The sequence below is a fragment of the Echiichthys vipera genome (genome assembly GCF_963691815.1).
Source record: "Echiichthys vipera genome assembly, chromosome: 7".
Lineage (NCBI taxonomy): Eukaryota > Metazoa > Chordata > Actinopteri > Perciformes > Trachinidae > Echiichthys > Echiichthys vipera.
The window spans coordinates 19,994,683-20,056,985 of NC_139832.1; the positions used below are offsets into that span (position 1 = coordinate 19,994,683).

General features: G+C 39.5%; 5 protein-coding genes across 6 annotated transcripts; all 5 read left to right on the plus strand.

The window, feature by feature from the left end:
* Positions 1-2,088: 2,088 nt before the first annotated feature.
* Positions 2,089-14,043, plus strand: dyrk4 (dual-specificity tyrosine-(Y)-phosphorylation regulated kinase 4). Its single transcript, XM_083917069.1, has 14 exons — positions 2,089-2,234; positions 4,654-4,737; positions 6,421-6,573; positions 6,803-6,953; positions 7,179-7,342; positions 8,163-8,299; positions 9,062-9,202; positions 9,995-10,133; positions 10,363-10,444; positions 10,562-10,734; positions 11,804-11,864; positions 12,031-12,160; positions 12,310-12,446; positions 13,045-14,043. The coding sequence occupies exons 1-14, from the start codon at positions 2,211-2,213 to the stop codon at positions 13,320-13,322; spliced, it is 1,854 nt and encodes a 617-aa protein (XP_083773195.1). The 5' UTR covers positions 2,089-2,210; the 3' UTR covers positions 13,323-14,043.
* Positions 14,044-16,122: 2,079 nt separating this feature from the next.
* ndufa9a (NADH:ubiquinone oxidoreductase subunit A9a) lies at positions 16,123-23,736 on the plus strand. Its single transcript, XM_083916285.1, has 11 exons — positions 16,123-16,205; positions 17,269-17,442; positions 17,815-17,912; positions 18,009-18,100; positions 18,997-19,138; positions 20,768-20,870; positions 21,121-21,191; positions 22,623-22,699; positions 22,845-22,940; positions 23,290-23,356; positions 23,464-23,736. The coding sequence occupies exons 1-11, from the start codon at positions 16,151-16,153 to the stop codon at positions 23,632-23,634; spliced, it is 1,146 nt and encodes a 381-aa protein (XP_083772411.1). The 5' UTR covers positions 16,123-16,150; the 3' UTR covers positions 23,635-23,736.
* An 856-nt stretch (positions 23,737-24,592) lies between these two features.
* On the plus strand, positions 24,593-31,885 carry LOC310949139 (putative polypeptide N-acetylgalactosaminyltransferase 8; the record flags this gene model as incomplete). Its single annotated transcript, XM_083916472.1, has 11 exons — positions 24,593-24,689; positions 26,154-26,403; positions 26,845-27,011; positions 27,680-27,863; positions 28,002-28,199; positions 28,602-28,716; positions 28,839-29,024; positions 30,743-30,880; positions 31,174-31,269; positions 31,361-31,528; positions 31,751-31,885. 11 exons carry the CDS (start codon positions 24,593-24,595, stop codon positions 31,883-31,885), a joined length of 1,734 nt encoding a protein of 577 aa, XP_083772598.1.
* A 1,330-nt stretch (positions 31,886-33,215) lies between these two features.
* On the plus strand, positions 33,216-39,851 carry LOC310949140 (putative polypeptide N-acetylgalactosaminyltransferase 8; the record flags this gene model as incomplete). The annotated part of the gene is made up of 10 exons (XM_083916473.1): positions 33,216-33,577; positions 33,808-33,974; positions 34,887-35,073; positions 37,156-37,353; positions 37,550-37,664; positions 38,493-38,678; positions 38,822-38,959; positions 39,123-39,215; positions 39,322-39,492; positions 39,732-39,851. 10 exons carry the CDS (start codon positions 33,216-33,218, stop codon positions 39,849-39,851), a joined length of 1,737 nt encoding a protein of 578 aa, XP_083772599.1.
* A 7,103-nt stretch (positions 39,852-46,954) lies between these two features.
* On the plus strand, positions 46,955-60,435 carry LOC310949286 (putative polypeptide N-acetylgalactosaminyltransferase 8). 2 transcript variants are annotated; one of them, XM_083916677.1, is made up of 11 exons: positions 46,955-47,371; positions 52,241-52,589; positions 53,361-53,527; positions 54,330-54,516; positions 55,223-55,420; positions 55,609-55,723; positions 58,148-58,333; positions 58,478-58,615; positions 58,779-58,871; positions 58,978-59,148; positions 59,398-60,435. In XM_083916677.1, the coding sequence occupies exons 1-11, from the start codon at positions 47,167-47,169 to the stop codon at positions 59,515-59,517; spliced, it is 1,929 nt and encodes a 642-aa protein (XP_083772803.1). In that variant the 5' UTR covers positions 46,955-47,166; the 3' UTR covers positions 59,518-60,435. The 2 variants fall into 2 exon arrangements, with proteins under 2 accessions (XP_083772803.1, XP_083772804.1); XM_083916678.1 differs by lacking the exon at positions 46,955-47,371 and adding an exon at positions 51,525-51,712.
* Positions 60,436-62,303: the final 1,868 nt, after the last annotated feature.

Sequence of the window (62,303 nt, forward strand, 5' to 3'; positions counted from 1 at the left end):
GTATGGTTAACTTTTTAAATGCAACAACAGATTACGGAATAAGAGAATAGATTAGAACAGGGGAATAAGGAGGGCTAGTGCGGCTTCCTCGATAGCTGCTTATCCTGTCCTGAGGCTGATTACTGAAGTGGCCAACACTGTTGCATAACAGCTGTCATCTAATCATATTTATGTCCTGTACTTGTTCTGTGCTCCTCATGTGATGGAGCAGATGAATTTTCTTTCCTGCAGTGGGGATTAGGCATTGGAAAAAAGTTAATGTAGTGTTCAGTTATTACAAGTTGTAGGATATGTTCTGCTTTCCGGGTTGAGAATATATGGCATCCCTTGGATGAAGTCTTAAGTCTGTATTTATATACCAAATATACCAAAAACTGACCATTCACAGCAGTGCACACATATTCTCTTGAATTCCAAGTGCTGTAATCATGATTAACTAAGCATTACCATGACTTCATTGTGGTGATAAATAACATGGCGGAGTATTAATCTCTTTTTTTTGTGATTCAATCATCTTTGTGACCCTCTGAAATGAAGTCAACCCTTCTGTGCTCTGTAGGCATGAATTTGTCAAATTACAAATTCAAATCAGATCATGAATGGACTGCATTTCAATTATCAATACTAGTTAGGAAAAGATAAGTTACAGTAGTACTTGTACATGAATTAATTAATGTTTTTTTATGCATTAGATCATGCATCAAGTCATGGTAATTCATACCTTTAACATAAAGTGTCACAGAGTTTTCTTTACTTGTCTCTGACAATTTAATATTTCAGAGATGTTTTGGCAGAGATTATACTACTTGCCCACTCTTCCTTGGGTGGATGTTGACTCTATGTTAGCTCTTGTAGTTGTTTTGCCTTTTTGGTCAGGACTTCCGTATCTACTGTATCAAATAGAGATTTTGATCTTATTTCAATAACAGTTTCCTGCAGGTTGAGAATGTAGTATTAGCAATGCCCCAGCCTGTATATTTTGACAAGTGAAGCTGCCATGTCACTGTCTCACACTGAGAACACAGCATGTTGGCAGAAATAAAATAAACAAGGAATTATTCAGTTCCATTATTTTTTAATCACACAATCTTAACAAACGGGTTCTAAAAGCAATCTGTTTTCTTCAATATAACAAATGAAACTATTGAAGATGTCTTTTAAATTGGCCTGCAATGGAAACAAATTAGATTATATCACCATATGAACTGATTTTGTGTTAAGAAAAAGAACATTATTATATCACCAGATTTACTGATTTTGTTTTAAGAAAAAGAACACATTTTAAATACTAAGACTAAGATCCTATAATCCATTATAGCTCCATACAGTAAGCTACTATATAAACTTGAGCTTCTAAACCTGTTAATGTCAAAGAAAATATATTGCTTTTAGACCCCTTTTGATAAGATTTTGAGCTAAATATCCATCAAATCGAATAGTTAGTAAATATACAGTATCTGAATGGAGCCAATAAGGAGTTATATAAGAGGGAGTCCATTCTAGTAACATTAGTTGTTTTTTTGATGGTGACATAATACGTTTTTGTTTTTGTTTAGTTTTACACATGAGAAATTTAAGGAATAGAGTAGATTTCCAGAATGGCAGTGAGACTGATGCATGACACGATTCAGACAGTGCAGAGGCTCTCTGGGGCTCAGTTTTGTGAGAGAGCGAGAGAGAGAGAATGGGCGCAGTCTACATAACGGTTACTGTAAAGTTAATGTAGCCACGACGTGCGTGCGTCGGTGTGAACCCTCTCTGTACAGCGTCGGTGTTGGAGAGCGCATCACTTCACGGCACGGTGTAGGTGGACGACAGCAGAAGGATAAAAAATCCATCCTATATCGGGAAAGCCCCAGCTGTCAGCGCCAGAAACCTGAACAGGTGGCTCCCTCGGTGTCTTAGCAGACACGCGTCAAGGCGCAGAGACCTTCAACAGCTTGTCTAGCTCGCTAATCTCCTCTCTGACGACAGCAAATGTGCGCGTAAAACCGGGAGTACGGCAGCTTTGGGTCAGTGGATCTCATCAGTCATCGGGATTGTACTCATCACTGTTGGTTCAGTCCTCTTCACGAAGTTGTTGAAAGTGCATCTCGGTTTTGAGGCTGGATTGACAAAGTTGGATACAATGACTCTTTCTTGGATTTCATAATCTCTCCTGTGTGTTTGGATTGTCAAGCAGCTGCAAAGGTTCACACTGAGAACACAGCATGTTGCCAGAAATAAATAACAAGGTGAGACGCTATGATTTGTTAGCACGTGATTTGATTTGATTGGTTGGTAAAACACCTATCTTGGTTCATTGTATGACTGCAGTACTCTGGTTTTTAGTTAGTCTGTTTGAAAGCAATGATTGTCAATCAGGATGTCTCTATGGTTTTCTAATAATGGCATTTTCTGCTTATCTTTTCAATTTGAGAGCAAATATTGTCATCACCATACTTTATCTACCATAGAATGATGTTGATGTCATTTTGATGTTTCTCCATTTCTTGTAGTAAATTTAAAGATGTCCTTTATTTTACTTTACATGGATTAAGAATGTGTTTTGCTCAGATAGGTGCATCCCTCCAGGCTAAATCCATTTTTGTGAGAACCCCTCCTCAGGTATCCTTTTAAAATGATAAACTCAAATAAAAGTCTACCATTTACTGTACTCTCCATCGGTAGGTATTCTCACTTTGGAATTAGTCCCATTTTCTCTTCTACAATTTTTCCACACTCAAATGCTTATTTTTGTATTCCGCCCCCTTTCTCCTGACCTGGTGCCAAGTTATGATGAAAAATATGATCCATTTCTATTTCAGTCGTTTCGCCTACTTATTTCAGTATTTGTTGTGCTGACAGATTCTGTAAATCTATATGTGTTGTGGTGTATTTTTCACACCTTACATGGAAACTGTTGTAAATTTAACCCCTTGCCATTTTTGGAAAAATAATTTCAGCCTTTTTTTCTGTTTTAGTGCGGAAAGTAAGAAAAACTGTAATATTTGCACTGGCAAACTACTTGTAACTACCCTAATGACCACCACTCATTTTGATCACATGGATTGATGAGTGATTGTCCTTTGGTCACATTTGATGCCAGCAGGAAAGAGCCTGCATGAATACATTTAAAAAAAAATGACTGTGCATGCCTGACAGCTGATAGTGTGAGTGGGCACAGTGTTACAGCTTGTTGATGTTTACCCTCAGTTACTCCTGGTTTTATTGCTTTGCTGACCCTCTGGCCAACTGACCCCTGAGGACCCAAAGCTGTTCTCACACCCCTGCTGTGATGATCCCATCTCTAGAAAAGAGCCCCAGTCACACTGATACAGTCTGCACTGCTCCTGACTTCTGCTTCCGTGTCTTCACTTTCATTCATCTATTTATGTAACTTTATTTAAACTTGTTGGCACACTCAGAGCAAATGCCACGTTTTATATGTGTTTCATTTGTGCCAAGTGTAAATAGACTGGATTTATTTACAGAGAAACAATGTAGCATATCATGCAATTAAAGTATATTCACTAGTGTGTTTGAAGTATTATGTTTTTTCCTTTCTTGTGCAAACTGGAATTTTAGGTTACAGATATCGACACTGATTCATATTTAACCCCTGCTGTTTTGGATTTTAAAAATGCCATTATTTAATGTTTTAATAACAGAGGTGAAAAATATAGACATCTGTGCACTTGGCACATGTTATTATGTCTCTGGGTGGCAAAGTGCTCATTAGTCAGGCTTACAGTAGTCCTTTACAGGTGATGTTTCAGAAGCCAACTTCCACGATGACCTACATGGCTCCTGCTGTCACTCAAAGTGCTCCTGAGATTTTAGCATCACTAGCCTACATTATTGTATCATACCCTTCTTTGGCTTTATATTGTTTGCATGTCTCTTAGGATTATATCAACTTTATCAGCTGAGGTTGCGTTTGCTTCTCAATCAGAGGTTAAGTATAAGATTATGATTGGGAAGATGTTTCCTATCCAGCACCTGTGGACTAAACCTCACCCAGCCTGGCTCCCTCCCTGACTGCCAGGCTGGCCGACTGAGTTTAGCACGTATCCCCATATGGGGCTAAGCTTTATTTGACCCATATGGTGTCACCCAACACAGCTGCGCGCTGATTAATAAGGCACGTGTAAGCTGGCTTGGTGTCGGAGAGAATCGTGCTGAATCCTTTCAAATGCGTGTGGTACTTCTTTTTTTAGAATATCCGGAACTCTTTTGCTTAATTTCACAGGCACGTGTGCACCTACTGCCAGACACATGGCTATGCATATGTTCACACACCTTCAAAAACCAGCAGGTACACAGAGAACACTGGGTAGTGTGAGGGCCGTTGTTGCTGGGTTTTTCACAGAAGTAATCTATTTTAAGATCATAGTGCATTATTTCTGCTAGTCTTGCTGCAATCTTGCTCAGCTGCCCACAGGCTGTGTGCTTCTGAACGCACTGGAGGATACAGGCAGCATGAACACAAGAAGCAATTGCATTATTACTATTATTCATTATTGCTTATGACTGCTTTAGTACATCTCTTTTGGTGTTGGGTTGCTAAATCTCTCATAAGGTATGATGTCATGCACAAAAATGTACATATGTGACCGCATATGTATCTCAGCTTGTAGCACGTTTTATTAATTGCACTCGTTCCTCCCACAGACATCACGACCTGAGGCCTTCCCTCAACCTCACAGACTCCCAGCAGAAGGCAACCGCCTTGGAACAAACCGACCCTGCTCACAGGTCAGCACTTCCCCTCTGCAAGATGTTGTAGCAGCTGACCCCTTACCCAGAACATGTATCGACAATGGCATCTCTTCCCTTAGCGTTTGAGTTACTTGAGGCGTGCTTGATTATTTTGTCATCAGCTGAAAACATTGCTTAAGAGGTAATATTGCTAATTTTCTTTTTCTTTTGTTTTTTAATACACATGCCGTGAGCTACACCAGAATGCCTTTTCCTCGAAATAAAAGGCTTTGGCATGCATTAAAGAGACTTATCATGTTGTTTTGAATATTGACAGAGCAGCTGCTTAGAAAATAAACGCCTCGCTAAAGCATGTCTGTTGTTATCTTCACAATTGAGGTCATCTATATTGACTTTATTTAAGGAAAAGAACAATGTGGTGTAACGCATCACTGATTTCTTTTGATACAAGTGCAGCTTATTTAAGCTGCATGCCCCCCAGTTATGTACAGGCATGTAACTGTGTTTACTTCCTTTGCCTGTTGTGGCAGGTGCGTGCAACTATATTTAGCCCTATCTCTATGCGTCACAACCAAGTTGGCAGATCCTGCAGCAGCTCTTAACACGTGAGATGAAATATCAGAACTATCTACGTACCGTGTGGGTTGGAATATTTGTTTCTTGGAATGCTGTTAATAATTAATTTGAAATAATTTATGTTGCCAAGGGTTACTTGATATCATATAGGATATAAAGATAGCTTTGTTTTCTTTTCTTTTTTTCACCAGAAATTCGAGTGAACTTGCAGCTCAATGTAATTGCAGAGTGAAAACATTGCTTAAATATGCTCTATAATGCCCCTCTTGACACAGATACATGTCAGTGGGATATCTCATTTTTCACAGAGAACTTGACATAGGACAAAGGTCTAATTTTGCCCATCATTGCCAGGGCTGAACCTTGCAAGGCTGTGACACATGTAATCATGCTCTCGGAGTAAGCATGATGGCAGCCAGTGAAAAGCAGGTTGCTGCTCTTCACCTCCCCCACAGAGCCACCACAGACAGACTCTGTCAGAACCCACCCTCACAGGCTTTGTCCCCATTCCACTCTCAAGCTGATCAGTAATTCCAGCCGCTACCTGCTGGGGGTCCTGGCCAACTGAGCCTCCGCAGACAAAGTGCACGTGAAAAGAAATATACGGAGAACACACCTAAAAACTGACGAACTGCAGCCTTACACAGACACATACCCGTGAAAAAAGGAAAGGGGCTGTACCAAGCTTGTAAGCTATACAGTGTATAGCACACACACACACACACACACACACACACACACACACACACACACACTCTCTCTCTGTAGATACCTTTGTAGTGTGTAGATGTGCTGTTGTTATTCTGTTGCACTGAAACACACAGTGGGTTATTCCCTACAGAAAAAAAGATCTTGAAAGCCGTAAAGCTTCTAGAAGTTGGCCAGTGTCTTTGTTAATTTCCCTGAATGTTCTCTTTTTTCCAACTAGACTGCAGTCTGCTTCATCAAAGTCTTAAGTCTTCACTGCTATTCATGTAGAGTTTGAAAAAGCCTAACTGAATGATTTTTTTGTTCCTCCATCATCTGACCCTATTTTATTTGTGTCCCTGTAAAGTATTTTCATGTTACTGTATCTATTGGTGTTTATAATGTGCACATATTTATTCAGGGCAGTACAATTAAAACAATCCCTCTCATTTACAGAAGTTTGGCCCTGGTGTAGGGACTCTGCCTCAGCTTGAGCCACCGATGGTCCAGGTAGTGGTCAGTAATGCCAAAAACCAACACCAGCAGTCGGACAATATCCTGCCCCAAATTGCCAACAAAGGGGGCCAAAACAACTATCAGACGCACCCGGTGAGACTCTCTTATGCCTGTGATATCCTACACTGGCATGATATTTTTGATGGGGAAAAAAAAGATTTGTTCATCAGTATTTTTCTACCGTAGTTTTTAGAACTTAAAACTGAGAAACAGCTTAGTAGTTTCAGAGACATGCTTCAACTTCTTGAAGGTCACACTGTAGCGTTACTTTGCTCATAAATACAAAGGGACTGTACTTACTCTGTGTGTGTTTATTGTACAGGATGAGAGGCCGAAGCCCACCCAGCAGTTCAGCACGCGGTTTGGCGCAGCAATGGATAAAGTGTCTGTCTCCCGCAGCAGCAAGATTTTCAGCAACAAGCTGGAGAAAGAGAGGGCATATGAGGGACAAAGGTTACCCATGTCCCCCATAGGTATGTAATTCTGGATAATAATACACCAGAATTAAAGGGATGTTATTTCCCATATTTAATCTTTTGGGTGTGTTCCAAATACAGGCATGTGACTAAGTAATAATTTTGATGCGGTAGAAATAGCATGCTAGCATTGAAGTCGACTGTTCACAATCCTCTGCTCTTTGCAGAGGTGTAATCAATATGATCGTGACTCATCCCACCCTCCTCCTCCTCTTGTTGCAGAGGCACTGAAGAACTTCCAGGACCGGCTGACAGAGTTTGAGCAGGAGGAAATCATGGACTACGCAGAGATCTGGTTCCTGGGTCTGGGCTCTCAGAAGATTGAGGGTTCCCAAGGAACACCGCAGAACTCTGGATATGATGATGAGCATGGAAGCTACGTCAGGGTAAGATGGGTGGTCTGTCACATGAACATCAAGTCTTTCTTTTTTTGTTTTGTTATTTTTGTGTGGTTAAGCAGTTACACACAGAGAAAGTCTTACTTGTCCCTTATGCCAAGTGTTTTTTTTATTTTTTTGATGAATGCCAAATAACGGTCCATTTACCTGCTTTGTTGTTGAAACGTAAGGCTGACAAAAACTTATAAAACAAATATCATGGAAAATAAACATTTTTGACTGAAAAAGAATTGCTGTTTTGCAACTCCCAAGACTTAGTTGTTAACATTTCCTAGAGGCACTTGAAGGCACCAAGAAAGAGTTTGCTGAACAGTTGCTAAAGCCAGCTGTGACAAAAAATAAAAGTGACTAAATGTCCCCTATAATTTTGTACTGTATCTAGAGCAAATTTGAAGAAAGTTGGTTTTCCTAAAGTGCTTTCAAGCCGACTAAGCTGAACTGTACATGACCAGATGCCTTCATATGACCTTAATCCAGCAGCCGCAGACATGAACCTGCCAGTCTGTTGCGCTGCTTCATTGTTTAATTCTGTACACAAAAACTAACTGAGGTCATCGAACCCTGCAACAACAGGACGAACTGTCTTGTATAAATCAGGTGACTGACAGGCAGTTATGTGTTAGACGGTGTAATGAATGAGCTGTTTAAGGCTGAGTGACTGACGATTGTTTCGACTCTTGTGTCTCTATTGAGGCTCATTTCACTGTCACAGGCTTGAACTACATTACAGGAAAGCAGAGTTAGTACTGTAGTACACAGCACACAGTCTGCTCAAATAGTCACGGTGCTCTTCCTCTTACTTTTCCAGGTGCTGCATGACCACATTGGCTACAGGTTTGAAGTGCTTGAAGTTATTGGGAAAGGCTCCTTTGGGCAGGTCCTGAAATGTCTGGACCACAAGACCAATGAACTCGTAGCCATTAAGATGATACGCAATAAGAAAAGGTACAAGTGATATATACTTGAATATTTCATTGTGATTCATTTCACTTCATTTTGTCCAAGTCACCTTTGATTGAACCTTTGCTGGAAAAGATCTTGAAATTATTAATCCAGAACATCTTTATAAATTACATCTCGTATTACTCTTGTATTTAAATTCCCCTATTCTTCACAAGATACCAGCAAAGAATAAGTTGTTTGTCACATTCAAAGAGTCCATTTTTGCATTCATTTGAGATCTGATGCCCCATTCGTTTTGAGTTTTTCCAACATGCCTGGGTCGCGATCACTTTACAGTTTAGGCGTCTGCCAAATCGTTGAGATCCTGATTTAGAATGATAGAAGTAGGCACCCTGTGGTGTTATCTTACCTGTCCTTAGGATCGCAGTGGCAGCGTCTGCCCCGAGTCCTGTAGGAGCAATCGGGTTTAATCGCCACTTCAATAATGCAGAAAACAACCACAGGACTATCTCAGGACAACTCTGCACTATGTTAGCCGATCTTATCTCTACCGGAGAGAAGATTGTGTATGGTTGACATAAAAAAATATCCAGGAATCGATGTGCTGGGAGAAACATTTTTATCAGAGAAAATCGTCAGCCAAAATTTTCAGATCCAAAAAAGGGTCCTAGTCTTTATCACCAACACATGCATTTATTTATTGTTCTGGCCCCGTAATACCTCAAAATTTATAAATAAATTATCTTGAAATCACAAGTAATATTTTTTGATGTCAGTTACCTAACACCTCCTGTAAATTTGTAGGTTTCATCACCAAGCTCTGGTTGAGCTGAAGATCCTGGATGTGATAAAGAGGAAGGACAAAGACAATCTCCACAACGTCATCCACATGAAGGAGTACTTTTACTTCCGAAATCACCTCTGCATCTCCTTTGAGCTTCTTGGGTTAGTACTGTCACACGTATTATGCCTTACATTATCATATTATTATTATTATTATTGTTATTATTATTATTATTATTACTGCAGACATTACTGTTAATCAAAGGTATTCAAGTTTAGCCACCTTTCCCCAGGTATAACAGCATGATTAGATCACTGAACTGTCTTATTAAAAGCTCTTCTCACTTGTCTCTATTCATCAATTCTAACACATCATGACCGCAGTCAATCAGGTGTTAAGTGATCACCTGTGCACCTTAAGCCGTCTGTGTTTTAGCGTGTATTGCCACTGATATCTATTTGAAGGGAGATCGTTCCGTGTATCACTCAGGCAGAATGACCTTTAGAGGACGTCTTGGACTGCCACCTTGTCTAACATTACTGTCACCGAATCCTTTAGTTAAGGCCTTCATTGGGGCCCTATCTCTTACCCTTTCTTGCTTCTTGGTGTGAAGGTTCCAGTTACACAGGCTAAAGAAGAGTATGCTTATTAGGGGTAGCAAGAAATAGCAGGGGGACACATGCTGTGCCTCTGTCTCCCTCTGAATGTGAGCACAATCATAGATTATTTAAGTATCTGCCTGACAGTCAGTGGCTGTTTTATTAAGGGTAATGTAAAGTGTAGAGTGACATCACACTTAGCAGCCTTCCTTTCTCAGAGTGATTATTTGTATATCTTTATGTATAGAAAAATTATCTAAAAGTATTGTAAAGGAAAAACAAATTATTTTATTTTTTTAATGTTTTAACAGCATTGTGAACTAAACACACATCCTATTTTGTTTCTTTTGTCAGAGTGAACTTGTACGAGCTCATCAAGAAAAACAACTTCCAGGGCTTCAGCCTCGCTCTCATCCGTCGCTTTACCCATGCTCTTCTCAGGTGCCTGCAGATGCTGCACAGGGAGAAAATAATCCACTGCGACCTTAAACCGGTACTGACCTAATAGTTTATTTTTGTCATATAGAATATACAACAGAATTTAAAATAAAGTCAACAAAACCTGGACCACCACAGTGCATTGAATCACTGTACAGCTGTTGATAATGTTGCAAAAAAAACTGAACGATAATGTGAATTTTGCTCCATCTTGCGGTGCAGCATAGTATTGCAGCAACATCATATAAAAGTGTTTGAATGTTTTTGCTTCTACTTGTGAACAGGAGAACATCCTTCTGTCTCAGAGAGGCCCCGGCAACATCAAGGTGGTTGACTTTGGATCAAGCTGTTATGAACAACAAAGGGGTAAGAGCATTAAACAGGACTGAGAGGATATGTAACAATACTTACTACGTCAGGATATTCAAAGAAATGATCCAAGGAACTTCTATCTTATATCCCTATCCTGTCTTTTCTTTTTAGTATACACGTATATCCAGAGTCGCTTCTACCGCTCTCCAGAGGTCATCCTGGGTCACCCATACAGCATGGCCATTGACATGTGGAGTCTGGGTTGCATCCTTGCTGAACTCTACACAGGCTATCCTCTCTTCCCAGGAGAGAGCGAAGTGGAGCAGATAGCCTGCATAATGGAGGTATGACATGGAAAGAATTGTGTGTCCACATTTATTGAGTTTATTTCATAGACTGAATAAAAAATGGACGTAGCCTCTCCGTCGAGTTCCGTTCTCTCAAATTGATCCAATCGTACTCGCCTCAGGGAGCCACCATCTTGTTGGACTCCTCCTAATTTTCTTTTTACCAAAAAAGGGCATTGATGTGATGTTGGGGGGGAGGGAGATACATCTGTCTGGCTGATGTATACTGGATTAGCCACATTAGCTCCACCACCCGGAAGCTAGGCTAACAGAACACACTGCTAGATAAACAGGAGTGTGAGACAATGTTGAGATTTTTTTTCTAGGGACAGGATTTTTTAGAGGGTAGAGACTGACACGGCGCTCTGTCTCTAGCAGAGATTACACCGGCTGCGCGAGTCGAGTAGAGGCACTCCCATGTCAGTCTAGTGAAAAACACACCGACTCCGGTACTCAAGTGCAGGCAGCCAGCGTTTATGATCTATGATTAATACAGTGTGTTCCTTAACCATCTGTTGGTATAGTTGATCAAAGATCCAACCATCTTGTCACCTATAGTAACACCACCACACGAATGGCCTCGGTCCAGGTCGAGAGGTCGGAGTTAGCATGCTGACCCTGACAACTAGCCTGCGAGGAGAAGTGAGGGCCAGGGGCTAGTTGTCACTCAAGAGGCCTCGCCTAATTATTCAGAAACTTTAACCTCCAATAAAATAAAAACTAGCCTGGCACAAAAAAATTCACCCCCCTCAGTGTTGTCATGGAGATATGACTTAAACATACAGACTAGAATATTTTTTTTCTACCAGGCCTTAAATGGGATTAACTATGCTATGAAAAACAACCTATTTAACATTGGGGTCAATGAAAAACTGCTCTATTGTGCAAACTACTGCTGGTGGACACTCGGAGAACTGCAGTTTTTGGCACTTCCTTATTGGATCAACCAGGAAGTCACTGTGGTGGGGGCTTAGTTTATTTTAAGTCTTACAAATAAAAATGCATAACGAATGCAGTTGAGTTGCTTCAGTGTGTTAATATTGTGTGTTGATATTTTGACTCACAGGTTCTTGGAATGCCTCCAAATGATTTTGTTCAGTCAGCATCGAGGAGGAGGTTGTTCTTTGGTGAGAATTTACCTTCAGTTTGAATTTACCTTCAGTTTTTTAATATCTTATTTGTGTGGGTATTGTTTATGTTGCACAGAAAACAATGTAGACTGTAGACTAAGATACTCTATAGGAAAATGCGCAGAGATGATTTATCAGTACTGTGTTTGATCATTGTGTGCAGACTCAAAAGGAAACCCCAGGAACATCACTAACAGCAAGGGTAAGAAGAGGAGACCCCACTCCAAGGAGCTGTCAGCTGTATTGAAAACGAATGATGCTTTGTTCCTAGACTTTATCAAACGCTGCCTCACGTAAGTCCACTTTAAACATCTGCTTTTCATTTATCTGTAATGGACTGCATGTGCCTTTTTAATTAAGTATGCTTCCGTGGTACTTTATTAAAGATCAATTAACAATCTCCACTTGCAGACTTAAATAATTATTCTGAATGTGATTCCAGTTGGGATCCAACAAAACGAATGACTCCAGATGAGGGGTTACAGCATGACTGGATCCTGGAGGGAAATTTCAACAAAATCCGGCCAAGAACCAGGCCGACAGTGAAGAAGGCCTCAGACAATGCAGCCAACAAGACTGGTAAGAGTACAGTCCATTTCATCATTCATACTTCATACAAGGACTAGACAATATGAAGATATACGTAGTAGTATATCATGAAAACTGTATAAAATGTTTATCACTTTACACCCTGATCCTCCACGTTATGTTCATTTTGCACTAAAGTTCCTAACTAAATGAGAAAATACTGAGAACTTTTCATTCCTATTTGATTCACACAGGAGTAAACATAATAGCCTTTACCATGTGGTTATTTCTCATAGACATTATTTATTTGTTTACCAGAAAACATGCTAAATTAAGTTAGTAATAAATATATACGGTATATTTATCAAGATATGAAATTACCTATATTAGGATAGAAGATTTCGGCCATATCATCCAGCCCTACTAAGACATGATAGATCTCATAGAGCATGTAAAAAATTATACAAACAGCTAAAATAGAGCGAAGACTTGCCTTACATCTATAAAATCTGTAGGGTCCAGGTTGAATGGGTATGTGCTGCTCACACTCAGAAACTATTCACTGAAGCCATAGGAGCAGTCATGACAACAGAGTTGTTTTGTATTCACCTTGGGCTGACATTTAATGTCCTTTGTCTCCATGGTACAGCCGAGAAGGTCAGCTCAGAGAGCAGCATTACTGACAAACTGCAGAGAGACGGTTTAGGAACAGGAACAAAGATGGTCCCTGCCGAGCGTCTGCGGCCCATCGGGGCCTCCGCGGAGGAGGAGGTGTGTGAGAATGAGGGCAAGCTCTCCACGGATACCAAGCAGCAAGAGGCAGGTGGAGAAAGGCCCGTTCACATCATCATCAAGCCTCAAGAGGAAGTGGGCACAGAGAGAATAGATAGCCAGGAGCCGTCTCGGTGTTTGCCCCCTATCATCTAACAGTCAAAGGGAACCGTGCTGCATTCATGACAAGTGGGAACTGTTGATCAGGCTCAGTGTCCCACTCCCCACCTGAAAGTGATTGAGTTGGTGAAGTGGAAGTAAATGAACAGCTGAGAAAAAGTGGCATTTGTTTGGCCCTGTACACATAGAAAATATAAAGGTCTTTTCAAATGTTCTCATTTACTACAAACACAGCCATGTTGCTTCTGTGTCTACATGACGTCATAAAACAACATGTTACAGGTAGTAAACAGATAAGTTCCCACATGACATGAACAAGAATTTGATGTATGGAGGGGGCACACTGATCATCAGAAAAGAGAGACATCTTCTATTTATTTAAGAATACAGTCATAGTTCGTTCTTTTCTTCTGTTGAACTTCTTCTGGAGGACTTAAGGTGCAGTTGCAGGCATTCTGTTTAAATGTATCACAATTGTAACACACAAGAATACACACGTTGAATTAATCAGATACCCATAGTAACATAGAACACATCTTTGCTGAGCATTGAAATCTTTGATAAACAGGTTAGACCATAAACACTTTTACATTTCTCAGTTTCCATGTTAAAAAACAAAGTAGGTGACTTTAAAGGGTGCATGGGTATGACATTGATCAAACCTTTATTTTTGTCTTTTGTTATTCTTTTTTGTCTTTTACACATTTTAGCATTACTTTCATGATGGCAAAATATTTTAAGAAGTGTGCAATGAAGGCTGAGCCAAAAAAGTTGTTTTTTTTAAATCATATAAACAAAGAAATAATTGTTATGTACTTTTTAATTGTAGAATTTAGTTGATGACATATTGGTTATTGATGATTTCATGTATTTATTATGGATTATGTTTGAGCTTATGTTTCATATTGGTTTAACAATTTAATTCAACAATCATAAAATATGTATTTGTAATAGAATGTATTGTATATATTACTGCTGTAATTTCCTATGTATGTGTTATACAGAACAAATGTTAAAAAATATTTCAGATATTTGTTGACGGTTTAGACAAGGTTTTACTTGTGTTGTTACTGTAAAATATTTTGTATGTTTCTGTTATTTGTTACATTTTTTTTTACATTAGAAACCATAAGACAATCCTTGTTATTGATAGTTTGTGCCTTGCAGTATTAGACATCTTGCACTTTACATTGTGTGTGTGTACACCTGGATTAGAACCCCTTGGATTCTTACCTGTCAAACAGACAAGGGTTCAGACAACCCTGCCAGGATCCCAATTTGATAAAATGATGTTTCATCTAATGTTACAGAATACTATGAAACAGTCGTTTAATTATTAACCATCCTTGTACAATTGATTTATGTCTTTAGTCACCAACAGAGATCGAATTCAAATTGAATATAGAGCTGTGCCCTCGCTATCTATTAACTAAGCAACAAGCGATCCCAAGAGGGTGGACTGAGTTGAAATAAGAAAAGTTATGTTTTTGTTATATGCATTTTTATGTCTTTTACTACAAAATAAAATGTTGTTTCAAAGAGCAAATGCTTTCATATTTAATCATTTTCATCCTCATTTTGTGTTTATGTTTCAGTAATTCAACTTGAAATGATACTGAAGCATTGTTGGCACATTGAGTCTGAATGAGACCACTACATAAACTGGGCTAGCCTATAAAGCTGTGTGGTTGTAAGCTGTAGTAATAGTTTCCACAGCCCGCTAAATAAAAACATAAACTGTGAATAAAACAGTCAAATCATTTCATAAACACCATTAGTTTTAACTAATTTTATCCCATTTTCTATTCCCTGTGCAGTTTGCCATCTACAAATGAAAGAAAAGGCGTATTGATATTGTTGTTTTTTAAAAGTTATTATTAAAAGGTATAACAAACATATAGCCTATACCCCTAAAATTGACTTGACCCTGAATCGTATTTAAAGGCTTATTTCGGTGGTGCCTTTGCCGAATAAAACATCCCCATCCTCTTCTCTCTGTACACCGGTCACTGGGCTCTGTTATTCACTCACATGGCTTTTCCTACCATGTCTATTCAGATAACACCCAACTCATTTGGCCCTTTTCAAAGTCTGAAACCCAGGTGGCAGCATGAATCTCTGGCTCTTTATCTAGACTCGTGTCTATGACATGTTGACATACAAACTTTTTGATTCTTTTGTATTTATAAGATCTTTTATGGATGAAAAAATAGATAAGTAAGAGGACAGAAGGGAAGGAGTGGGAGTCACTCACTGTGCAATAACTAAATCCACTGCTTAAGTGCGATAATCTAATCTTACTGCTTATTGCTGCTAATGTCATGTATCCACTGTATAAAACACAATGCCATATACACTCATATTTATTTTATCTTTATTTATCTATATGTATACTCTATACGTTTCTCTACACTTATCTGATTTAATTTTCTTTGTATTTTATTTGTATTCTTATCTATACTTATCTATATATATATATATATATATATATATATATATATATATATATATATATATATATTTATATCTATATGTTTATTTATATAGATATGTTTATTGTTTACTGTTTATTTTTTTATACCTCCTTATTAAGTTTTTTGGAAGCTGCTGGAAATTCATTTTCCTTGCGGGAGTCATCTCAAAGGGATCAATTATTTTTACATACCAAGGAGATACTTTGAGATTTTCATTATAATGACTTACAGGGTGTTTTTCTTTCATCACACTGGCGGAAATGGGCCATATTTTCCATACTTCCACATTTATGAGCTGTATTTTTGTTTCGAGTGTGCGCTCAGTGCGCCACTGTCGTAAAATGACGTGGTCGTGTATTTTGGCCCACACGATATGCCGTAGTTGGAAAGATGGCGGCCCTAGCACTGGTTAGCCGTCCTGCGAGTGTCCTTCCTAAGATATCAAGTAAGTATTGTCAATGCAGTTTGCATTTCATAATTACAGTAACGTCAAAGAGTACATTATCGTGAATTCAGATCTTTACACATATGCCACGCTAACCCAGGCTCACAGTTAGACTACACAGTCGGCTGCAGTGACCTTGCTAACAGGCTCGGCTAGTCACCTGCTAACAAGGACTTTAGCTAACTAATAGCTCACATTTGAAACTTTGAATAATTCTAATATCATCATCTACCTGACAATAAACCCCCCGCCTCGTTATGGATTGGCGTCAATAAGATGCTGAGCCTTATCCAAAGAGCGTTGGCTGTGTCAGTTTCTTGAGGCTATTTTGACGTGACGTCTGGCTTAAGACATGAGCTGTTTTGTTACTCTGGAAATGCAACAACTGCTGTAGGTGTCTCACTGACACATTTGTTTTACAGTAACGATGCTGACCATAATTTGCGTCTTTACAGTGACACTGAACTAGCTTTAGCTCTGCATGTTAAAACGTTGATAATGTGCTATTCATCCACCCGCACATTCTGAGGTTCTGTTAATAATTGTGTTATTCGTAAGGAAGCGTGCAGCGTTTTAGGATCCCTTCTTGCTCATGTGTTGATGATTTCCATCTGGTCAGTGCATGGAATAGTTTCCTGTTTCCTGTGTCCTTTACACTACTTTGTAGTGCGTGTAAGGAGAGAAAGAGAATAAATTACAATGTAAACAAAGCAAGGAATGCAATGAAGCAGTGCCATACAATGTCCGTAGAATTTTAGATTTCCATACAAGTTTATTGCTAATTCAGTAGCAATGTTCAGCCCCACATTGTCAGCATTAATAATCTACAGTTATAGAGAACTCGAGGCTGCAGTTTGCTGTGAAATGTATTATGTTATCTGCCTCTCAGTATTAATGCCACACGATTTAAGCACAACACAAACCTCTATTAAAACAGTACGTTCCACAAAAAATGAATTTATATATATGGTTTTATTGCTTTATTTTAGTTTCAGCAAGGCTTTCCAATCTTACCGCCTGATGTTGATCAAACTGCCTATCTTCCCCCTTCTCTTCTCAACAGGTAGCTGCTCTCCTGCTTTATTGTCAGCTGCCTCTGTCACCACTGTCCAGCAGAGAAAACAGCACCATGCTGTCGTCCCCAAAGGGAAAGGAGGACGTTCCTCCTCCAGTGGTATAGCTGCAACAGTGTTTGGTGCCACAGGTTTTCTGGGCCGATACATAGTCAACAGGCTGGGTGAGTTATGTATAAAATATAGCCTAAATACTAATGTTAAGTTATAAGCACACTAATATTTACTTCATATTCAGTATAGGTGTGTATGTTCTTTGAACTGATGCTTGTAAAAATCATATCCTGTATCCAATACACCACATAAGATCTGATCTCAGCTATGAGTAATTTTGTTTTGAATGTTGTCTGAGACATTATCCCATTAAGGAAGTACTACACTAAAATTATGATCAACTCAATTTCTACATTGGTACTTTGACTTGTATTCGTTAAATGCAGTTTATTAGGGCGCACTTAGTGGTCCTTCTGCAAGTTCATGACACAAAGATGTGACAAAGACGTGATTGTATGTGTTTATTTACTGATCATTTGCAGGTCGTAGTGGCTCGCAGGTTGTAGTCCCACACCGCTGTGATCAGTATGACATCATGTACCTGAAGCCCATGGGTGATCTTGGACAAATCATTTTCATGGTAAGATATACACAGACAAACTTTTGATCTGTAGGTACGTACAAATTTAGAGCCTTACGTTAAATGCACATGTGTTGTCTCTGTCTTGTTTTGCAGGACTGGGATGCCAGGAACAAAGACTCCATCAAACGAGCTTTGGAGCACTCTAATGTTGTCATCAACCTAGTGGGCAGAGAGTGGGAGACAAGGTACACATATAGGCTTGTAAAATGTCCTAAAGCATCTGGGGCCGTACTCTTAAAGATTCCTAGTCATAAGAGTTGCTCCTAGTGACATAATCCTAAGAAAATTCTTAGAATTATGATTATGAATTTCTCCTCAAAGTTGAGACTAAATCCTAGTAAAGATAAACATTATTCATAAAGCATATTAACCCTCAAGAGCGTTTCTAAGGTGAAAACTGTCAGGAGTATGGAAGATGTCTTTTAAGTTGATGAAATGCTACATATTAGATCGTGCAGGAATTATGTTTGTGGTCAATCTCAATAGAGATGCGCTCACATCTCCCAGCTGATGTCACAACGGAATATCACCATTATTGAAAGTGATAACAACACTATGATATTTGGCACCTGAATTTACTTCTACTTTTACTACTGCGCATTGGAACTTTGGCTTTGTGCTGCAGATTTTATTATTTCATTGTGCTTTTATATAGGTTACATATGTGTTATGCATTTATATAGTGGTAGTGATTTATATAGGGTGACAAGTTCAGCCATCCGTGAGGAACTCAGAGTAGAGCCAGTTGAGGTGGTTCGGGTATCTAGTAAGGATGCTCCCTGGGTGCCTCCCTAGGGAGGTGTTCCAGGCACGTCCAGCTGGGAGGAGGCCTCGGGCAAGACCCAGGACCAAGTGGAGAGATTATATCTCCACACTGGCCTGGGCTCGGAATGCCCCAGTTAGAGCTGGTTAATGTGGCCCGGGAAAGGGAAGTTTGGGGTCCCCTGCTAGAGCTGATGCCCCAGCGACCCAACCCCGGATACGCGGTTGAAGATGAGTTGTAGGTAAATGACATTGCTGTATGGGCGTGTGGATTGTAAGTAAGCATTCACATGAAAGTTTTTCTCCTCTTTGTGTACAGCAACTATCGCTTTGAGGATGTCTTCGTGACCATCCCTCAGCAGATTGCCAAGGCAGCCAGAGAAGCTGGCATCAAAAAGTTTGTCCACATGTCCCACCTGAACGCTGACATACGCAGCCAGTCCAAATACCTGAGGAACAAGGTAAAGGGCTGTTTCGGAACATACTGCGCAGTCAAACAGTGTGTACATTAGGGGTGGAACGGTTCACAAAATCCACTGTTCGGTTCATATCACGGTTTTGGGGTCACGTTTTTTTCCTAATAATAAAAGAAAAAAATTAATCAGATATTCTTAATGACATGTCATGCAATCATGCAAAAACTGAAATAATGAGGCAGCTTGTTTAGGGATTACTGTAACAATCTCAAATGAAAGTGAAGTGAGATTTTGAAACAGTAGGAGACACATTGCTACATTTACCCATTTATACTAAGTTGGCAAAAAGGTAAACAATCATTTGCCTTCTAGGTAAGAATATAAACACTTTTACATTATCAAATTGTAGAAGAAATGAAGAAAATAGGTTTTCTTTCACTAAAATACACACAAACAGCAGTCACTGAACTGACTGAAATAGGCTACATCAGGGCTGTTCAATTCATTTGGAATTGGGGCCCCGTGACTAAAATTATCCAAAATAAGGGGCCGGAAAAATATGAGCATCACATTAATGGATATTGTAAAACACTACAGTGACATAGGAGTACATACAGTATATTGTCTTTATTTTATCAATGTAAATATTAGTCATGACCTCAAAGTGCAACAAGCTTATCAAAAAACAATCCTTGTTGAATGAACAAACCTGTGAACCACAGGTTTGCACTTCATTATTGGACTAAAGTAAAGTTTGAGGCTCTTGTCCTTTACTTGAGTATTTTATTTACATGCTACTTTATACTTCTGTTCCACTAAAAAACAGTGGAGACATTCTACTTTTTACTCCACTACATTTATCTGATTACTTCACTAACTAGTTACTTTACCAAGCTGACAAGTACATATGAAACATTAGTTTATTCATCAAAAACTGGACTGACACAAATGAACGTAACATAAATGAGTCGGACCAGTCCCATCCTGGTCAGATGCGTACATGAACTGATGAAGCCTCTTGGATGAAACGTCTTCCTAGACAAATAACCAAGTCCAGTTGCTTTTGACTGAAATTGCTTTGAGGATAACGATGACCTGGACAAATGAGAATATTCACAGGCTTATAAATGCAGAGTAGCATGATTTTTATCAACTTCTCATCTTTACACACAGATATGGCTGCAAAGTAAACACTGGCTTCACAGTGAAAGAAACAAAAACTTCTCTGTCTGTTCTCTGGTGAACTTTTTTCTTTTTTCAGAGTAGAAAGAGACATTGATGTGGTGATTTAACCACAGAAACGAACAAACAGAGCGGAGCTTAGCGAGCTTTTGCCAAGAGGATTCAGAAACCCGCGAAGAAGAGCGTAGCGGAAGCGTGCGTAGCGTTGTGGCCGTGTGCCTACAGGGCGCGCATGGAGCAAGTCTCCCGGCGCGCCGGGATTTGATGCGCTGAGACGCAGCGCTGAGACGGATATGAGAGAGGACAGCGGTCATGAAGGCTTACGCTACGTTGCACCTCATAAACCGAACGGTACACACGTGTACCGAACCGTGACATGCGTACCGAACGGGACAGATTTTTCCGGTAAACCGTTTCCACCCCTAGTATACATGTTTAAGTCATTTCAGGTTAACTCGGTTGATCATTGTGTAAAATGTTCCTTTATCATAGGCTGTAGGAGAGACAGCAGTGAGAGATGAGTTCCCTGACGCAATCATCATGAAGCCCTCTGAGATCTTTGGGAGGGAGGACAGATTCTTCAACTATTATGCAAGTAAGACAGTTGAAAGTGGGCGATGGGAATGTGACACATTTGTGAATGTTGCCATGCTCTTTCAGTGATTTGGTTGTTGTGTATTTAGTTTCGTGAAAATTGCATTGTCTTCTCTTCATCTTCTTCAAGCACAAGTGGAGCTATTGCTAAAAAACAATTTGACCATTTGTTTCACAGTATTGAAAATGTTCCCTTTGATACTAACAGTGAACAGCTAACCAGTGAAAATGTGTCTTTAATCCTTTATCAGACATGCGCTGGTTTGGGAGTGCTATTCCACTCATATCTATGGGGAAGGAGACTGTGAAGCAGCCAGTTTATGTAAGTTTGTTGAATGGAAGCAGCTATTCTTTTGTTTTCCCTTATAATACATTTTAACTTCTAGAATTAATTTCTAAAATTTGGTGTGGGGCTGGTTAATAATAACCAGAACAACAGAAAATGATTATGAGGCAGCTGATTCTGTGTTCGTTTTCTAACTGGAGGATACTTCTGCATTTGACAACAGGAATATGGCAAGCAGTTTTAAAGCACAAAACTGTTTTAATGTTTCTTGGACCTGTACTCCTGTTGCTAATCCTTAGCCTTGTTTTCCCATGTAAGAGTCGTATTCAAATTTTGTGTCATCATCCAAGTTATATTGGTTATAAGCAATGTTAAAGCAAATGTTGTCCAGTCACAATGGCCCTCATGCACAAATAGAAGGAAAAGTCACACTTTTCCCACAGTGTTTTGACGCAAACGGGTCCTAACAAAGCGTCCACGTGTGACGAGTTGGGAGGAGAACAGGTTGTTTCCTCTGGAGTGACAGTGGTGAAAACAGAGGGTTGGGCAGCTATAACTGAGGCAATGAATACTGTGTCCACTGAGCTACGAGTGTGGCTCCTGTAAAAACAAATGGTTAGACATTGAAAATTGATGCAATGTGGGAAAAAAAACAGGAAAAAAAGGAAACCGGTGGAGGACAAGCACTGAGAGACTCGCTGCAATTATTGTAATAATTATAGTTGAATATTTTAATTAATATTATTGATGGGGATGAAAGGACATCAATTTCATAGTTATTTAATACAGGTACTGTACATTAGTATATCGACTGTTAAATCTATTCAAAACGATTTTTTAATGGTAGCGGTTTTAATATACTATCCATTTATTAAAAGTGGTGGAAGGAGTACTCAGTTATACCAGAAGATATATTCTGTTATAATTAAAGTCCTGCATTCCAGATACTTAAAATTATTAGCAGAAGAACTTAAAGACCAAAAAGTAAAAACACTACATCACTTACACCTGTATTGTTTGATTATAATTATTGATGCATTAATGTGTTCATCTATCTATAAAAGAAAGGAACGTCTCTCTGTATGTCAGTGGCTCAAATATCTTTGCAGATCAGGTTCAGAGTGACCTAAGATTTTCCACATGGCTTCCACATGACACAATGGTGTGCGACCTGGATTTAGTTTCGACCAAAAATACAAAAGATATCATTATTAAATCGTAAAGAATTCCAAATTGGCCCACATTTGTCAGAGGCAGTTATACATTTATTCGCAGGGTACAATGTGAAATGTGTGTGTACGCACTGTTTGTGAGTGAGGCCCATTGTACTTTTTAAACAAACTGATTAACTTGGAGTTCCAGTATTTTCTCTTGTCCCATTTTGTCTAAAGGAAACAATACACACTGAATAACTCAGTGAATGTGCTTGTTAAAAGAACCCAACCAACCCTCTCTTTTCTCCCTCAGGTGGTGGATGTGGCCAAGGCCATTATCAATGCTCTCCGAGACCCTGACGCTAATGGAAAGACATATGCATTAGTTGGGTAGGTGGTCAGCACTAGGAGGAATAGAAAACCTTGTGTCAGCATATGTTGGTCTGCGGCTCATGTCGTGTATTGATACAAAGCACAGATTTACAAAAACGAGGGCTCTTGCTTATAAATAGTTGTTGTCCTGTTTTCTCTATAGTCCCAACCGTTACCTTCTTCATGACCTGGTTGGGTACATCTACGCCGTGGCACACAGACCTTTTGTGGCCTACCCACTGCCCCGCCCACTATATCAGTAAGTGTGTTATATATGTTTTCTACATTTTCCAGAGATAAGGAACCTAACTCAAGCATTTGACAATACACAAAGGCATGTTGCAAAATGAAACAAATGATATGGGTAATTGTAGATTGCAGTGTGTATGCCCATGTGTGCTACAGCACTAACACATCATGAGCAGTTTTTAGAGGTGTTTCACACAGAGCTAATACTAACCCATGGCTAGTGTGTCACTACCAACCCACTCTTAAAAATGTTTCACCCCAGGGCCTCTAGTAATCAAAACCACTACAAAGGTCTCTTTGGTGGCGTTTTTTTATACCACTGCAAAATAATGTGAAAGCTTTTGTTTTTTTCTTTGCAGCCTTGCTGCTCGGTTTTTCTCAGTGAGCCCATTTGAACCCTGGACAACCGCAGACAAAGTGGACAGGGTAAGGCAACCAAGATCTTACTTTTAACTTGAAACTTGATGTTTTGAGAATCGTGCAACCAACTGTGGAGCCTCTTCAGCCAAATGTACTACGCTTTTATTTTCCAGTTTCACACAACAGACCTGAAGTACCCAGGACTTCCTGGTCTGGAAGATCTTGGTATCACTCCTTCCTCTGTAGAACAAAAGGCAATTGAGATTCTGCGTCGCCATCGCCGATATCGTTACCTGGAAGCTGACCTGGATGAGACAAAGCCAGCCAAGACTGTCAACTATTAAACTACCAACAACACCAAGGCAGCCAGAGGATGTCAGTACCTCTGATTGTTTGGTCTTTATCTATATTCTGTACATAAATTAATAAAATGGTCCTCTAAGGTTTATTTTGAGTGTTTTTCTTGTTTGCTCTGTCATGTTTCTATGACTATCATTACATTTCACCCGTTCATTTTCACCACATAAAATAAACTTTTACATTTCAAAAACACATGATCCCCGTGAAGGAAAAGATCTATTTTCCATCAAGACAACAGCAAACTTTATTAACAAAAATGTAAATGTCCTGGAGAGGTTAAGTATGGGTTCTGACCTATATACAATTGAGAAATTTAACAGTACATTTTTAAAGAAAGCTACAGTGTAAAAGCAGTCAAGTTGCATAGGTAATAAACAAGTAAAAAGCCATATTGTATACAATAAAATAAAACTGCTAGACTATGACGACAGAAAAGACCACGATACACTGTAGCCTGACCCAGAATCAAGGCTGCCATTGATACCAGAGATAGCCTTATGTTGTAAAACAATAAAACCTGCTCAAATCAGGGTAGACAGAATGTGCTTTGTAAGCCTCAGTAAATATTGTGTACTTGAAAGTGTACTTTGAAACCTTGATTATATCGTTAGCTTGATAGTGTGTCCACCTCCACCCTCAGGTCAGAAAGGTACTGACTATAACTAGCTTTTGTTGTAAAGCAGTGTTGACTGTTCTTATGCCAGCATCCTTTTTTCCTTTGTTGATTATCAAACAACTTTAAACTGAAAGCCATTTAACGTGCATATGGTATGATACGTTAGCTTTGAGATAAGATGTGCCTTATTGTACAACTTAAACTGTAACGTTGCTGGCATAGAGAGAATGGCATTGATTGTGATCCTTCAGTGAGAAACCACAATGAAGACTTTTGTGCGAAAAGCTGGATTAATTGGAGCCCTTTTACTCTTCATATACATCATCATGTACATGATCGTGAGTTGGAGAACAGAAAGCGTCCCAGATCAAGGGGTTGTGAGGAGGAAACTGGACAGGATTGAAAATACTCTAAATAAGTTGGGTGAGTACCAATTCAGAAGCAACCTCATAAACACTTAAAGGTCCAGTGTAAAGTTCTGGCTTTCTTATCGTATTACAGATGATTTGGAATCAAGAAAACCTGTTATATTAAAGATCTGTTATCTGAAGTAATTAAAAAATGGGACATTCAGAACAATAGATTCACATTGATGTTATTTGAGGTATTTGTGATCATTTTTATCAATTCTCAAGTAGACAAAAATGGTTACATTTAGTCTTTGTAAAAAAAAAAATGGTGTCAACCCCAAAATGGCTGAAACTGCTTATGGGACACAATGAGCATGGGAATGGCCTCTTAAATTTCATAAGCAGCTAACCAAAAATACTTATTGCAGACAAAACTTAACACAATGTGCTGTGCCACATCTCAAATTGATCTTCATGTTCCCATCTATGACATTTATATTGATGACTGCCCGCAGAATTTTTTCAGTTAACCGCAGGTGTAAATCTCGTACCCATATCCGCATTAGGTCTCCAAGGTGAACAGCCTCTGGTATGTTAGAATTTGATTACAATCACACAGTGAGTGACCTCATAACTGTTGACATTACAGTTGTTTCTCAAACAAGTTGGTGTCTGACTATTTCATACATTGTGTTGGATGCAGAGAAAGAGGTTACTTTACAAAAACTGGTGAATATTATGAGTTTACCATGTGGTAAAAGGAGACTTGCTATTAACTGTGAAACGATTATTATGATTATACGTTTTAGAAAGCAGTGTGAGCTGCAGAGCAAACATATATTTCATGAGGTGCTTTCTTGGGATACATAAATATACTGCTAAGCAGGCTATTAAAGCAAACATGGTATGGGAGTCATGTCTTGCAAAGTAGAGATGTGAAGTAGTTGCCTGGTCCAGTTTCCAGAGGAAAGGCTGACCAAAAACATCTTTAACAAGTAAAATCCTGCGATGATGCGTTGGCCTGTGTCACTTTTCAACTTGAGTGACAATTATGTGTATCCCGAGGCTTTATGATTACACTACAAAAACATACTGCCACAAGAAAACACAAAGAACTGGAGTCCATGGTAAGTTTTGAGATTGAACTGTCAAACAAACAGCGCAGACAGATGGTGGTGTTACTGTATGTACATTACTAGCTAGCTACCATATGTCTATCTTTATAGCCGGTGCATTTTGCCTTATGTTCAAACATTTTAGGAGTCAGATTGGGACAGAAATACACCCATCAAGATTTGGTTCACATTCACACACACAACTTGAGAATATACTGTAGGTCTATAATGGACAAGAAAATAAAACTAGGTAAGAGGTCTTGTAGTACGGTTGATTTGACTGAGAAAGTATTAGAAGTGCATGCAGTACTGATAATTCTTTCAGCTAAACTGCTTTTGACTGACAGACTCCGTCATTCTGCTTTACTGAAACTGTTTACTTTCATTTCCAACACTGTTTTTATGAACACAATCCATCAAAGTGAAGCTGATAGAAGTAGCTGGTCAAAAGAGCTTCACCAGTGATCGTTTTCCAAATGTGGACCAAGAAAAACAGAAGATAGCAATGCCAAAGTTAAATCCAAACTCCATCCTGTTTGCCCGGTGGGGTGATGACCTGTCAAAAGAGGAACAGAAGGAGGCTGAAGCTCTGTTTCAGATTTATGGATACAATGCCTTCCTGAGCAACCGGTTGCCACTAGACAGGAAACTTCCAGAAACAAGAGACAACAGGTAATCACGTAGGCTCTAACTACAGTATTTACCAGCTGTGAGAGCAACACTGGTAATGCTTTCACCTTGCGTGCGTGCGTGCGTGCGTGCGTGCGTGCGTGCGTGCGTGCGTGCATGCATGCGTGCGTGCGTGTGTGCATGTGTGCGCGCGTGTGTGTGTGTATATCATCATGGCAAAATGCAATGAGACACCCCAACTACTACAGAGGAGGTTTTGAGTATCTTGCCAGGTGTTTAAATGTCTGTCTGTCTGTCTGTCTGTCTATCACAAGATTTTGTAGCATCATAACTATGTAATAAGTGTAGTAGCAAGGGTGGCTGAACCGGGGGAGTAGAAAGTTAGGAAGGAGCCATTGCCCCACCACTTTACAGCCCTGGCCCCGATTTGGCTGGTGTGCTCCCATTGCAAGATATTCAGTCTCTACATCTCACATAATTTAGATGTGTGCTGAGGAATTATCCCAGGGACCTGCCAACCATCAGCGTGGTACTGATCTACATAAACGAGGCTCTTTCTGTCATTAAAAGGGCAGTGCGAAGTATCATCACCAACACTCCAAAGCACCTGCTCAAGGAAATCATCTTGGTGGATGACTACAGCAATTACAGTAAGTTTAAATGTGCACTTGATGATAATCTTCTCAAATGTCTCAGCATTCTGATTACCTGATCTTTTCTCATTAACCAATTATCAGTCTTTTTACCCCTACTTTAAGATAAAACTTCAGTGTGAAGAGTGCATATTTAAAGAGTACAAATATAAAAAGTCTAAGTTAACAGTAAGGTGTGAAAACAAAACATATACTGCCAAAATCAGGTGGATCATAAAACTATACACATGTTAATGGTAAGGATCAGTATAAGCAGGGTTGCATATAGATATGCATGTACAGTAATACAATCTGAGACAGTACACGGTTAGTACAGAATGTTCATGATTATGTCGATCATATTGCATTTACTGTCCTGTGAGTCATTTGTAAGATGTTGAGTTGTAATGATAAAAAATCCAACGTACACAGGAAACAGTTATTCAGACAGAAAAAAATGGGGAGAGAGAACAATCAAATGCTGTTTATATCTGCAGAACATACAACATACAACACCGTCCCTCCTTAGACCCTTGCTTGGGAAAAGGAACCTCAGTGAACATGACTCACATTAAACTACATTAGTGAGGTACTCACTGCGACATGTGTTTTGTATATAATTTATCTACCTGCTGTGGTCATGCACACTCCTTATTTATAGATCTGATTGTGGACTACATTTTCAGATGACCTTGGAAAACCCTTACAAGACTACATAGGTCAAATTCATAAAGAGAGGCCTGGACTCATAAAGAAAGTGTGGCATGAGAGACAAATGGGCTTGTCTCAGGCCCGGATCTCAGGTTGGGAGCATGCCACAGCGGATGTTGTGGCAATTTTGGATGCCCATATTGAAGCCACAGCGGGGTGGTATGTACTGAACATGTTTCAAATGAAGGGGTGTAGGGAATTAACTGCTGTTATCATCCCACACAAATACTGTTGAAAAATGATTTCACCTGCTCCTATCAAGGTTATTTTAATGTATAGTTTTGGTGTCCTTTCCAGGGTAGAACCTTTGTTGGACAGGATCAAAGCCGACAGGACAGTGGTGGTGTCCCCTACGTTTGATAAGGTCCATTTTGATGACCTACACGTGGAAAGATATATCCCGTCTTCTCATGGCTTTGACTGGGCTTTGTGGTGCATGTATGAGTCCTTCAGGCCAGAGTGGATGAAGATGGGGGACGAAACACAGCCTGGAAAGTATGTGGAACACATAATATTTTACGTAAGTTTAGATAGACTGTCACATGGAAGTTTTGAACTTTGAGAGTTCTGCTCAGGGATTGGTTGGTTGGTAACATTGACTTTAATGATCAACTCTGATGTTAGACATCCCAACAAAGGAACAAGACTGGACTATTTTTATGAAGCACTTGTATTCATACATGCAGAGATATTGCTGCCGGTCCTGTCTAATGTTACATGCTTTTATAGACAAACTAAATGATTGATAAACCTGTCTGCTGACATTTATTGGCTCATTTTCTCTGTAAGATTTCTTTGTACAGTAGCAAAACAACTACAGACTAAAACAAGAATGCACAATGTTGCAAGTGTATTCTTAGGCTAAGACTAGTGCGCCTGTTTATTCGTTTTGGACAGGAGTCCCTCTATTATGGGAATCTTTGCAGCAGACAGAGGCTTCCTTGGAGAAATCGGTGGGCTTGATGGTGGAATGAAAGTTTACGGAGGAGAGAATGTTGAACTTGGGATACGTGTGAGTAAAAACTGTTAAGTAATACGTAATAAGTATTTAACAAGGTGCAGAATTAAAATAATTTAAGGTTGAATATTTGGTTAATCACTACAGACTATGTGATCTGTGTCTTGGCTGATCAGGTGTGGCTGTGTGGAGGAAGTGTAGAGGTTGTACCTTGCTCCAGGATAGCTCACATCGAGAGGGCACATAAACCGTATGCACCTGATATCACCCCTGCCATGAGGAGAAATGCCTTAAGGGTTGCAGATATCTGGTTGGATGATTACAAGAAGAATGTGCATATTGCCTGGAACATACCACTTAAGGTGAGCACAATGATGTATGTTCGTAACATTTTTCTCTAAGAAAATTGGCTGCTTACAATCCCTCTCTGGTGTCTGCCTGCTCAGTCATCCACAAAGGATTTTTAGCCTCTGTTCAACATTTGTGGCCCAATCTCTCACACAAAGACTGACACTAACCCCCTGGACAGTGTTCAAATGTGTTCATTTTTTTAAAGTATTGGACAGTGTATGTCCCGCAAACAATACAAAAGTATAAAAATAAAACTTTGTAAAGTAATACTGTACTCCACGTCTCTTCCATCGATCTATATGTTCATTATGTTTAAAATGCCTAATATATAACTACATTTATTTGGCTACATACACAAACACAGGAAGCTCACCACTACCCTTCACTGCTGCAGAGGTAACAAGTCTTTTTCACAGCAGGCAATTTTGGTCTTAGTCACAGTAGGAAAAGCAGTTTCAGATGTTTTCTGACTAATTTTCAGTCGATTCGGTTCCATAAAGAAAACTCAACATAGTTCAAGCTTAGTTACTATGGCAATTTATGCTAGCAAACTAACTTGGTCCGGGCAGGATTACTCTCAGGCTACAACTGAGTTGTTACTTAACCAATTCAATTTCTGTAACACAGACCTGACGGGAAGGAGATGATTTGATTTACTGACTTTCTGCTGTGCTGCCATATTATTGACCACTGTTTAAAGATGATCAACTGAACAAAAATGATAAATTATACAATGATAAACCATCAGATAAAAGTTAGACCAGGAGTAGCCAACCCTGCTCCTGGAGAGCTACTGCCCTGCATGTTTTAGGCTTCTCCCTCCTCTAACACATCACATTCTGATGATTATCAAACCTTTGACGAGCACATCATTAGAATAAGGTGTGTTAGAGCAGGGAGAAACCTTGAACATGCAGGGCAGTAGCTCTCCAGGAGCAGGATTGGACACCCCCGGCGCTTTACGGTATGTGGTATCACATGTCTAAATCATCCCAATTAATTAATGATAATAGATAAACAAAGAGCTAAATAAATCGAAAACAATAAGATTGCAAAAATGAAGTATCTAGACCTATGGCTCTTTCAACTCTGCTGGTCAACCAGAGCAGAGAAAATGTCAGGAACCGTCCTAATGAAATGAAACAACTGTGCACTTTTGTCAATTCAATTAATTAAGAAGTAACCATTGTACAAAGTTGCTTATTAGTGAAATTGGATTTCAACTACTACAGCGACCTATTGGAATGCTTCTCAAATGCCATAGTCATCCGTTAAGTTGTCGCTGCTTAAAATCCTTACTCTGATTGCATGAGCTTAAAATGACATTTATGGAGCTGATTTAGCTTGGACTGATTTGTTAGGCTCATTCAAGTCAGGTATTGGACATTAAGCCTCGCCTTTCTTAACGTCCTCTATGGAACCGACTCATGGTATTTTGCGTGCTGGCTCACTGTCACGGCATACTGGGACACAATGATAGAACAATAGTATCATGCATATTTCTCCATAATAAGACATAATGTTTTGTAAATCAGTAACACCAGTTTTTCCTACTATGAGTGAAATGTTGTGAAAGGGGCCAATTAAAAGTAGTAAAAAGACACACTGTAACATTCCTTATCAACACTGCCACACCATTTTACGCGTGGGATAAGCAAAAATGTCTCCTTCACAAGAATTGTTCCTTACCTTTATAAATGCACCTCCTGATATTGCGTATGATACACAGAATCATGGAATCGATATTGGCGACGTATCTGAGAGGAAGATGCTCAGAGAAAAGCTGAAATGTAAACCTTTTAAGTGGTACCTGGACAATGTTTATCCAAGTCTGGAAACGTGGGATAACCTCTTGGGGTATGGTGTGGTAAGAGGCATTTTCAATCATTAATATGCTGAAATAACAGGTCATATTTTTATATTATATTAGTGAGCCTGAATACTAACTATGTGAATTCAAGATCTGTATTAAATGAGTTCTGTCTTCAATAAATGTGCCACTAAAACGTCCCGTGGCAACAAAGCCCTGACTAGCCCTGAAGGAGCCATGCTGAATGTTGACTGAACTTTACATCATATTAAATATATAAAAGTAATGTTCACATAGTGGTCAAACACAAATAAGTTGAATAACTCTTAACAAGACACTGACCTGTTCAGCTGCAGAACGCCCTTGTTTGGAGCGGCTGTTTGGACCAGGGAGTAATTCCAGGAAAAATCCCCATCCTGTATGAATGTCACTTCCAGCAGTCACAGGTAATCTAATCTAGAAGACACAAAGAAACAGAACAGAAATGATAATGTCAAACAATCCTAATATTAATCTATAACTTTTCCTTTTCACCAGCATTGCTTATACAACACAGATGGTGAGATCATCATTGGGGGGATTAAATCTCACAAATATAACAGTAACCGCTGCCTGGTTGATCCGGGCTCTGGCCAAACACCCACTCTGGAGCTATGTCAGCTGGCAAAACTAAACCAACTACACATGTTTTGGGACTTCAAACAAGTAAGACCTGTGCAAGATGATGGTAGTATTTTGTACAGATCCCTGTCCAGTGACTTTTTTGAAGAATCCAGGAATCTTTTCAGATACTACCAGTAGGTGGTGTTGAAGTCATATATAGTTAGTATAGTTAATGTCCAATCTTACACATAGGTGCTTGAAAATGTTGTTGTGTTTAATGCATTGATGCTACCATCTTCTTCTCTCTCTTGATCAAACTTGCAGGGCCAAGCGATCAGAAACAAAGCAACAAATAGATGCCTTGAGGTCGCCCAGGGAGAAAATGTTTACTATGAGGTCATCATTCAACGATGCAGTGGACAGAGCTGGAAAATTCAGCACCTTATCACAAATTTTTAGTTTGAGCTGAATTCATGTTTTATTAACGGAGGATAATGACAAATTGGACCTTATTTAAAAACATTTGACTGATTATTACAAAATAAAAAAAAATAAAAAAATCTGCAAAGCTCTGACTGACTGCGTTTCTTTTTGCATCATTTTTGGTCGCAGGTGCTCCACACTTTTCTTGTTTGGTAAAATGTCTCAACACCATTGGATGGATTGTCATGGAAGTTGGTTCAGATATTTGTGGTCTCCTGGGGGTCATTCATACTGACTTAAGTGACCCCCTGACATTTCCTCTAGCATTCTAATTCACAAATGTTTGTATGCTGAGACATTTAACATGGTTGACATTAGGCCTACCTGTTAAATTCCAGCAACTGTGCCTACACAGCCTCACAGAGCTGCAAGTGTACAGACTTTTACTCACATTTTATGGTGTTAAGAGATATACACGATTTGAGCATGCATTTGCTGTGGACCATAAGCCTAGCCTACTGTGTCACTTGTTACATTCACTATTGCTGCTGAAACTTTACAACTACAACTACATGCCACCCTTGCATAAGTCAGTGCCCAAAAAGTCTGAACACACCCCTGCTATGGAAGCCCATTTTGGCCAATGTGATGAAAAACAAAAATCCTGTAAGTCAAAAACTTATTGGAAATAATGACTTGGTATCTAAAAATAACAACATAGTATCGCAAAGTAATATATTACCTCAAAAATAATGAGTTACTATCGTTTGAGAAAGTTTTTAAATATATTTAGAAACATTATTTTGAGATTCTAAATCATTATTTCTATAAAGTTTTTTGACATAGGCTATACGTTTATTATCATGAGATAAGTCTTTATTTACATAAAGTTTATCATTATAATGATATACAGGTTATTTTTTTCATCACAAGCTCAGTTTATTTTACAGCCAGAAATGTGCTTCTTTTACATGATTGACCCCACACAAAGAAAAGGTTCCCAGAAAGCTGTACAAGCTTATTTGGCATCTCTACCTTTCACAGTTTTCCCTAAAAGTTGCCTGTGTCACTTGTAGGAACTTATTTTACTTCAGCTTCTTCAGTTGTTTTTCAGAGCAACGTGTTAAGTTACTACAGAGGTGACTTCAGACATTAGCCCACTAATTAGGAGGGAGAACAAGCCTCCAAAGTGGTATTTTTATTTGTTTATATGTTTATCTAGTCTCTCCTGTGCTGCCATAATATCTAATTTCCCTCTTTGTATCAAAAAAATGTATTTATAATCAATCAAGAGAACATTACTCTAAAGGACAATGATTTATTTTGATTCACACAACATGTTTGGTATTTTCTGCAAAATGTGATCATGCCTCTAGCTCATTTCGCTTTCTCTCTGTCATCCTTTTGTCAAGACAATGTACTGAGATCTTTTGAGCAAAAGCAGGACACCATGCAGAAAATGCTCCAAGAGGACAGAGACAGACAGAGAAAAGCTGCAGAGGTCGAACAGCCAGAGCAACTTGAACCAAGGATGCAAAAAGAGGCTCCCAAAGAGAAAAAGTCTACTAAAGTGTTCCCCGACTCTGTCCTTTTCAAGACGTGGGGGGAGAATTTGTCCGAGGATGATCAAAGAGAGGCACAGCGTTTGTTTGTAAAGTACGGATACAACGTTTTTCTCAGCGATCGCCTTCCTCTAGATCGAGATCTTCCAGATACCAGGGATCCAAGGTACAATTAATCATTTCTATCATGTCATGCCAGACCTGCCATTTGACTTCATACACACAGAAAGGATAAATAAATGGCCCCTTTTGTTCATTGTTTGCCGATTATCCTTCTCCTCTCTGTTCGATTCAATTTTATTTATAGTTCACATGGTTTGTCTTTAGGTAAAGCATTCACAGTTTACTGGGGGACAGTGACTGACTGGTTTTCAAAATGCTTCTGTTTTTGAATAGGTGTCTGAAAAAGAGTTACCCAAAGGACCTGCCAAGTCTTGGAGTGGTGTTGATCTACCTAGACGAGGCCCTGTCTATTATCAAAAGAGCTCTGCGCAGCATCATTGACCACACTCCTAAAAACCTGCTGAAGGAGATTATAATGGTCGATGACAATAGCTCTGAAGGTTGGTTGGCTGCTACCTATCCAGTTTTTATATTTAAATGTTTTGGGTACTGTCAGGATCTAATATATGGCATTATATAGTACATTCCACATGTTACTTTGTGATTGTAATTTACATTTTTAATGCCATCCAGCAGATGGGAGATGTTGGACATTTCTGCCAGAAATCTCTATGGTTTAGGCAACAAACTGGATTTTTTGTTTGTTCTTTTACCCAAACCACTTTTTAACTAGCCTAACTCCAAGTAGATTTGTTGCCTAAACTCAATAAAGACTTCTGTAAGAAAAGGCTCATTTATCCCATGTACATTTTTTTCAGAAGTCTTGGCAATCTCCCAAAATGCATTTTGTCAAATTAACTTTCAGCTTTAAAGCAATAGTTAGAAATGTTTGAGGAATATACTTATATTTGTACACATTTAACAAACAAGTTATGTGTTTTATCTTAAGGTTTAGAGTTTCTCAAAAGGTGGACTTTGTGACCTCTCCCATCCTTATGCTAAGTTAAGCCAACCAGTTTCTGGCATTAACAACATGATGGTGGTATAAATCTTCTTATCGAACTTATGGCAACAAAAAAATAAACAAATTTCCCAAGAAATTATTCCTTTACGTGTGCATAAACCCACTGCTTAGAGTCATTTCAATACTGTAATAGTGGTGGTGTGGCACTGGATTGCAAAAACTAAATGCTGTTTCTCATTTGTGTCCATCCTAACTTGCTTATATACAATGAGTGAATCAAACATCAGAAACACTTTTCAGTATGAGGCAACAGTACATCATCACCAACTTGCTCTCAAACTCTCACAGAAACTGGTATCACTGCCTCGTCTAAACTAGCTATGGTAATCCATAACGCCTGTTCTGCTGTAATCTCAAAACATGTGTCCACTTTCTTCTCTCAATTCAGAAAATCTAAAGGGGGAACTTGACACATACATAAAGTCACTGGAGCAGCAGAACCCAAGTCTCCGTATAATAAGAGTGAGGCACAATCAGCACCAAGGCCTCGCTTACGCCCGGGCTTCTGGATGGAGGGCTGCTACTGCTGATGTGGTGGCCATCCTGGATGCACACATCGAAGTACATGAGCTGTGGTAAGAATGAGGGGGAAATCGAATTGAAAGCTTTATTTGTCATATTTGTAAAAGGAACATTAACATACAGTGAAATTACAGTTTCGAAGAGGGAGGAATAAAAGAGGAGTACACTGTGGGAACGGGAAAAAAAACCCTCAGCAAACATAAGCGCATATAAGCACACTTTACAACATAAGAACTCAAAACAATTTGCACCTGGGGAGGGGGAGAGGGGGAGAGGGGAGGAAGGTGTTCCAGCGCCAGCCTGGCCATCTTCGGCGCCACCACGGACCCCACCTGTCGCACTGGCGGGTGAAAGCGGCAAAGGCATTGGAATGCAGATAAGATTACGATTGTTTGGGTCAGGGCGCGTAGTGGCTTTTCAATAGACTCAACCTACTCTGTTTGTCCAATCTGGTCTTCAAATCGATCTGTTCGCCTTAGCAAAGCAGAAAGCTTCTCCAATATGTTTACCATGTTACGGTTTATTACCACAGTCAGAGTGTTGACAGTTCTATCCAAGATGTTATCCATGTTGCGGTTCAAAGCCACAGTTGAGCGCTAACAGCTCCACACATTCCATCAATTGTGCCAAACAGCTTCCTGATGCTTTGGACTGCTGTCGACATCTTCTGACTTTTCTGATACACCAAGGCAATGCCTAATCCAATCAGCTGATATCCTGTTATCATGGTTCTGAATATGTAGATATCCTCGATGTCCTCCGCGGAAAGAATCACCAGACACACGACCCTTCTATGCTCCCACGAGTCGATCGTGTAACCAGCGTTCCGTCAGGGCAGACACGTTCCCCCGAACTCAAACTTCTCGTTGAGAAAATTCTTTATTCACTGGTTTATGTCTAAAAATGTGTAATATTTCTGTAAGTCTTTAACATTATATATAAGTTGCAGCTATACTAGCTTCCTAAACTTCCAAAACAACATTCAGTGTTCTCAAATTAATTAAGATTCACTTAAAATTCTCAGGCTAGAACTGATTATTATCATTATTATTATAAAAAGAATAATAATAATAATAATAATAATAATAATAATAATATAATGATAATAATAATAATAAGTACAAACTGACTCTGGTGAGGTGTTGCCAGCGTTGGCCTGCCTCACATCTTAGCCTTACTTTGATTTTTAGGAACGCCCTGTTTATACAGTCATGCACATTTGCAACACCCAATATTTGCAACACTCAATATTAATCATGTTTCAGTCTGAAGCTCCTTCACCTTTCAAATGCTGCACCAACGTTAATTTGTTTTATGTAAAAAATTAAGCAAAATCCACGAGCACATTTTTGGATAAGTCAGGAGTTGAGAGAATTCAGGCAGGCACTACCAAGATGGCAACATTCTGACTCACCTTGAGCTTCATTTTAGCTCTCTCTAGAAACCGATTGGTGACGTCATGGAGACCATATTTTATATAGTGGATGAGCTGGACAGAAGAATATGCATTAGGGGCTGCCCTAAATATTAAGATGCTGTACTAGAAATACTGAAAAAGGGTGTGCTAGCATATATTATGTTCTGAATGTTGCTGAGCTCCTTTAACTTCTACAAATTTACCCCAATATACCCCATGATAAAGTTGCCTTTCTAAAAAGCTAATCCAACTCCATGCATCAGGCTGGCTTCCTGCATCTCCACCCCCTCACCATGTTATTTCTATTTAGTTTTTTGTTTTGCATTGCTGTCTTTTACGAAAGCCCTGAAGGCAAGTTAAAAAAATTTAGATATAAAAATTTCAGGCATTGTTGGCCAAAACCCTAAGTTTTTTTTTTATATAAGTTTTGCCCGTAAAAAGAAAAATCACCTTGCTTTTCAGGGCTTCTGTAGTCTTTTATATTTCTTTCTTTGTTTTGTATAGTGGCTGAAAATGAACAAAAACTCATCTGAGAGCAACTGAAGTAATAAAGGAGCAACCGGCATTCCACAACACATGCAAGCTCCCATTTATAAGCTACCGTCAATATGCGGAAAGTGTCAAAGAAATATTCAACCAGCAGTCGTCAGGTTATTCAGTAAAGGACAGTTTGTTGCAGGGATGTGTGATCGGCCTCTTCTCCATTCCCCTCACGCAGGGCTGAACCACTGCTGACACAGATTAAAGCAGACCGAACGGTGGTGACGTCCCCTGTGTTTGACAAAGTCACCTTTGATGAGCTCAAGGTTATTCCATACCTTCCAGCGGCACACGCCTTCGACTGGGCTTTATGGTGCATGTATGAGAGTTTTTCAGACCAATATTACAAACTCAACGACGGCTCATTGCCTGGAAAGTAAGTTAAAGTGAAATCAATCAGTCTTGTTCAGATTTACATGTGTGTCAAATGAATATAATGGTCTTATTAATCATATCTTGGATGAGGCATTCTTCATGATCTAAAAGCATTACTTTTATAGTAATATACTGATGTCCTCTGTTCACTGTGTTTTTAGTTATACAGTATTAACAGTCCTCTGATTTCATTTCAGAAGTCCATCTGTCATGGGAATCCTAGTTGCTGACAGGAAGTTTCTAGGAGAAATCGGAGTTCTTGATGAAGGAATGAAAGTGTACGGCGGAGAAAATGTTGAGCTGGGAATCCGTGTGAGTAAGCATCACCTATCTAACATCAAATCTGAATCCTGATGACACAATCCCAGGCAATCTTGCAGCAAGAAAGAGTACAGATCCTGGCTGAGGTAAAATTCCTCACAATCGTAGAGGCAAAGAATAAAATGATTCCTGCTGTAATATCTTTCCAGACTTTAAGAGTCCTGTGACATTGTATGATGAAAAGCTGTGTAGTGTTTCCATCTGAAAAGCCTTGAAATACAAGGATTACTCAAATGGACCTTCCTGGATGATCAACCTGTTGTAGGTTTACAGAGGGTTATGTGCTGGACTGTTTCTTGGTTAGGAGTAGTAACTTCCTTCTATCTCCACTTCTTGTCTTGCAAATTTGATACTATTATAGTTATTAAACTTTTTTAAAAATGATTAACTTTTTGTGTTACTGCACAATGAAACGTGTTCTCAGCCTGTCCTTCCTCCCAGTAACATGTGTAGCCTATAAATAGTTTATGAACATTTGTTTATAATGTGCACAGTCTCATCAGTTTGGACCAACCAACCTTCAGAGCTCTTGTCATTCACCATTATAATCTCCTTCAGCAAAAAGTGATTCATGGGGCAGCAGCAGGGGTCTCCAAGGAGGAGATGGGGCCCTACAAACGATGTGTTATATGTGTACGACAAGTGGTGGTACCGCCCAGTTTATAAACTTCTAAGTAGCTCTTAGCTACTCTTAACATTAGTTGTTTTTTTTCATCTTTGGTCTTGTTACTTGCATTGATGATGATGGATCAATGATTCTGTTTTATTGAATAGTATAATTAAAAGTGCTATTTACTTTTTCTTCTTTTGCTCATATAGGTATGGACATGTGGAGGCAGTGTTGAAGTAGTACCATGCTCCAAGATTGCCCACATCGAGAGGAGCCACAAGCCCTACATGCCTGACCTGAGCAAAGCCATGAAGAGAAATGCCCTCAGAGTAGCAGAAATCTGGATGGATGAATACAAACACAACATCAACTTGGCTTGGAACCTTCCATTTGAGGTACTGCAAATGAGGTCAAAAACAATAAAAATGATGATTCCCTTTTTATGGCATTCATTCAGCTTTTCTTATGAGTAGTTATAAGTGTATAAGAATTTCTTTAGTTACAATATCACAAACAAATCACATCATAATCTCTGCAGAATCATGGAATTGACATCGGGGATGTCTCAGAGAGGAAAAAACTCAGGGAAAGGTTGAACTGTAAACCTTTCAAATGGTACCTGGAAAATGTGTATCCCAAGTTGGATCCCTGGGCAGACCTGCTTGCCTATGGAGGAGTAAGTTTAGTTGTATCTAATGCTTTCTATGTGTGGTAGATGGAGTACTGCATGGGGTGTGTCATATGCATTGCTGCATTAAGTTGTTTGTAGTAATGATTTATGCCATAGTGTTATACATTTCCACTGAGTTTGACAAAATGATGAACTTCCCCACTACCAGCTAAAGAATCTTGATGCTAACATGTGCATAGACCAGGGCCCAGTGCCGGGTCACACACCCATTGCCTACAATTGCTACTACTACCAACCTCAAGTAAGTAAAGCAGCTGAAAGTGGTTGTCAAGATTAATGATTTTAGTCTCTGAAAAATAACAAGCAATTTCAAATCTGCTTGCTGCTTAACTTAACAATATTTTTAGGTTGCTTATTATCGCTCCAATGGTGAGCTCTTTATCGGCGGAATAAAGTCCCACAAGTACAATGACAACCGGTGTGTAACTGACATCGGGGAAAAGGAAACGGACCCCGGACTTTACAACTGCAAAGAGGCTATGCAGAAAGGAATGGGTATCTACTGGAACTTCACTCAGGTACCACAACTGTTCTTAAAATGTATATCCAAGTATATGAAAGACGGTGTAGAGATGTGGCAATGGGAATTTTTATTTCAGTAAAATCTTTAGTAATAGTCAGTGTGTCCCACCCTTTGAAATTAGAGGGTGGGAGTTTAGGGTGACTTGTATAGCTCAACATATTGACTGCGGTTGTGTGAACATTATCTGATGACATACTGTGCATCCACATTCTTAACACTTATTATCTTTTTTAGGGCAAAGAACTGAAGAACAGACAGACAGAAAAATGTCTGGAGATTAAAAATGGCAAGCTTCTGATACAGGAATGCTCTGGACAAAGATGGGAGATCCAAAACATAATCAAAGCGTTTTAGTTGCATACTAGAAGTACCCTTCTCTGCTCGTAGGTCGGTGGATAAGATCACCCGAGAGTGTAAAATGCAATGTTTTTCTAGTAACAGAGGAATAGTAATTAGACACAATTACTTCTTTTTAATAAAGTAACTAAATTACATTACTGTCTTCTTCCACCACAAAGTGAAAACTCCCTGTGATTTACTTTTTACTAAATAATATTTGATTTTAAAAAAAAGTACATACAACTAAATGTTCATTGTAAGATTTAATTATCATTTTCTACATGTTAATGTTTTTGAACATGTGTAGGCCTATTCATATGCAAGGCAAGTTTATTTATATAGCACAATTCAACAACGAGGTAATTCAAAGTGCTTTAACATGAAACCATAAAAACATTGGAAAGAATCACATAAAGAATGACATTTAAATACGTATATAGTGACATTCAAATAAAATAATTAAAAGAACAGGAAATATCTTAGAAAAAGATTTTAGCTGTCAAATTCAGGTAAAGCAGTTACAGTATAGTGCAAGGAGTAAATCAACTATTTTGTTTACTGGGAGGCAGATGCAAACAGAATAGTCTTCAGTCTTGATTTAAAAGAACTAAGAGTGGCAGCAGACCTGCAGTTTTCTGGAAGCTTGTTCCACATATGTGGCGCATAAAAACTGAATACTGCCTCTCCATGTTTAGTTTTGACTCTGAAGAAGAAGAACAGAGAGGTCTGGATGGTTCGTAGCTAGGCAGAAGTTCTGAAATGTATTTTGGCTCTAAACCATTCAGTGCTTTGTAAACCAACAGAAATAATTTGAAATCAATTATTTGACGGACAGGAAGCCATTGTAGAGATCTGAGGACCTGATAGATATGACCTACTTTTTTGGTCTTAGTGTGGACTCGAGCAGCAGTGTTCTGAATAAACTGCAGCTATCTGATCAACTTTCTGGGGAGAACTACAAAGACACTGTTACAGTAGTCGAGCCTGATGAAAATAAATGCATGGACAAATTTTTCTCAAGTCCTGCTGACACATAAATCCTTTAACCCTTGATATATTCTTTAAGTGATAGTAGACTGACTTTGTGACTGTTTTAATGTGGCTGTTAAAGTTCTGGTTTGAGTCCATACACCTACGTTTCTGGCTTGGTTCGTGGTTTGTTTCTGTTTCTGGCTTGTTCCTCTTGAAAAAAAAAAACAATATTTTTTGTTTTTCTCTTTGTTTATTGGAGAAAATTCTTCTCCATCTAATGGTCAATTAAATTTGTCTACCTCTATTATTTCTGTAATTATTTAATTGAAAGGGACTCCAATTGAGAGATTTTGTAAATCTTATGTAAAATGTATTGCCTTGTCCCTTAAAACAGAATTTGGGAAATTTGCTCAACGTCTTATGAATCTGATTAAGTTGGCAAGTAATTATTATTTTTTACTATTTATCATACTAAACTGAAGTGTTAAGATTGCTTATTAAACCTGGGGACTGTCAAACTTACCATGGTTTTCAATGTAAAAGAGAAAAATATATCATTTGGGTATTTTCGTTTCATGTTTCAACATCCAAATGTATGACTGATGAAAGACTTAGACTTAAACTGTTGTTTCTACGTTGCGGATCAGATAAAATGTATAAAAGGACCTGAGATGTCAGGCTTTGTTACCTTGGATGTAAACTCACCCCTGCTGAACAAAAGTAAGTTTAGTGGAGTTGATGCTGTAATTAACAGGATTGGTTGGTGATATGCAAGCTGTTTCCCAGTAGGTCTAATATGGCAGGTATTGTATGTAAAAGAGCATTACATCACAGTATCTTACACCATGCTGCTTATAAAAGGCATACCAACTATCCTGCAACTTAGGAATGCAATTCAGTCATATGTCCTCAGTTTTATTTTCCACTCAGTGAGACCAAATGCATTGTATCCAAGTAGAAAGGCTAATGCAGAAGTTTTAGCTTCGTCTTGTTTTGTTGTTTAAAGTTGAAAATTATGTGTTTTGACAATACTGAATTTGCTCCATGGCAGCAATGGTCAAAAAACAAGAAAGGCTATTAACTAGAAGAAGGCAAATAAGCTGAAGGAAAAGTCAATGAAGTAAAAGTCAGAGAAGGCAGGCTAGGATTCATAAATGAGTAAACATCAGTGTGCATGCATAACGAGAAATTCACAGTACAGAGGTGTAACAAGGTCAAAGTTCACTGGGACTGGGTCCCCACCGTCAGGTTCCCTAAATGCTTAAATATACTCTACACTGGTAATTGTTTATTCAAGGTTTGTCTTTTTGTAGTCATTTTTGTAATCCTGAGAACTTCTGTAAGAGTTAACAGAGATAAATGCACTTATTTGTTGATTAGCACTGGCCATTTACATTTAAAAGTACCCTTGTTCTAATGCATATAATGACTGACAGATTGTAACAGGTGTAACTTGACTTTTGGTTATACAATATGTATTAAGGTATCTATAAAAACAACAACAACAACAACAACAACAACAACAACAACAACAAACAGTTATTAGTCTTAAAAATCTCCTGCCAAACAGGAGGTCCCAGAATGTGACCTTTGTAGAATGGATGGTACCTTTCAGAGTATACTGTGTATTACCTAATTGTTTTAGGTGTATTATATTTGGTCTTTTCTAAAGGAAATAATTATATAATTATAATTTTATAATAACCTACAGAATCATTTTTTTAAAGGTGAAGTTCAAGGTTATCGGTGCAGGAGAATCCTAAGTGATCAGGGGCATGTTTCACAAAGCAGGTTTAGTGAAAACTCTGAGTCTGTTAACCCTGAAATGAGGGAAACTCTGAGTTTTCCGTTTCACAAAGGGAGGTAACTCAAACCAGAGACAGAGGGGTAACTCTAGCCTGTTTCACAAAGAGAGGTAACTTAACCTCTCGGTCAGTTACCATGGTAACATGCTCTCTGAAACTAACCTGGTCGGGACCAGGTTTTTCTCAGAAAACCTTGAGTTTCTCTCTGTCTCCGCCCTCTTTCAGCCACACACGGTGTTTCATTTCCTCATTCATTCAGTCAGCGGGCGAGTTTTGGCGAAGTATAGTTCTGCTATAGTTCCATCTGTTTTTTCAGAAAATCACTGCAAAAATCAGTCATTAGAAGTTATATTAGGTGGCGACTATTTCACTACCATGGCATGTGCTTTTGATAACAATCCCGTGGATGAAGGTGACGCATTTCGCAAAGAGAATTAAATATTCGTCGGGAGATGATTATCAGACCGCGCATAGACGTCCTTAATATGCTGCAGCCATAATTACAAAATGAATGAAATGGATCTTTTGAGCAAGTTGAATGTATTTGACTCAGCGTTTCTAAATATAATTCCAGCTTTTCTTGCAATTCATAGGTTCAAAAGTTTGTGCTTTAAGTTGGGTTACCGGTATATAAACTACTCCTATATAGCCTTCTGATCCAGAATATCACCTATAATGCGAGGGGGCTGAATACGGCACAACACCGTTTCATGTCACAGTCCATCTCACCCCTCCTTACATTTCCAACATTAACAACCAGTCATGCTCTCATATCACAGCAGATATTGAGTGTTGCGCTGCGTTTTTTTTGCAAATGGGAGTTTTTTATACAACATTGATATGTTGTATAAAAAACAGCCACTTACGGTAATATTTACTTTACGATGTAAAACCTGCTCAAAATGAGGCATCACCATGAGACTGTGCTGAGGTTTTACCTGTTTGAAAAATGTTTTTATGTTTCATCTTAAACTGCGCTTCTCCCCCGCGGGGTTGCACTTAAATGAAATAAATTAATAGGCTCCCACTCAAGCAGTTCCCCCTGTGATATTACTGTGATTGCAACAGGACTACATTTAAACTTATGCACTGACCCGAGCCGCAATGTCCTCCAGCACCGCCTCCCTCTCTTTTGCTGCTGCAGCGGTGTAAACCTGCTCAAACTCTCCGTATGAGCGCATTAATATTTCCATTTCCAGTTGTAGCGTAGCCCTTCGCTTCCCCGTTGCCATGGTGACTCGTCGAATCAGGGCTCCATTGATGCTGTCTTTTTTTACTTGTGGTGCACGCGCTTAACTCCAGGTCAAACTACTCTGAGTTGATCAACCTAACGCAAATCTGCTGTTCTGGAACCGAAAACTCAGAGTTTCCTATCTCAGAGTAGATCAACTCAGAGTTCAGGGTTAGACTCGGAGTTTTTTGAACCTGCTTTGTGAAACAGGCCCCAGGTTATAAATCTTCAAGAGAGATCCAAGCTGCAGCTGACTGTGATGTCAGGTGATGCTGTGGACCTGGTGGAACAACTGGAGGGCTTTTGTGTCAATCCTTGGACTGTTCCTAGGAATTATGTTCTTTTTTCAAGTCAATAATAGGGGCTTAAGGAAAAGCCAATGGAGCCATTTAACTCAAAATAGTTAATCAAATTCGTCCTCTCAATGTCATAAAATAATTTCATTCTAAGTAATTCTCTTGACCGCATTAGATTGGATTTGAAATATTTTGTATGCAAAGTTGACTTTATTCTCTTGATAAAATATGGTTCTATAGGAAAGTTCACTTGTAATTTTTCCCTCAACTGTTGAGGTACATGAAAGATCAGGGGTTCAACAAAATCATTAATCATCTTCCTGTGATCCCAACAATACAAACTGCAGTCAGGACAGTCTTGAGTTTTATCTATTTATCACCAGTGAGATGTACTACGGACCTCGATTAGTGGGTTAGGGAGGTATGTTGTACTCAAAGCCTGGGTTGTTGGACAGGTGAAAGTATTTTTTAATTCTTGCCGGTACTATCATATTGACCACAGTCTATGATATTGACCCATAGTGCACACGCTCGCACCAAAAAATACACCTACAGTGCCTATAGAAAGTCCACCTAATGGCACCATCCAGACCTTGCCTAGATCGGGCCACCCCTCCAAACTGGATAACTGAGCCAGGAAAAGATTGATCAGGGAAGCTACCAAGAGGCCCATGGTGACCTTAAAGGAGTTACAAGTCTAAATGGTAGAGGTCGGTCGATCTGTGCATGTGACAACAATTTCACAAGTTTTAAACATATGGCAGGGTGGCAAGAAAGAAGCCTCTTCTGAAAAAATGTCCCGTTTACAGTATGCCAAAAAAAAAAATTTTTTTAATTTGCTTAAATGTTGTAAGGCAAAATGTGTATATGTAAAAATATTTTTTTTATGTATTATCATTTCAAACTGTAAAACATCAAAGTTTTTCAAAAGGGGAACATGACTTTCTATAGGCACTGTATTATTTATAATCTACTTAACAAGCATTCACTAGGACCTCTTATCACTGGTACTTTTTTATCACACTAGCTGCACATTGGCGCAAGATCTGGTTAATCTGGTTTTACTACAGAAACGCGCTGCTTCAAGAGTGGGCACACTTGCTAATGCTCAGCTAATGCTATTAGTTAAAGTAACTTATAATGTAATAATGTGTTGACCTGCATCAGTAGCTACAAACCAAAGCATGGCTGGAGAACGGAAACTCCAGTTAGACACTTGTGATAACAGTCTGAGCCTCTCTGTAATACGTTTAGTGGATGGACATTGTCGGTGTGCAGGTTCAGCTAGTTCACAGCAGCCAGACTGCAGCTCCACTCAATACTGACACATTTAAAAACACTCACTTATACAGAAATACATGAAGGAAAGTACAGAAGTTCCCCTCTGTCCTATCTGTTGCATCAATTAATACAACTACAAATAATAATAATAATAATAATAATAATAATAACAAAGGACGGGTTTGAGCATGCTAAGCAAAAATACCGGTTTCTCAGAACAGAAAGACAGATTTATTCCAGGTAGTTATACACATTTTGGTACTTAGCCAAAGAAAAGACAAACACTCAGTTGCCCTGAGGCACCTGGCACACATGATTTCTAAATATCTGCTACCAACTGCTTTGTGTTGCGACACTCATCATGTTTGATTTGAAGGAAACAAGTCAAGTTATATCTTTGCAACAAACGTCTGTCTACTAAAACACTTTCGATACTTGCTGCTCACGTTGGCGCAAGATGGTTAAGCAGTACGCACGCTATCTTGCTCGTTGCCTGTCGCGTGAAACGCTGCAATGAAGGTGCAGATACAATTAGGCCGGTTTAGATATATGCAATGTATATTGGGGAAAAATTGCTGCTCCTGGTAATTTGAAGTTAGCTGGTTGTTTGTCAAGCTGAAAGTACAATTTTTTTCAGAGGCATTATATTTTTCTTTCTGGTATGGCTTAAAGCTAAGCGCAGCTTCCTAGCTCCTCCTTTGAAAATGGTGTCACTGTTTGTGGGAATTCCTGTGGACCTCGGAGGCCGTATCGTGCAGGGGTCTCTCTGAAGATAAAGGGTCTTTCAGGACAGATCCGATCCCTTGGCATTGCCTGTTGGACCTTATGTTGTCAATGAAATCATTTATTTTGAATTCCTATTCATTTTTGAATCCTTTACACTGGAGATCAAAATTAGAGAACAGCAACCATTGTGTCAGAAGAGAATGTTTAAACAATGTTTTATAGGATTAAAAAATTAAGTATATATGAAGTTGTACAGTTATTTCTAAGGTTTGTGAATTCGAAGTCATTGAGTCGAGTCAGTTTTGTCTCTGAGAGATAATTTCATCATGAAAATAGTTCATGTAGTCGTTACTTCTGAGGGTTATAGGAATACATTACTCAACAGAGCTGTGGCTCTCTGTCAGCCTGGCTACAGTGCTGAAAAGAAATGGGATTGTTCTTATTCTCCTCTATTAAAGACAATGAATAGACTGCTCTGGCATTAAAAAAAAATGTCCGGGGAGGGCACAATAATATAGATCCTGAACTGCTCTCTGTTTGGTGAGGATTGCCATGCTGAGTGACAGCAGACAAATCACACCCACGGTGTGGGTGTGACCAAGGGTCACACCCAAGGCCACCCTCTTCCTCTGTGCCATCATCAAGAACAACATATGATGATGAAAATAGCCCAGTACAGTAGACTTTTATGTGGTTGCATTACCAGTTTATCAGGGGAAAAAAACCTAGAACAGAAGATGAGTTCGCAACCTTGGATCCCATGCAAAGAAAAGGTTCCCAGGAAGCTGTACAAGCTTACCTGTCGTGTCCACGTCCTCACAGTTTTCCCTAAAAGTTGTGTTTGAATGCCTGTATCACTTTCTTGTAGGAAATGATCTTCCTTCCGCTTCTTCACTTGTTTTTCAGAGTAGCGGGTTGGGCTACTTGGTTCAAACATCTGCTATCTGCTCGCGCGCTCTGCTCACTCGCGTGTGTGATTTGAGGTATCCTCGTGGGACAGTTGGTGTGTCATTATCAGAATGCGAGCAGTGTGGTTAAAGCGGCCAGTCTTCATTCTGGGGGGCTTTGGGCTCTTCTTCTACTTGGGAATGTTTCTGAAGAGTGGACACATTTGGGGTGGGTATAATGAGCACGCAGTGGAGACTGTCGCATCTGACGAAGAACTGGACACAGCGCGTATAGGCAGGGTGTTTTCTGACCTGGAGAGAAGCATCAGCAGTCTCTGTGAGTTGAGTCAGTAATTCATCTTTGCCCTGTGTTGCATTTATACAAGTAATTTATTTGTCATGGGGTTTAATCATTATGAGTGCAGATGGGGAACTAGAAATACAATTATCATTAGTTTGATTTAACTATAGTTACAATGTTGAAAAGGTAAGTGGGAGGATTAAACGCATACACAACAGTTTAAGTATAATTTAACATAATTTAAGTATGGCAAGAAACGTATCACAAAGTAATTTTATTTTTATAACCCTTGTATATCGGGTCAGTCTGTTTCTCTTTCACAAATAGTACACAACAGTAGGCTATACGTTAACTTTATGTGATTCAATTACAAATAAATGTAATATTTAAGCTATTGTGGATCCATCACTGAAGTGCGTTCCAGTGAAAATATTCCCGTCTCTGTCTGAGTCTCCCTCCTATAAGCCCTCTCTCACACATTCAGTGCTTACCTGAATTATGGAATATGGTTGAAAATAAATAAATAAATAAAGTCCTCCACAAATTTGGACCAAAAAGTTGCAAATTATGACAAAAGAATTAACAGATTCATGAATTTAAAAGTGGCAAAATCTAAGAGAAAAAAAGTACGGTAGTGGATTCATGAGGGAAAAACACCTTCTTGAGAACGAATACCTATAATGTGACTTCGGAAATTTACAAAAAAATAAACTAAATACTTTACCGATTTACCTAAAATTGGATCAAGGGATATTTTTTGTGTGTTTTAAAGTAAGTGTATTATTTCTCAATGACAGCAATTTCCAAGGACAGTAGCATGTATAACATACAGTCTCAAATTTACCTCAGTCAAAACAAACACAATTTCAAATATTTCTAAATATTTTAATTGTAAATTAGATCATAATTGTAATGATTATTATATATAATGATAATTTTAATAATATTAGCAGTACAAAGTCATGAGCTCAGTGATGTTCCATTTCTGGAAGGTAACATGTTTGCTGCTGGTTGAGAGGCCACATGAGGATCAACACTTAGGGTTTCATTCTCTTCAGAGGAGGATGTCTCATAATCAGAGACCTCGTCAACATTGTCCTCCATCTCAGACACATTCAATGTCACTTTCACTGTAAAGTAGCTAACCTCACAGACAGAAAACCTTTTATTGGGCATCATTTTCATGAAGAGAAAGCACAAAGCACCAAGAGAAATGGCTTTTATATATTTGCTCCTTCCTTGAACTATCACTGTCTTGCGAACCAAACATCCCGCCCACAAGTTATGGGAAATGGCGGAGCTTCTCCTCATAATACAGGTGCAGTCAGGTATGTCTTGACACCAAAGAAGTACAGTATGTGTACAGGGCAGTGAAAAACTATAATAATGCCAATTGTAGGATTTCTAAGTTGTTCCTAAAATTAGGAAAAGTTCTTAAATATGAAGTAAAAAAAACTATGTCAACCATGTATTAAGAGATGTAAAACATAAACAGGGTCAAATTGACCCTAAGTATAACAGGAGGGTTAAATCTTTTTATTTGTTTACTTTTAATTTTATTTGCAGTTTATTTTTTGCTTGCTTATTTAACTGTTTGGGATTTATTTTAATCATTTTGTTAACAGACTTATTCGTTCTTCACCAGGGGGTTGAAAGTAACTTTTTTCACCATCGTCCCGAATCGGCCCAAATTCTTCCAAAAATCTTTTTTACATTTTGAGTTGTTACTTACTGATACTACTAATAACTAATAAAATACAATACTAATAAAATACAATACATTATGTTGATAAAATAATGCATTTATTTCCAGACTATATTTGTTTAGCTTGTACCTCTTTTATATTGTTTTTAATCATTCTTATTGTTTTTTGTTTGTTTGTTTGTTTAGTGCACCAAAAGGAGTTGCACAATTTCGTTGTATGCAATACAATGACAATAAATGCTAATTTTTCTACTCAATATGACAACCAGCACCCTCAGTCACAGAACTGAGGTCTATGTGACCTTCTGCCACTACTCCATCATTTAGGGACTTGATTTTTTTGAGTTTAATTCGTCATGAGGACATTGTACCAGCAAGTTAAAGTATCGGGTGTTATAAATCGAAATAATGATAATACACATAGATTTAGAGCTGGCTATCTCTGAAGCTAACAGACTGCCATTAAAAGCAATTGGTAATAGCTCTGCTAATGTAAACTTTGACAGTCTACCTTTGCTTTTACCACCATAACCAGAAAAGTCGAGTATGATAACCAACAATCTCAATGTGGTGAGTATACAGTTTAGTGTGTTATTACCTTGTTTCAACAGTATATTCCTGTACAGCTGCTTACGTTAGCTAGCTAGAAGACAATGGTAATCTGCTTAACAGTTGCTAGTCTAGATAATAAGATGAAAATGATGGAATATCTAAACATAACAATATCAGAGGGTGCGTTAACATCTGAATGTATGGGAGGTTAAAGTATCAGTATCAGTAGTAATTTAAAATCACAATTCTCACAGTTTCTTAGCTTCCTAGCTTAAACTGGCATCATTAGCCACTAAAAGCTTTTTGCCCAGAGACTCGCATGCATTGTTATCGTTGCCGAGAATGGCGTTGGTGATTCTGTAGTTAACGTTACTGGCCTAACGTTATCTCAGGCTCTGTGGGTCTGGGTCCTACTGGGTGGGTGGGGTCTGTGCTGGGTGCACTCAGACTGCCCTTCTTTTGGCTTCAGCCAGTACCACAGCACAGTGACAGCAGAGAGTAATATAGTACGGTGACAGTTGCGTATTGTCGTCTCAGCTCGAGCACCAGCAGTGCGAGAGCAGCGCGTGCGTCTCATTGAACAACGAGACGCGAGCGCGTGGAACGTGTAACGTGCCAGCCAACTCCACGAAGCTTGTCCTTTTTCCATTTATTCCAACGACCACAAACCCGTTCTGGTTTGTAAAGCGTGTTGGAAACTTAAAAAGAAAAATGACATCAGTGCCCACAACTCCTCTTCGTCCCGAGGTTGACGTGAGAGAGAATATTGATTGTCCCGGTGACAAATTATTCGAAAGGATGGACAGACTTTCAGAAGTTCGTTTCTCCAGCCATTGAAGAACTGTGCACCACCATAGACTGTATAAAAAATGGACGTAGCCTCTACATCGAGGTCCATTCTCTCAACTTCATCCAATCGTACTCGCCTACGGGAGTCGCCATCTTGTTGGACTTTGACTCCTCCTCATTTCCTCTTACCAAAGAAAGGGATTGATGTGACGTTGGGGGGAGGGAGATACATCTGTCCGGCATACGTATACTGTATTAGCAACATTAGCTCCCCTGTCTGGGAGCTAGGCTAACAGAACACGCTGCTAGATAAACTGGCACTCCCGTGTCAGTCTAGAGGAAAACACACCGGCTCCGGGAGTAAAGTGCAGGCAGCCAGCATTTATGATCTATGATTTAAACTGAAATCCAACACAGTAGCATGTCAATAGACTGTAAAACACTGACCCTCACGGCCCAAATCCTCCCGGTGCTCCAGATATGTGTCATCGATAGTAAGCTATAGTCAAGTCATAGTGCAAGTGTGGCTATTTAATTAGCAGAGTTAATGTTAACACAGTGTGTCCCTAAACCATCTGTTGGTACAGTTGATCGAAGAGCAAACCATCTAATCACCTATATTAACACCACCACACGAATGACTGCAGTCCAGGTCAAAAACTTTAACCTCCAGTAAAATAAAAACTAGTCTGGCACAAAAGAATTCACCCCCCTGAGTGTTGGAGATATGACTTAAACATACAGAATAGAATGTTATTTTTGTACCAGGCCTTAAATAGGTTTAATTATGCTGTGAAAACAGCCTGTTTAACATGGGGGTCCATGAGAAATTGCTCTATTGTGCATACTAGTCCTAGTGGACACTCGGAGAACTGCAGGTTTTGGCACTTCCGTAGTGGATCAACCAGGAAGTCGCTGTGGACAGGGCTTGTGCACAAAATGCCGCTCTCCGTCTATTCTTATTGGTTTTCTTAGTTGCCACAAATCTTTTAGCCTCCCGAGACCATCCTGATCTCACAAGCTCCATTGTATTTTATTTTATCAGTCTGTTTTACTTTCTGAGCTCTGCCTCAACACTCTGTTAGTATGTCATACGCTTCGTTGATCTGATTGATTGATTTGGGCTGTCTATTACCTACATAGGGTGGTGATAGACAGATGGTTTATCCAATCAGCAACCAGTATGTCCACCTCTTCCCAAAGGATCTCCTACCGAGAGTTCCCAGATGGATATGCTGAGGAAATGCGAATTACGTGAATCCATCCATCTTTGGCCAAGTCTTGTAAATGAGCTGCTGGCGGAAACAAACCAGCCACCACTTCAAAACACGGTAGCCTATTTTTAAGTTTGCTGCAGACATAGCACAGCATGCTGCAGCATCTGTGCTGATCCTGAAGCAATGTGGTTCGAGTGTAAAACAAAACACAACTTTTTTACTTATGAATCTACTATTTCTTTCTTGGAAATTTGCAACTTTTTTCTTGAAATGTTATCCTCCTACCTCGGGTCCGTTTTTTTTTTTTTTCATTTATAGCCTACGCCAACGTATAGCCTAATATAGACTCTCTCAAATAATATTAAAATTAAAAAACTATATTTGATCACGTATCTTCCTTGTGTCCTTTTGGCCACACCCCTATGTCACTACAAAGCCCAGGATGTCCTTTACACCATAAATTGTCATTATTGTTTTATATATTTATATTTGTTTATTTACTCTTACCTGTGCTGCCCTAATGCCCAATTTGCCTCAAGAACAATGCTTTATTTTGATCCAGAAAACATGTTTGGTATTTTCTGCAAAATGTGATCATGCCTCTAGCTCATTTCGCTTTCTCTCTGTCATCCTTTTGTCAAGACAATGTACTGAGATCTTTTGAGCAAAAGCAGGACACCATGCAGAAAATGCTCCAAGAGGACAGAGACAGACAGAGAAAAGCTGCAGAGGTCGAACAGCCAGCCTTCAAAAAGCAGCCAGAGCAGCAAGCGCAAACTGAAGCAAAAACCCAGGACCAAAAAGAGGCTCCCAAAGAGAAAAAGTCTACTAAAGTGTTCCCCGACTCTGTCCTTTTCAAGACATGGGGGGAGAATTTGTCCGAGGATGACCAAAGAGAGGCACAGGGTTTGTTTGTAAAGTATGGATACAACGTTTTTCTCAGCGATCGCCTTCCTCTAGATCGAGATCTTCCAGATACCAGGGATCCAAGGTACACTCTATAATTTACTCATATCAAAGAAATGTTCCTTGTTTGCTGATCCTTCACCTCTATGTTCGATTCAATTTTATTTATAGTTCACATGGTTTGTCTTTAGGGATGTAACGATGCATCATGACAGGAATAAAAATTACTTAGGTCACTATGTAGGTATACTACAGGGCACAGAACGAGGGAAGACATGGTAACGGTAGGCTTTGAAATAGAGGATGCACAGAGCGGTGTGGTGGCATTTTTCGATTCCCCATATACACAAATACAACCGGTGAGAAATGGACAGACAAAACCAAAACAGCATGTAAATATTGCAAGAGACTGCTGACACCATTTTCAGACGTTGAAAATGAGGGCTTTCGGCTGTTGATGAACACGCTAGAGCCAAGATGTTGCATCCTGTCACGACAGCATTTCAGTCAGGTGGTGCTGCCAAAACTCCACCAGGAGGTAAGCGCTCATGTGGTTAAAGTTCTCCCGAGTGCTTATACTGTGTCTATCTGAAACAGAGTTTCTGTAAAGAAAGCACGTCTAATATTTTTTTTCCTACGAATAAAAGATAATTTTATTTGGTCACAATTTGTCTCTAACTCATTTTGATTTAAAAAAAAAATTGTTAGAAAATCGTATCATGAACAAAAAATCGTGAACCGCATCAAATTGTGAATTGTGTATCAATCAATCCCTATTTGTCTTTAGGTAAAGCATTCACAGTTTACTGGGGGACAGTGACTGACTGGTTTTCAAAATGCTTCTGTTTTTGAATAGGTGTCTGAAAAAGAGTTACCCAAAGGACCTGCCAAGTCTTGGAGTGGTGTTGATCTACCTAGACGAGGCCCTGTCTGTTATCAAAAGAGCTCTGCGCAGCATCATTGACCACACTCCTAAAAACCTGCTGAAGGAGATTATAATGGTCGATGACAATAGCTCTGAAGGTTGGTTGGCTGCTACCTACATACACTTTTTATATTTAAATGTTTTGGGTACTGTCAGGATCTAATATTTGGCATTATATAGTACATTCCACATGTTACTTTGTGATTGTAATTTACATTTTTAATGCCATCCAGCAGATGGGAGATGTTGGACATTTCTGCCAGAAATCTCTATGGTTTAGGCAACAAACTGGATTTTTTGTTTGTTCTTTTACCAAAACCACTTTTTAACTAGCCTAACTCCAAGTAGATTTGTTGCCTAAACTCAATAAAGACTTCTGTAAGAAAAGGATCATTTATCCCATGTCAAATTAACTTTCAGCTTTAAAGAAATAGTTAGAGATGTTTGTGAAGTATATTTATTTGTCTACTTGCCAAGAGTAAGAATAGCATAAAGACTGGAAACAACTAACCATGTTACACACCTCATGTGGTATATCTTGACAAAAATTGAAGTTAACCATTTGTTGTTTACCAATATAGGAGGTATATACTGTAGATTCAGGAAATTCCAGTACAAAGCTTAACCTCCTGGTAAAACCACAAATGGTATTTTTTTACTTCAGATATTGTACACATTTAACAAACAATGTATGTGTTTTATCTAGTTTCTACAAGGTGGACTCGAATCAAACATTAGAAACACTTTTCAGTTTGAGGCAACAGTACATCATCACCAACTTGCTCTCAAACTCTTCACGGAAACTGGTATCACTGCCTCGTCTAAACTAGCTATGGTAATCCATAACGCCTGTTCTGCTGTAATCTCAAAACATGTGTCCACTTTCTTCTCTCAATTCAGAAAATCTAAAGGGGGAACTTGACACATACATAAAGTCACTGGAGCAGCAGAACCCAAGTCTCCGTATAATGAGAGTGAGGCACAATCAGCAACAAGGCCTCGCTTACGCCCGGGCTTCTGGATGGAGGGCTGCTACTGCTGATGTGGTGGCCATCCTGGATGCACACATCGAAGTCCATGAGCTGTGGTAAGAATGAGGGGGGAAAAAATAATTTTATACTCTGGTTTATGTCGAAAAAATGTATGTGTCATATTTGTGAAAGTCTTTAACATCATATATAAGTTGCAGCTCTTCTAATTTCCTAAACTTCTTAAACAACATTCAGTTTTCTCAAATGAATTGAGATTCACTTAAAATTCTCAAGTTACACAGGTAAGCATCCACCAACAAACTGACTCTGGTGAGGTGTTGCCAGCGTTGGCCTGCCTCACATCTTAGCCTTACTTAGAACGCTCTGTTTACACAGCACAAACACGCACACGTGGCGGGACTGGCTATCAAAACCAACTTTAAGCTATAAATATTTGACAATATACCCCTTGACAAGGTTGCCTTTCTAAAATGCTGATCTCACGCAGTGCATGAGGCTGGCTTCCTGCATATGCACCCCCCCACCATGTTATTTGTATTTTGTTTTTTTGTTTTTTTGCATTGCTGTCTTGAATTTCTTTCTTTGTTTTGTATAGTGGCTGAAAATGAACAAAAACTCACCACTGATATAATTAAGGAGCAACCGGCATTCCACAACACATGCAAGCTCCCATTTAAAAGCTACCATCAATATGCGGAAAGTGTCAAAGAAATATTCAACCAGCAGTCGTCAGGTTATTCAGTAAAGGACGGTTTGTTGCAGGGATGTGTGATCGGCCTCTTCTCCATTCCCCTCACGCAGGGCTGAACCACTGCTGACACAGATTAAAGCAGACCGAACGGTGGTGACGTCCCCTGTGTTTGACAAAGTCACCTTTGATGAGCTCAAGGTTATTCCATACCTTCCAGCGGCACACGCCTTCGACTGGGCTTTATGGTGCATGTATGAGAGTTTTTCAGACGAATACTACAAACTCAACGACGGCTCATTGCCTGGAAAGTAAGTTAAAGTGAAATCAATCAGTCTTGTTCCGATTTACACGTGTGTCAAACAAATATAATGGTCTTATTGATCATACCAGGGTGTACCCTGCCTCACGCCCGATGTCAGCTGGGATCGGCTCCAGCCCCAGCAGCCCCGACAGGGACAAGTGGTTGAAGATGAATGAATGAATGATTTCATTTCAGAAGTCCATCTGTCATGGGAATCCTAGTTGCTGACAGGAAGTTTCTAGGAGAAATCGGAGTTCTTGATGAAGGAATGAAAGTGTACGGCGGAGAAAATGTTGAGCTGGGAATCCGTGTGAGTAAGCATCACCTATCTAACATCAAATCTGAATCCTGATAACACAATCCCAGGCAATCTTGCAGCGAGAAAGAGTACAGATCCTGGCTGAGGTATAATTCCTCACAATCGTAGAGGCAAAGAATAAAATGATTCCTGCTGTAATATCTTTCCAGACTTTAAGAGTCCTGTGACATTGTATGATGAAAAGCTGTGTAGTGTTTCCATCTGAAAAGCCTTGAAATACAAGGATTACTCAAATGGACCTGTTGATCAACCTGTTGTAGGTTTACAGAGGGTTATGTGCTGGACTGTTTCTTGGTTAGGTGTTGAGGTAACTTCTGCCCATTACAGGCAGACTGCCGGGTTGAAAAGAAGGAATACTCGAGGCGTAGAGTCGGTCAACTCTTTAAGAAACATCACCTGGACGCACTGGGACGCATCATCAGTGTTGTTTTCTGGGGTCATAGGGTGTTTCAAGTCTTGCAACAGACACCCTCGCCCAGGCGACCCTGCCAGGGGTGATCAAGTCCCAGCCTGCGTCCCAGTAACAGCCCACGGATCAGCCCTCTTAATCTACAGCCACCTTGTGGCTTTCTCTGTGGCTTCACTAGCAGATTGAATGGCCCTCTTCTTGTAATGCCCAGCCGCTCTTCCCAGGGCACGGCTAGCTCCAGCATGATCAGTTGTTTTGAGACCTCATATGTTATAATCATGTCTGGTCGGAGGGATGTTGGTGCAATGTGTTGTGGGAACCTCAGCTGTTTTCCAAGGTCAACCTGCAGCACCCAATCAGGGGCTGTGTGCAGGAGGCCTGTTGTTGCCTGTGGCCGAGTCCGTGGTCTCTCTCCGGCCTTGACGAAGGGGACTGTCTTGGGAGCTCGATGGTGTCTACTGGTGCTGATAGCTGAGGCTATACTCTCAGCCACTGCCTTGAGCACCTGGTCATGGCGCCAACGATTGCAACCGTTAGCCAGGGCTTTTGGGCAGCAGCTAAGGAGATGTTCTAGGGAGCCTCTTCTGGAGCAAAGGGGGCAAGAAGGTGTCTCACTCTTCCCCCAGGTATGCAGGTTTGCTGGGCTTGGGAGGGCATCATAGACTGCCTGAACCGGACACGAAGGAAGTCTGCCTAAATGATGTTCGACCAGGTGACTTTGCGCTGCAACGTGCTCTCCCATCTTGTCCACGCTCCCTGCTGCTGGAGTCCCACTGCCCTGCTCACGCTCTTTTCTTCCAGGCCAGCTCGAATCTCTTCTTGGAGTAGTTGGTGTCTCTCCTTGCCCTGGGCCTTGCTGACCTGGGTTTTGGGAAAGTAGCCCAAGCCAATAACTTTTTTAAAAAATGATTAACTTTTTGTGCTACTGCACAATGAAACGTGTTCTCAGCCTGTCCTTCCTCCCAGTAACATGTGTAGCCTATAAATAGTTCATGAACATTTGTTTATAATGTGCACAGTCTCATCAGTTTGCAACCAACCAACCTTCAGAGCTCTTGTCATTCACCATTATAATCTCCTTCAGCAAAAAGTGATTCATGGGGCAGCAGCAGGGGTCTCCAAGGAGGAGATGGGGCCCTACAAACGATGTGTTATATGTGTACGACAAGTGGTGGTATCGCCCAGTTTATAAACTTCTAAGTAGCTCTTGGCTCACATTTGTTTCGACTCATGTGTGAACTTGCAAAATGATTTGCAGTTTGCTACTTTCATTGAGGATGACGGATCAAGGATTAAGTTTTATTGAACGGTATAGTCAAAATTATACTTTGTAAGTTACTATCTATCAAAGAGTGATTTAAAACAACGGTGATTGATCATGTGACCCACTAATGAAAGAACTTCTACTTACCTTTTTGCCGAGTAATACAATATCCATGTCTGTGGCGACATTCCCGGGCTGAATGTAAATAGGCTGTCATTAGTTAGTGGCGCTGCTCAAACAGGTTGGTCTACTGGTGGAGATCATCAGTTATGCTGCGTTCACTTTTTTAACTGGAAATCGGGAACTTGCAAATCCTGAGTCAGCCTTGTAGTAAGGGTAGAAGTGTGAATGGAATGTGTGTGTGTGTGTGTGTGTGTGTGTGTGTGTGTGTGTGTGTGTGTGTGTGTGTGTGTGTGTCTGTGTGTGTGTGTGTGTGTGTGTGTGTGTGTGTGTGTGTGTGTGTGTGTGTGTGTGTGTGTGTGAGTGTGTGTGTTTGTGTATGGATTTAAGACGGTAACATATAGGGATCGGGAAGTAGAGGTGAAAGTGTTTCAAAAAAGTTTACAAAAGAAAAAAAACACACATAGTGACCATGAATTGACAAGATGGAGGGCTCTGACAGAACAGGCTCGCCTGCAGTTACATTGTACTGCCAAAGAGGCCGCTAGAAACATGATATCTAAATTCTTTTGGAGTACAAGTTTAAAAGTGCTATTTACTTTTTCTTCTTTTTCTCATATAGGTATGGACATGTGGAGGCAGTGTTGAAGTAGTACCATGCTCCAAGATTGCCCACATTGAGAGGAGCCACAAGCCCTACATGCCTGACCTGAGCAAAGCCATGAAGAGAAATGCCCTCAGAGTAGCAGAAATCTGGATGGATGAATACAAACACAACATCAACTTGGCTTGGAACCTTCCATTTGAGGTACTGCAAATGAGGTCAAAAACAATAAAAATGATGATTCCCCTTTTTATGGCATTCATTCAGCTTTTCTTATGAGTAGTTATAAGTGTATAAGAATTTCTTTAGTTACAATATCACAAAAAAATCACATCATAATCTCTGCAGAATCATGGAATTGACATCGGGGATGTCTCAGAGAGGAAAAAACTCAGGGAAAGGTTGAACTGTAAACCTTTCAAATGGTACCTGGAAAATGTGTATCCCAAGTTGGATCCCTGGGCAGACCTGCTTGCCTATGGAGGAGTAAGTTTAGTTGTATCTAATGCTTTCTATCTGTGGTAGATGGAGTACTGCATGGGGTGTGTCATATGCATTGCTGCATTAAGTTGTTTGTAGTAATGATTTATGCCATAGTGTTATACATTTTCACTGAGTTTGACAAAATGATGAACTTCCCCACTACCAGGTGAAGAATCTTGATGCTAACATGTGCATAGACCAAGGCCCAGTGCCGGGTCACACACCCATTGCCTACAATTGCTACTACTACCAACCTCAAGTAAGTCAAGCAGCTAAAAGTGGTTGTCAAGATTAATGATTTTAGTCTCTGAAAAATAACAAGCAATTTCAAATCTGCTTGCTGCTTAACTTAACAATATTTTTAGATCGCTTATTATCGCTCTAATGGTGAGCTCTTTATCGGCGGAATAAAGTCCCACAAGTACAATGACAACCGGTGTATAACTGACATCGGGGAAAAGGAAACGGACCCCGGACTTTACAACTGCAAAGAGGCTATGCAGAAAGGAATGGGGATCTACTGGAACTTCACTCAGGTACCACAACTGTTCTTAAAATGTATATCAAAGTATATCAAAGTATATGAAAGACGGTGTAGAGATGTGGCAATGGGAATTTTTATTTCAGTAAAATCTTTAGTAATAGTCAGTGTGTCCCACCCTTTGAAATTAGAGGGTGGGAGTTCAGGGTGACTTGTATAGCTCAACATATTGACTGCGGTTGTGTGAACATTATCTGATGACATACTGTGCATCCACATTCTTAACACTTATTATCTTTTTTAGGGCAAAGAACTGAAGAACAAACAGACAGAAAGATGTCTGGAGATTAAAAATGGCAAGCTTCTGATACAGGAATGCTCTGGACAAAGATGGGAGATCCAAAACATAATCAAAGCGTTTTAATTGCATACTAGAAGAACACTTCTCTGCTCGTAGGTCGGTGGATAAGATCACCCGAGGGTGTAAAATGCATTGTTATGCTAGTATCTGAGAAATAGTAATTAGAAACAATTACCTCTTTTTAAAAGGTAACTAAATTACTTTACTGTCTTCTTCCACCACAAAGTGAAAACTCCTTGTGGTCAACTTTTTACTAAGTCATGATTTTTAAAACAATATGTTACTCTAAAGACTGCAAAAATGAATGGCTGTTGCGGTGCTATGCCGCCTTAAAACTTTATTTGTGTCGCCTCAGACACTCCAGAAGCTTCATTCGTGCCGTGTATGGTAATGCCAGACGCTGAGTTTCTAAAAAACAACGCAATTGTCATTATGCCTCTTTCTTATGGATGAACAAAGTGTCTAACTGACGTTAGAGGTGATCATAATTGTTCACGTGTACGGCCGTTGTGTCTGTTTTGTTTCAATGGAGCGTTTGGAATTTAAATAATTTCTCCCTGGGATTATTATGTTTTTCTGATTCTGATTCTGACCTGGAAATCGTATTTTGAAAGGGTGTTAAATCAGACTTAACAGCTGGATTCTGTGTATTACCTTATTGTTTTAATTGTATTATATTTGGTCTTTTCTAAAGAAAATAATTATATAATTATAATTTTATAATAACCTACAGCCTTAATCTCTCTTGGGGAGCCTTGGCACATATAATGTCAAGAAAAGGGATATAGGGGAAAAAGGGAAAGCCTTATTTGGGACATTTAATTTACACACCATGGGGGTTGATAGTCTTTCTTAACAGCACAGTGAACGCCAACAAAGTTTTGTTTTGTTGTGCACAGAAAAAGGTCTGTGGTTTTGAAATGTTTTCATATATTATTCTTTGTTTTTATCATTTGGAAATAAAACTGATGATTAAAGCTGGCTTATAATTTTTTTTTTTTTTTGAAAGGTGAAGTTCAAGCTTATTGGTGCATGAGAATACTAACTGATCAGGTTATAAATCAATGAGAGAGAGAGATAAATGCTGCAGCTGACTGCAATGTCAGGTGCAGGTGTATACCATTTATGTCTTTGTGTGATTGTAAAGGAATGGCAAATGGTTCAATTGCTGGTACAAATATTAAGGGTGACAGCAACTTGTGTTTTGGTGGAATATGGATATGTCAGAAAGTTTTGCACTATGCTTGCAAGAGCCTTGAAGTAGCTGTACCAAAAGTGATGGAGGCTTTACATTGCCCGGAACACAAGTATTGCGTTGCTTGCTCACATTTGTCACATTTTTGATCATCGCTTCATTCACAGGTAGCAGCCGAGGCGGCTAGCTAATTGAATCTAACCCCTTGCTCAGCCTACACTGCTGTTGTGCTAGCTAAATGGGAGTTATGCTAGTGCTAACCAGGGGTCTGAATGCTTTTAGAAGAACAGAAATAAGCTCTGAGAAGTGTGTGTGTGTGTGTGTGTGTGTGTTTGTGTGTGTGTGTGTGTGTGTGTGTGTGTGTGTGTGTGTGTGTGTGTGTGTGTGTGTGTGTGTGTGTGTGTGTGTGTGTGTGTGTGTGTGTGTGTGTGTGTGTGTGTGTGTGTGTGTGTGTGTGTGTGTGTGTGTGTGTGCGACCATGTTAACTGGCGACCTTCAGCTGAAAGCGTCAGTGGTCGCCGTAGTGACTACTAGGTTTGCGAACCGTCCCTTGAAAAACAAAATCGGCCCATATTCAGAAACAAAAGTACTTGTCCCGTATTGAGCTGAAAAGGGAAACTTTGTCCCATATTACCGTGAGAATCAAAAATAGTATGTAAAATGTCAAAAGAATTAATGAATAAATGGCGCCTTATAAGAAAATTTACAGTTAACTTCTTCTCAGCATCTCCTGCTCTGTGACCAAGAAGCTGACAGCACACTCACACACGAGTATGACGAACCAGAATCCCGCTGGGCGGTACATCTTCTAGCAGCTATGCAACTACTCTTCTGAGAAAAAAACAGGAAAGAATGCAAAAATACCGAGAGGAATGGTTAGATGGAAAAACATGGGTGGAAAAAGTGCACAATACCATCTATGAAGCCAGTGCGCTGTGATCTCTCTCCATAGCCCATGGTGGACTAACTGATAGCCCATGGTGGACTAACTAAGTGACAGGCTTCCAGTGGTGGGCAGTGGGCATGTCAGCTGCTATCCCTTGTCATATGACTACGAAGGATTGAGTGAAATGAGAAAGAATAAACACATACTTTGTTATTTTAAAGCTTTTTTTGTAAAGCGGCAAAATCAGGAAATGTCGAGTTTCCATCACCAGTAACTTAACACAAGTTCTATTCAACTGAAAGAACATAAAACTGATAAGATACAGAAGATATCTTAAAGTACTAACAGAGAAGCTAAATGTTCTTTTACTAAACTTTTAGAGGGAGTTGTCCAGCTGCTGTCACTCAGCCTTCCAGTAGCTGCTGCTCATAGACGGACACGTAGTGCATCCAGTGAGAATTAGCTGTTTCGGGAAGCTAACGTGACCTGTTGCCAAGTGAAATGTTGTTAACTAACGCTAACCCATATCACTCACATGCAGTGAAGCTTTGTTTGCAACCGTGGTGAGGTTAGTTTTAAGTTGGACATTGAACGGATATTCACTCTGGTCTCAGCCACCAACCCTGGTTCGGTTGCCTGAACCGGAGCACCAGAGAGCAGCACAGGAATTTAAGTGGCACCAAAATGAGACACCAAAATCTGCATTGTCATTAGGTAGATAACGTTTTTTAGCAACATAAATCATGTAGGCACTGCAGTAGGGGTCAC

Excerpts from the sequence above, each read along its gene's own strand:
- ndufa9a (XM_083916285.1), top strand. The coding sequence starts at position 16,151 with ATGGCGGCCCTAGCACTGGTTAGCCGTCCTGCGAGTGTCCTTCCTAAG. Across the intron at positions 17,913-18,008 it reads TTGGACAAATCATTTTCATG|GACTGGGATGCCAGGAACAA; the intron begins GTAAGATATACA and ends CTTGTTTTGCAG. Across the intron at positions 20,871-21,120 it reads ATTCTTCAACTATTATGCAA|ACATGCGCTGGTTTGGGAGT; the intron begins GTAAGACAGTTG and ends ATCCTTTATCAG.
- LOC310949286 (XM_083916677.1), top strand. The coding sequence starts at position 47,167 with ATGCGAGCAGTGTGGTTAAAGCGGCCAGTCTTCATTCTGGGGGGCTTT. Across the intron at positions 47,372-52,240 it reads GAGAAGCATCAGCAGTCTCT|ACAATGTACTGAGATCTTTT; the intron begins GTGAGTTGAGTC and ends CCTTTTGTCAAG. Across the intron at positions 58,872-58,977 it reads GCTACTACTACCAACCTCAA|ATCGCTTATTATCGCTCTAA; the intron begins GTAAGTCAAGCA and ends CAATATTTTTAG.
- dyrk4 (XM_083917069.1), top strand. The coding sequence starts at position 2,211 with ATGTTGCCAGAAATAAATAACAAG. Across the intron at positions 6,954-7,178 it reads GTTACCCATGTCCCCCATAG|AGGCACTGAAGAACTTCCAG; the intron begins GTATGTAATTCT and ends CTCTTGTTGCAG. Across the intron at positions 11,865-12,030 it reads GAGGAGGAGGTTGTTCTTTG|ACTCAAAAGGAAACCCCAGG; the intron begins GTGAGAATTTAC and ends CATTGTGTGCAG.